Source organism: Rhinolophus hipposideros (assembly GCF_964194185.1).
Source record: "Rhinolophus hipposideros genome assembly, chromosome: X".
Classification (NCBI taxonomy): Eukaryota; Metazoa; Chordata; class Mammalia; order Chiroptera; family Rhinolophidae; genus Rhinolophus; species Rhinolophus hipposideros.
Window position 1 is genome coordinate 21412822 of NC_138046.1, and position 72089 is coordinate 21484910.

Sequence of the window (72089 nt, forward strand, 5' to 3'; positions counted from 1 at the left end):
AGGAATTAACATGTACAAATTGCCAGTAATAAATCTGTCATGGCAATGTAAAATACAGCACACGGAACATATTCAGCAATAGTGTAAGAACTATGTATGGTGTCAGATGGGCACTACACTCATCAGAGAGATCACATCATAAGTTATATAAATGTGTAATCATTATGTTGTACACCTGAAACTAATATGATATTGTATGTCAACTATCTTTTTTAAAAAATTATTTTAAAAACTATATCTTTAAAAAAATAGCAGCTACATTTTCACTTCTTTCGGTTTGATGTGTTTTTTGTTTTTCACGTGGTCTCTGTACTTCTAACCCTATTCCATGTGACGCAAAGGCCGCAAACATGTGAACTCTGGCCCCTCACCCTTAAAGAATGTTTACTAACATTGCAGAGTCTGGGGGATTTGGGGTCAAGAGGGTCCCTTTTTAGAGAAGATGGAAAAGTTGCTGAGTTTACAAATGGAAAATGCCATACACCTCAAATAGTAAAGGGATGGGGCTTCAAGGAGGCCACTTGGATGTGTTGATTTGTCTCCCTTGAAGTCTGAGGGAGACATGGGAAGAAGTCAGAATCACAAATATGAAATTTAAAATGGGTGTGACTGGAAAAGTTGCAGTAGTTCTCCTCGGTGTGGAAGCCATAAGTCAGGAAACTGCACGATCTCAAGGCCCAGAGAGGGTGTCTCCAAAATACCTATGAAAGCCCCCACTAAAGGAGTAAAAGATTTAAATAGCTGCTAAGCTCCATCCAGATAGGAGAGGCTTGCCCTAGGGAGACAAGTGGTTGCAAACCATGAGGGAGGCAGATGCTGGCTGAGTCCAAGTGGAAGGATCGTGCTGCACCTCGCTCCCCTTTCCTACTGCAGGCTTCAGCCGGGGCCATGCTTGATCTGTGCGAAAAGGGAGGCTTTGACACAGAAAGATCAGAGTTGTGATTATTACCTTGGACAGGATATAAAACGACATAACAATGCCCATGTGGAATATTAAGCTCACTGATGACATTCTGTTACCTACTAGAGATCCAAAAAGTCACCAGGCTGATCCTGGGATTGATGATGGGGAGCAGAGAAGAAAACACCCATGTGAAAGGACTTGGCTGGGGCATTGGTGGGGCTTAGGGAACAAACTTATTGGATTTGGCCCCTGCTTAAGCTACAAAACAGTTACACAGACATGGGATTGGCCAATCCTAAATTCAGGGTAGTGTTCACATGAGGGACTAAGGAGTCACTTTGTTTGAAGTGTTATTTCCTTAGCTGAGAGGTGAATATAGAGGCGATCCTTATATTGTTTCCTATGCATTCCACACATTTCTGTATTCTTAAATTACTTCATCAATAGAGAAAAAGAAAAAGAGGTAATGAGACAAGCAGAAATGCCCAGGAGGAAAAGAATGGTGTAGAGCATATCTTTCAAATATTGGTAGAAAAGAGCTTAGAGCATAGAATTCTACTTCCAGCCAAACATTCAAGTGTGAGGGTGAATTAAATGCATTTTTAAAATACAAGGTATCCAAATGTGGGTTTTCTGGAAGCCCACCCTGAGACAAACCTATGAGTACAAGCAGCTTACTTGAGAGGGAAGTGAGACTTAGAAGGAAGGCAGCCAATTAAGGGTGGTGGTGGTGGTAATCTAGTAAGTTACCACTGTGGGTAACAGGAGCTTGGGGAGGGGGATTATGGGAGACTGTGCAGATTGAATCTCAGATACAGCCCAAGTATGGGATGAGGAAGCTGGAGTATGTAGCCACCGAATACCCGACCATTATTGTAACGGGTTAGCTACTTCCAGGAGCAATAACAACTCTGGCACTTCCAGTGGCCCTCTGTCAAGTCCAGCGTGCTCCAAGGTAACAGCAACAACAAAAAAGACACTCAGGCAGAGAGTCCTGAGTAATTGTAGTAAGCAGGCTTGTGAGTGTAGAGGTGAGAGCTGGCTTTGAAGGGCAAGAATCAAAATACAAGAGTGTCAGAATCTTTTTGGCATTGTCTGTTCCTTAAATATGTCAACACTCTACCCAATGTTTGTGTAAATTTTTCAATGGACTGAAATTACATTTCCTCTCTAAACTTGAGCATGGATTAAATGTTTTACCCATTAGCATTTCAAGGTGAAAACTGGTTTCAGGGACCCCAGTCCCAGAGAACTGTGAGGTGTTTTCAGTTGTCTGAGGAACATTTGCATTGCAGACATTAAAATCTTCTCCCAGGGGAAAAGACAGGAGGAATTTTGTACTCTGTTTTATGTGCAGATATGCCACACTGGGTGATTGAGCACCATTCTCTCTCTCTGGGGTTTCATAACGATCTTGGGCTGCAGGTGTCAGTAGCTCTATTCTTGCCATTCAGTCTAGAGGGGCCTAATGTGGGTGAACTCCAGCATGTGAAATTCAAAGAACCTCCTCTCCTGGTCTTCCACAGCAGCTGCAACTTTATTTATATCCCCACTGATACCCTCAATATTTTAAGTAACGGATCGCCCATTAGGCTGCTCACACCTACGAGGTCTGACAATTAGGTTCTCAAAGTCATGCTAGAAAAAGTGCTCCATGCTTCTTCATTGCTGAATATCACTACGGTCACCTTCGAAGTCCTCCCCTTGGGAAGCTATGCACCGACGCCAGTGCCTAGTCCACCCTTCAAAGCACTTTTGGAACTCTTTCTGGAATGGCCATCAGAGCCGTCATCATGTTACCCTTGATGTCCTGAATGTCATCAAAATGTCTTCCTTTCAATATTTCCTTTATCTTCAGATTAAGAAAGAAGTCACTGGGGGCCAGATCAGGTGCATAGGGAGGGTGTTCCAATGCAGTTACATGTTTACTGGCTACAAACTCTCTTTGCTTTTGTTCATCGGTGGGCTCCTTTGGGGCCATTTTTGCACACACCTTTCTCATGCCAAGTATTTCAGTTAAGATTTTCCTAACTATTTCTCTATTGTTGTTTACTTGGTCTGCTACGCTTCTCACAGTCAGCTGATGATTTGGACGCACAATTTGATGAACTTTTTCAATGTTTTCATCAGTTCTGCTCATTACTGGCTCATCTGACCTCTCTTCATCAGTGATGTGTCTTCTCCCTTCAGAAAAACGTTCAATCCATTTGTACACTGCCATTTTCTTCATGGCATTATCCCCATAAATTTGAACTAACATGTCCCTAATTTCACTTCCCCTCTTCCAAGTTTAACAAGAAATTTAATGTTTGTTTATTGCTCTAATTCAAGCTCAAGCATTCTCGCGTGGGCACACAGAAACACGCAGCAACAATAATGAACGCCACTCAGCAGACACCGCCACACATCCACACGAACACAGCTGTGAGACCCTGATATATCAAGGCTATGAATCCTTACCGAGCTGTTGGTACTGTGCTGCCAATGTCAGCGCTCGGTGGCAAGTTTGTGAACTTAATTGTCGGACCTCGTATGCTCATCGACACTTACATCAAATACCCAACATAACATCCTTCTAATGTGTGCTACTCTCCCCAGGATTCTCAGAAACACTGTCCTGGGTGGTGACTTCATTTCAGCACCAACACAATCACTGGCGGCCACAGGTTTCCTTCTCAAGCTTCGGTGGGTGTCCAGCAATGACTCTTAGTCACAGTTCAGATGAGGCTTACAATGTCCAGCCCCACTTTTCCCCCATATCTCCAGTCCATCGATTGTCAATTATGGGCATAATGCCTCAGAGATATGACAAATACAGGCTGCAGTTTCTGAGCATCATATAAATGAGTGGGGACTCCTAGTGACTTGGAGGGCCCCAGCTGCTTGCCCTCTGGATAAACTTTTAAAGGGTTTGATTAGACCCAGTATAATCTCTGTTTACAAGCTACACAGGCTAAGGGAGCTTGGGAAGAGCACTACACTCAGAGAGAAAACCCAAGAAGGGAATTCAGACCATGCAGCCCAAGGTCAGTCAAAGGAAATCTGAGCAAGAAAAGTGTCTTTAGAATCTCACTGCCTATTCTTTAGGGATCCCCATCATTTCCCATCTGTGTCCTAGACCCAGATACGTTGTTCACTTTAAATTATGGAACCGTTTTATTTCTCTATTTCAGAAAACACTAGATCTATGAAATATTAATAATTGTTCTGCAAACAAATGACTCCCTTGACCAGTGTGTTTGGGAAAGTCTTTCTACGGCATTTTTATGTCCTTCAACGGGTGACATAAATGTCAATCAGCATTAAGACTCCAGGCAGCCTTCTTTTACTCCTGCACCTCTCCTCCTACTCTTCACCTTTCTCTTGCTCTTCCTCTCCTCCTATCACTCCTATTCATTCTTCTCTTCCTCACCGAGAAGGTATTCAGATACACAGGGAGCTAGTAGAAGAAAATAGCAGAAAAAGAACAGACCTGTCCCCTTTGCTTTCTCATCCTCCTTGGTCTTTGGATGTTGGCGATTGCATTCCGGGTGGCTGTAGGCACACAGCCACATCTGATGCTGGTGTCTGTGGCTGCTGCTGCGGCTTCCAAAGGGAGAGATGCACACCTTGGGCCATCCCCTTCCCCAAATCAGGCATCTTCTGTTTTTAATTAAATTCATGGGGGAAACATTGGTTCATAACATTATATACATTTCAGGTGTACAACTATATAATACATCTGTATGCTCTATCATGTGCTCACTACCCGATGCCTAGTGTTCTTCCATCACTGTATATTTGACCCCCTTTACCCTTTTTACCCTCTCCTACCCCCCGTCCCCTCTCATAACAACCATTCTGTTGTCTGTATCTATGAGTTTGTTTTTATTTTGTTCACTTTTGCTTTTTGTTTTATAGCCTACATATAAGTAAAATCATGATTCTTGTCCTTTTCCATCGGACTTCTTGTGCTTAGCAGAATACTCTCAAGATCCATCTGTGTGTCCTTCGACAGACGTTTGGATAAAGAAGATGTGGTACATATACACAGTGGAAGAGTACTCAGCCATAAAATGATGAAATGTTGTCAGGCCTCTTCTTGTCACCCAAGAGCCATCACCTCCATAGAGTCTCCTTCTGAGGCCCTCAGCTAGCACTCATTCGTACTACAAATAAGCCACGAGAAGCCAAGGGCACCAACTCAGAGCCTCTCTTAAATGCCAGGCTGTCATTCCTGGCCTCCTGTTGCCTCCTCTTGTTGTTGTGGGACACTGAGAGGATGTCTCCCTCAGAGACATCCAGGTAGAATGCGGGGCCAGGAGCCATTCTGCTCTGGGATTGCCAACCTGTCCTGAATCTCCGTTCATGTTTCCTACCTAAAATTCTTCCCTTCCTTTCCAAGTCTCTCAACACTTCACCTTTTCTCTCCAGTGTCACTGCACACAGTCATACAGGTATATGTACTTGGGAAGAAGCTCCTGGAAGAGCCTGGTGGTTGAGGTGGGATATGATGGGAGCCACGGAAACACCAGGTGTGAGTAGACTTGGCACATCTGGGCAGGTGAGCGGCTTGAGTGGAGGAGCGAGAAAACAGGGCAGGGATGTGGGTCAATTGGTAAAAAAACCTTGCAAATTATCTCCTAAGGGCTCTGTCAGGGGAAGGGGACAGAAATCCATTTGGGCGGAGTGGAGCAGGGAGAGAAGCAGCATCCACAGCACTAAGCTTTCCAGGAAGAAGGAAGCAAATTATCTATATGTTTAAAATATTTCAAATGGAAGTTGCAGGATGAATTAAGAATAAAAGTTGGGGGAATAGGCTAAAGAAAAAACATTGTACGTGGGATGGTAAATTCTCACAGGGGCACAGATGAACTTTCTGAAACTGCATTAGATATATACTAGTTGAACAAATAAGATAATGGATGGTACATGATGGAGTCAGGTTTCTCCCTGTTAGTGAGGGAAGTTTAATTAAAAAAGAAGGGACAGCAAGAATGTTTCATGGGGTCGTGGGCTAGAGTTGGAGACACCAATATAAAGTCACGTTTATCTTAGAGACACAGATGGGCAGATGTAGAAATTTCTAGATATGTGTGTATACATATTATATTACTTTCCCATTGCCACTGTAACAAATCACCACAAATTTAATGATGAAAAACAAAACAAAACAAAACAAAAAGTCTTCTGCATGTCAGAAGTCTAAATTCAAGATGTTACTAGGGCTGCATTCCTGCTAGAAGCTTCCAGTGAGAATCTGTTTCATTCCTTGCCTTTTTCAGCTCCCAGAGGCCACCTGCATTCCTTGGTTCACGACCCCTTCCTGGCATCACCCCAACTTCTTGCTTCCATAGTGATACCTCCCACTACTCACTCTGCCACCGTCGTTCCTTCCACGCCTGCCTCCTGGTCAGGCCTGGAGGCGGCCAGTTCGTGAATCGGGAGCAGGTCAGAGTCCGCTCCCCATGCCCCATGGACAACAATGCCCTCCAGCCACTCCAGGACTCACCACCTAGATGCCCAAGGCTTCCCCGCTCTCCCAGCTCACCTGAGGCAGTGTCCAGGGTGCAGGTGAACGGCCGCGCAGCAGAGCGAATCTCTGAGACCCACCCAGGCCAAGGCACGGGAGCTGGTTGCACAAGGGCCAAAGTTGCGCTCCTTGGTCTGGACTTGGTGCTCCTGGCCACAGGCTCATGGTGATACCATGCATCGTCCCAAAGGGTGCGAGCGCCTTTGCAGGTGGACATGGCTGGTTTTCAGACCAAGCCCTCTTGGCGCCATCATCAGGCTCCCAGAGGAGAAGGGTGAGGGTTTGGCTTCCAGGCGGCCACTGGTCCCTGGAGACCGTCAGGTGACTCCTAGGGCTTTTCCATGGGCGGGTGGCTTTGGCCTGAGATGCACCCCATGAAGCAGATCTTGCACCTGCTGGTGTTGGAGCAGTTCCTGACCATCCTGTCCCCAGAGACGCACAGTAAGGTGCAGAAGCTGCATCCGCAGAGCTGCATAGAGGCTGTGACTCTTAGAGTAAATGCAGAGACAGCTTGTGAGACTGAGACGATAGGTGAGTGAGAGAGAGAGGTGTCGTCTGTGGTGGGCTTGGTCCCAAAGACTGCGACATCACCGAGGCTTACTTCCCCATTCCGATTGTCTTGATTGCCCTGAGTAGACCGTACATGACCAAGCGATCCTTTTGTAGTTTAGTCTGGAACTCTCATCCTCCGGATCTCCCAAGGGCACAGAGTGAACAGTGAAGGGAGGCAGTGTCGCTGCTGCAATAGTTAGTGTCATCTCTGGGGTTAGATCAAAGGGGTTCAAGTCCTGGCTCTGCTGGCTGCCCACTAGCCATGTGACTTTTGACAAGTTACTATGCCTCTTTGGGCCTCGGTTTCCCAGTATATAAAAGGCTTCTGGGATGGTTTTGAGGATTAAAGCATTTTGATCACACTGCTGGTACTAGTTAGTGCTTAAAACGGTTTACTGGCTTGGTGTGCTGGCAGGTAATTGCAGTTCCAGCTACTCGGGAGGAGGGGTGAGCCTGGCCCCAGGGCTGAATTAACCACTAGACCTCAGCTCCAAAAGAGAACCCCAAGCTGTAAAGGATGCAGTTGAGGAACAGTTATCTGGGCAGGTGGGAGGGAAGAAGGACTCTGGAACGGCCTCACTGACACCAGCAGGATGGAGCATAGCTGCTGACAAGAAGGAATTTCTGAAGTCAAGGATCTTGAATATGGAGTGAAAGACCTGAGAAATGGTGGTTTGGGTTTTTCTGGAGGAAAAGGGCATCTCTTAGTAGAGTCCCGCATTTAAATTAAGTTTTTTATTTTGACATTGTTGTAGATCAGCACGCAGTGGAAAGAAATAGAGAGGTCTCCTTTACCCTTCACCTAGTTTCACCCGTGGTAACATCTTGCAAAGCTATCGTACAATCTACAACCAGGATGTTGACATTAATACAGCCCAGATACACAACAGTTGATCTCCACAGGATCCCTCCTGTTGCTCTGTTATAGACTCACCCACCGCCTGTCCTTTCCATCCACCCCTCTCCTACCCATGCCTACATCACTCACTCCTGGCAACCAACAATCTGTTGTCCCTTTCTATAATTTTGTCATTTCAAGAACGTTTTATAAATGGGAATGGCATCCTTCCCTCTGCCGTTGGTGCCATCGTCCTCTGAATTCTCTCTCACTCTCTGCTCCTCTCAACCTACCAGTACCTTTCCATTTAAAGTTAAGCCCTGCGAGGATCCTAGTAGACCTCAGGTTTCATTTGTTCCCTGGACCAAATTTGAATGAGGAGCCATTGGTGAAGAATTTCCTAAGGGAACTGTGGATCCTCACAAGTTTGCTGAGGAAATTGATATTGTTATTCAGACCTGTCAGCCTGGGATTTCTGATTTACATCAGCTAATTCCTATGCTCGTTGGTGAAGTCCAGGCTCACAATTACCTGTTGGAAACATCCCGAAAAGGATTTAGAAAAACAATCCTCTAATTTTAGGGAAGAAGGTAGAAGACTCGCTTTGAGTAAGTACAGTACATATCCCAAAGTCTGTTGATTGGAGCAAAATTCAGACTTGCAAAACAAAAGTCTGACGAATCTGTTCCTGACTATTGTAATCGACCTCAGGTCGTTTCTAAGGAAAATTCTGCTCTTCCTTCAGATGCTGATTACACCTGGGTGACCTTAACTCTGTGCGTTAATGGGCTGAACTGAGATCTTTTCCCTTTTTTTTATTAGCTAAAAGAACGGGAAACCATGTCCACCCTAGAGTTGGTTAATCTGGCCAATCAGCTTCCTCGTACTCTACATGAGCCACCTAGAAGTTAGATTGCTAAACTTTTAATTTTCAACCCTGGCGAATAAAGGCCCTATACGAAACCAAAAGACTCCAACCTTCCGCTTTTAATTGCAGAGCCAGGACATTGGGAAAGGGGATGTTGCAATTCAGCACTTCAGGGACTCTTAGCCTTCTAACCAGCCTGCCCAAGGTCCTCCTAACCCCCAATGATGGGGCGCTGAGGAACTACAGGGGCTTTCCCCAATCCTCCTTCTTAATCAGCTTGGAGAAACTTTTGTTCAAGTTGGTAATGAGTCCACCTCTGTCCTTATTGACACTGGTGGTACACTCTCAGTGCTCCACCCCACTGATATAAAACAGCCCCTGCCTCAGAGTAACATAATCCTTCAAATAGTAGTGATTTCAAATAAACCTCAATAGGTTTCTGTCTTGGAACGTATTCCCTTTTGCTTAGGCACTTTACGGACACATACCCCTTTGTCCTTAGTTCTTCTGACCCTATTCATTTATTGGAAGCCGAGACTTCCTAGAGAAGTATCATTCCAGAGTTTCTTTCACCCAACATGGGGAAATAATCCTAGAATTTGACAGCCGCTGTCAGAACAGCCAATCAGGTGAATTAAATAACTTTTCCACATCTTTCGTTCTTTTTCCCTTTTCTGACAGCACTGTCACTGAATCTGGGAGCACTGATCAATTGTCCCTCGTGGATCAACTGCCATCCTCTTTGTGGGCAAAACCTTCGGCTGATAATGGCAGAATCCACACTGTACCTCCTACTAAAATTCAAAATGGATCTTTGGGAATCTCTTCCCAGAATTAATCAATACCCCATAAGGTATAAAGCCCATAATTGAAGATCACATAAGTCAGGGCATTTTTACTCCTTGCACTCGTCCGTGTAACACTCCCATTTTACCTGTGAGAAAGCTAAAGGGACAGGGATGGACGTTTGCCCAAGACCTCGAAGCGACAAACAACATTATTATCCCTTGACACCCTGTTGTTCCTAACATTCCTACGCTGCTGGCATCTGTCCCAACTGGAACTAAATTCTTTACTGTAATTGTTTTACACAGTACATTCTTTACCATTCAAGTTGGTGAAGCTAGCCAATACCCTTTTGCCTTCACTTGGAAAGGTAAACAATTCACCTGGAGAATAATGCCTCAGGATTTTCCTGAAAGCCCTCCTTGATTCCAACAAATCTTGAAGGCTGATTTGCATGATATAACTTTCCTTAAAGGTTCTACTTTGTCACAATATGTGCATGATTTACTTCTTTGCTTTTCTTCCCAGGTCTCCTCACAAAAAGACAACATCCTCCTGTTAGAACCTGTGGCTTTGAAGGGACATAAGGTCTCTAAAGAAAAATTACAGGTTGTCCAAAATCCTTTGATACTTCAGACATCTGAAATATGGGAACAAGGACTACACATGGACCCTCATAGTGTTCATGGTGTCCTAAGGTTCCCAAGCCCAAAACTAAGTGTCAGTTGTGAGGCTTTCTTGGGCTAGTTGGCTATTAGTGAAATTGGATTCCAAATCTCTCTGTTATGGCAAAATATCTGTAAGTTTTACTAAAGAATGACAGTCCTAACCCAATTTTATGGAAGGAACAGAATGACATGGCCTTAAAGCCTTAAAGGAGAGTTTAATAAGCCCACCTGCTCTGTCATGCCAACTCTTGGGGTCATAGTTTTCCCTGTGACATCAATTCTCTGATCCAACTTAGAAGAGTTACTGATTTTCAGTTTTTTAATCCTTTATCTTGTTATGAGGATGAGACTAATAACTTCCAAGCTCCCTACTTGCTGGATAGGAAGTCTGGTTTTATTTTTATGTACGATAATGTTCTGCTTTATAGTAAACATACGCTGAAAATTGTAGGAATTAAGTGTCATGACATTAGAAAATGTCTCATTCCGCACATTGTTCGTGGCAAGATGCTAATGTTTGTTGAGTTTAAATGATATTTGGGTGTTCATGCTACTATTTCAATTTCTCTGTATATCTAAATTTCTACATATCATTTTGAATTTAAAAATTGAAAGCAAAATAGAAATCTAATCCGGTAAAGGAACATAAAAAGTTACTATTTTCTCTAAGGGAAATTGTCAGCCTGTGCAGTTTGACATCTGTATCTGACAAGGTGAAAGAAGCCAGAGCCATACAACATGGGGTTTCTAATCATGCCAGCAATAGTCTGGGTCCCCAAGTTATTACAACCTAATGGTTTGTAAGAACAGGAAGTGGATTTAACATGAGGTGAAATTACAGCTTAATTTAAAGTACTCTGGGCTGTGTAGGGGACATCAAGTTTTGCACTTGTGTTTCTTGGACCACATCTACTAATGATTCCGGGCATCTAGCAGAAGCCAATGAAAATCTCTGGAGTAAGGTGCTTGTTTTAGGTCTCAAATTATTCTTATAAATATATGTTAAACAAAATGGACAGCAGGAGTGAAAGAATAAATAGGCACAGAAAGAAACAAGACTGTGAATGCCAAGCAGCAGAAACAGAGTCCCTTTGCCCAGTTTGAGAGGCACCTGACAGTAGGTTTGTTTTAGTCCATTCAGACTGCTCTAACAGAATATCGTACATTGGGTGGCTTATAAACAACAGAAATTTATTGTTCATAGTTCTGGAGGCTGAGAAGTCCAAGACGAAGGTGCCAGCAGATTTGGTGTCTGGTGAATGGCCGCTTTGTGGTTCATACACAGAGGTCTTCTTGCATGGCAGAGAGGAGAACTCTGGTCTTTTCTGCTCCTTATAAAATCACGACAGTAATCTCCCTTATCTACAGGGGATATGGTCCAAGACCCCCAATAGATGCCTGAAACCACAGATAGTATCAAACCCTAATGAACTTCTTCAAAACTGCTGGAAATGTGGCAGCGGTTTCTTTATCACCAGGCGCAGTTTCTCCAGTAATTTTAATATTTCTCAATTTAAACCTATTCCGTAATCTGTGTAACGATTACTTACTTGCACTAAATGGATTGGTGTCCCTGGTTTCAGGGGATTACTTGCTGAAGTCTTTGTTTAGGGTTACTGAGTTCTGGGGCAACGCATTGCCATCCATCACAACACATTTTCTGTTCACATCTTCCACCAACAAATTTAATGCCTTTTCCATCTAAACCAAGCAATTATACACTTGTGGCCATAACTTTGGCAGTTTGAGATGTGACAGCGAAACTAGTATGAATTTCTCTTTCCTTCTTCACAATTTCACAGACAGAAGATTCATTCTTAGTAACAGATCTTAGCAACCTCAGCATATCATTTTTTCTTCCTTATTAAGGGGATAATTTTCACCTTATCACTTAAAGAAGCAACTAATGACTTCTCTTGGCATATCTGAATGACCACCACCATAACGCTTGCACTTTAGGGCCATTATTAAGAAAAATTAGGATCACTTGAGCAGAAGCACTGTGATGCTGTGGGAGTCAATGTGATACCCCGGTCCACCCTTAACTGACTTATGGGCAGGGAGAGTCTACAGTGTGGAGACACTGGACGAAGGGATGAGTCACATTCTGGGTGAGGTGGAGCGGGATGGTGCAAGATTTCATCACATTACTCAAATGGCACGCAATTGAAAACTTATTAATTGTTTATTTTTGAAATTTTACATTTAATGTTTTCAGACCTTCATTGAATGAGGGTAACTGAAAATCCTGAGAATGAAAGTGCCGATATGGGGGGGACTGCATTATCATCTCATTTAATCCTCCTAAACCCCTCAGGTTAGAGATGCTATTGGTACCCGTACTTTAATAAGGGGGGACCTGAAGATCCCAGTTTAAGGGATTTGCCCAAGGTCATACAGAACTGAGACTGGAAATGAGAAGACCTCTCTCTTGAGCCTGCATTCCTAACTACTTCTGCATATAATGTATTTTTACTAATTTGCACAAATGACAGTCCTAACCCTGACAATACACATCAGGGTTGGGATTCATCAGCTCATTTAGTTATTTTGATGGTAAGTGAAGATGCCACATTATCTTGGTGTATCAGGATGTTCTATCCCCCAGACCACCCGAGTTCCTGCAGGAGCAGCAATTGATCTGGAAGGCAAGGTAAGGAGGGAGAGAAGTTCCCTCTCTCCTCTTTCCACTGTCTCTCTGAGCCCGAGGGCCTGATTGCTTAGGTGAGGAGAGGTGTCGTGATGACTCACAATGACCTTTAGAACCTTGTAACCTCACCTGTTTACAAGAGCCAAGCCCTGGTTACAATCACCTGGTTACCTCATAATCCGAGCTGCATAAGGTGAGTGAGAGGTGCTGGAAGAGAGAGCAGGTATGACCTACGTTTGGGTACCTTCTGCTCTCTGTGCCACTCAGCTATGTTGGCCTCAGAGCGTTTCATTGGCTTGAGCAAAATCTCTCCACTTGAAACTTCTCCTGTGGGAGGAGTTACCAAGATGTCCTAACACTGTTCATTGTGTTTCAGCAGCTCCACCTGGCAGTGGTCAGCGATTCTGACTTCAAGATCCGATCACTCAACGGGAGGTGCAAGGGCACTCAGTCTCAGGTAGGATTTTCTACTCTTTCTGGATCTCTGGATGCAGCCTTGGCCATGAATCTTAAATCATTGCCTTTTTAAAATGTCACTTCACAGAAATGGGGCATTTAGTTGTGGAAGATATGGCCGTGAGTAGTCACACTTCCCATGCCATATTATCATGCAGGTCTCTGAAATGGAACTAAATAGTTAACATTTAAATGTGACCCATGTGGGTATTGCCAGAGATAAGACATGGAGTTTTACAGGATGGGAGAGGACTGATGGTGAAGACAGGGCTTCGTGTCTTGTACAGTGCTGCTCTCTGAGGAGCTCAAATGACTATTAGAGGCACATGTGATTGCTCCCACACTGGCTGATCCACTCAGCCTCATGCAACAACTCAGGAAAATGAGGCCCAGATGCCTGTAAGAGGGACCCAAGCCACACCTTATCTTTTCTTGAGTGGCAGGGATGGCTCAGTCAACTAGGTTTCCTCCCATCCCACATAGAAGCATGTAAGCACCAAAACAGAAGGCCGTCCATCGTTTCCTTGCCTTCCACAAGGATCAGGAGGAGGCATCCTGAAGGGTGGGAGGCTGGGGCTCTGAACCCAGACAAAAGGGTTCCCATCCTGGTTCTGTCACATACTAGGTATGTGACCTTGGGCCAGTGCATACCTTTCCTGTGCCTGCCTCAGTTCCCCGCCCTGGGTGAATGGGCATGACAGTGGCACCCACCAAAGCTGTTAGAGGTTATATGAGCTACTCTAGTAAAGCCCTTGGACAGGTGCTTGGCAGGAACACACCCCAAGCAGAGGTCTGGTGTTGCTGGTGCTGTGATTCTCATTACCGCATTGCTGGTCAAACGGGGAGGCCCCAGGGAACCTGAGACACTGGAGGATGGGTGCCATCACCTCCTCTTTCCCTCCTGAGTGAGAGGCTCTTAAAGACACAGACAGGGTAGAGCACCTTCCCTGGCTAAATCTGCTCTCTTGCCTTGAACTCCAGTTCCAGATTGGCTCACTGTTTGGTTTTGGGTTTGGGTGCCTATCTCCTGAGCTCCAGTGTCCTTCCCTTGGAGGAAGCAGGCTGAGCTAATGAGTGAGGGGCAACCTGCCTTGGCATTTGCTTGTCCGTGTGTCTCAAATCTATGCTTCTGAGAACTCTGGATTGATTTAAAGAATTTTGTACAATCGTCTTTTTTACACCCATTTTTGATCGTTTTTACATCCATGTCATAGAAAATACACATCTGAATTACATTTATAAAGATCTACTGATAATCCCTCTCATATCCCTTTGTCATAGTCCACCATCTTACAGCCCTACACCAGAAGAAATACCATTAACCGTTTGCTGTAAATTTTTCAGATCTTATTCTTTGCAGGTACTTTGATCCATTTAGCTGACTCTGTGAAGAAAGATAAATGGGAGGATGAGCTACCTATTTCTAAAGGTTCCTTCTTATAAGAGCATTTCTTGGAGATCCTATGTAGGAAGGACCCCTTCATCCTTTTCACTAGCTGCATTTTATTTCATATTATTGATATACTATTAATATAATTTATTTACATGAGGAAATTGACGAATTTTCTATGCCTTCTTTAAGTGAATATGTCTTTAGAATAATCGAGTCAATCAGGAGATATGTTTCCAAAATTAATAGTGGATACAAGTTAAACCCACAAAAGAAGATATTATATACTCCTCTAGGAATAAAATATGAAATAACAGAAATAGTATAGCCACTTCACTCTGGCCACTAAACACAGGTGAATATCATTTTTAAAATGGGGGGAAATATGCATGAAACTTTTTTTTATGTATTTCCTGTTTTGCCATAAAAATACCATCTCATGCTAGATAAGAAAACTATTGTACCCCTCTCAGTTCTTCCCACAATTAATCTATGTAGCAGTGCAAGCACAGTCACGAACCTCAAGAGTTTTTTGCCATGAATAAACTGATTATTCAGTAAACAGAATAGAAAATGTGGGAGGACCCATGATAGTGAGCTTTCCCTACAATATATGAAAATCTATGCTATAGATTTAGCAATTAAAACAGGACTTGAAAAACCATCAATGGAAAAGTACAGATTCTAGGCACAGACCCATGTACATGACAAAATGAAAGTAATGATAAGGTTGGCATGTAAAGTCAGAAGATCTCCCAAAGCAATCTCTTAGGACTACTGCTGGAAACAAGTGTGTTTGGGGGGGTGGCTGAAGAGGAGCAGGAGGAAGAGGTCTCTGGGTTTGCTGGATTAACTGGGTTTCATCATGTTTTTCAGGCTTTCTAGGTCGTACTCCTTTCCTGAATCCGTCTGTGGTGTCGACCAGTGATGGACGTAGGCCAATCTGAAGTCACTCCCAGCAAGCTCTCACCCATCCTCAGGTGGAGGGGAGACAAACACATAAAACCCAACGTGACCTCCAGAAACGTGCTGAGCTATTTACTGAGTAGGCAACTGGGGATGCAGAGATGTGACGTGGATCTGTCAAAGTGGGTGTGGAAGCTGGCACAGGACACGGTGGAGTGGAGGTGGCCTTTGCCCAAAAATCACGTCTCTTACCTGCTTATGCCTGCAAGTAATTTTGGAAAATACAAAAAAAAATATTTATAATAACCAACTTTTGCCTTGTTTTGGCTATTAAAATAAACCTTCATTTCACTCTTTTTTGGTTGATGTGTTTTTATACCAATACTGATTTCTTGAGTTATGCTGGAGGGGAATCTATTCAGTCTCACATTCTATGCAGGAGCTGGCACACACTGGGAGATGGGGAGATCACATTGCATGTCAGAGATTTCCCACCTTCAATATTAAAAAAAAAAAGATAAAAACAAAGGAGTAGTGATGTAATAATAGATCACTCTCGGATCCAAGACTCCTCTCTGTAGACAGAGAAATGCAAATGAAAACCACAATGAGATATCACCTCACCCCAGTCAGAATGGCTATCATCAACAAGACAAATAGTAATAAGTGTTGGAGAGGCTGTGGAGAAAAAGGAAACCTCATACACTGTTGGTGGGAATGCAGACTGGTGCAGCCGCTATGGAAGGCAGTGTGGAGGTTCCTCAAGAAATTACGAATAGAATTACCATATGACCCAGCAGTACCTCTCCTGGGTATCTACTCAAAAGATCTGAAAACATTGATCCGTAAAGAAATATGTGCTCTGATGTTCACTGCAGCTTTATTTACAGTGGCCAAGACATTGAAAAAAGCAAAGTGTCCTTCGATAGATGAATGGATAAAGAAGTTGTGGTATATATACACCATGGAATACTATTCGGTGGAAAGAAAAGATGATATAGGAACATTTGTGACAACATGGATATAATGTTAAGCGAAATAAGTCCGACAGAAAAAGTTGAGAACCATATGATTTCACTCATATGTGGTATATAAAACTGAAACCAATAAAGGAACAAGACAAACAAGGAAACAAACAAAAACTCATAGACACAGACAATAGCTCAATGGCTACCAGAGGGTTAGGGGGGAGGGTGTGGTAGAAGAGGGTAAAAGGGATCAAAGATACGGTGATGGAAGGAGAATTGACTCTGGATGGTGAACACACAACGTGATATACAGATGATGTATTACAGAATTGTACATTTGAAACCCATGTAACGTTACTAACAATTTTCACCCCAGTAAACATTATTTTTTTTTAAAAAGTACACCTTTGTGCCTCTTTGGTTCTACTTAATATATTAAATCAGAGCATGAGACACTATAATATGGGAATGTCATATCTTCAAGGTCTTCAAAAGGTAATTGTTCTTTTCTTGGTCCCCAAAGGAGGGGAACCCCCAGGTCCCTTTTTTTGTGCCATGTGAAGTAAAGCTGCTCAGGCCACAGATGTTGGAAGAGAACTCATTTGACTGAAGTGAAGCTAGCCTGTAAGTCACCAAGTCTAGTGCGAGGGCTTCCAGGAAACAAAGCTCCCGAAAAGGAGTGCTGGAAAAGTCAGATACTCATTCAGAGAAATTGGAAATGGGAATTAAGTGGGCAAATGGGTGTTCAGAAGTGAGAGCTAAGCTGCAGGGAGGACAGGGAGAGCTAAGAGATAGGAGCAGTGGGGGGTAAGGACAAGCTGAAATGACCAGTAAGATTCCATTCAAATAAAGAGGAAAAATTCAAACCGTCACACATTCTAAGCACAACTCTTCTCCTGTAAAGTGCGGTGCAAAAGTAAACTCCACGCAGCCTTTCTCTTACCCTCTCTCTGCTCTCCCCTCCACTGTCTGTGTGTCCTCCCAACATGTTAATCATTTCTACAACACCTTTCCTGTTTACTCCCCCACCTACAGCTCAGGGGCTGCCATTGTCTCTCCTCAGCCCAGTCAGTCTCTCCCAGCTCTCTATTATGCAGACAATCTAACCCCTCCATGTCCTTTGCACCCTCTTCCTTTGTTTCTGTCCCTTTCACTGCACATGCTCTGATTTGGCATTGTCAGGATATGGCCACAGTCCCTCCTCAGAGGGTCAGGTGTGGCTGTGGGATGGAGCAGAGGGCGTCTGAGCACCCCTGAGCTAAGACTGCTGACCCACCACTCGTGAGCACACAGACACTGTGAGGTGGAGAATCATGAAGAGTTGAGGTGAAGACCAGCGAGCAGGATGAGAAGGAGACAAACCAGGGAGCAGGGACCCATAATGGCCAACCTCCTACAATCCTCTGGCGTCCAAGAGAAGACATGAAACTTAGGAGGTAGAGTTCTACAAACCCACATGGATAATTCTCACAGTCATCCTATTGAGTGACCAAACCAGCAGCACAGAGGAACGTAGCAATGGTGACCAACACGTGCCCGGCAGTCTTGGATGTACACATACATAGTAAAGGTGTCCAAACCAGAGTGGCAGGAGGTCCAGCTGGAACTCTACCTTGTCTCATACTTGGTGGACTCCCCCGAACAATTGGTACAGAGGATTCCACAGCTCACTAGGGTTGCCCACTGTGGGGACAGCCCCCAAAGCAGTTTCCAGGCTCTCAGCCTCACATAGAAAGGTGCTGGCTCAGGTAGTAAATGGCCATCAACTGTGATTGGATGGCCATCAGCTGTGGCTAGTTGGCCGTCAGCTGTAACCAGTGAGCCATTGGCCACTAATATAACTGCCGTGGCTATGCTAGCAGGACAATGGGGGCTAGTAAGAGAGGATTGCAGAGAGGCGGATGCTGCCGGTGAGAATGTAGTGATATGACTCCCCTACCTATGGCTCCGTGGGTGTTCCTTTTTGGCCTCACCATGTCCTGTGTTCTTATGTGGGGGGCGGGAGCAGAGACCCTGCCTGACGCCCCACATAACACCTACCCTCCCTGGAGGACTGATCATGAAGGTAATCACACACAGATTGTGTGAAGTCTGACCATTCACCCTTGGTAGGTTGTGAACTACCAGGGGAGAGTCTGGGTATGTCGAATACCAGAGGGAAGTGAAACAAAGGAACATAAGAGCTACACTGCCATTCCCCCGACTTTCTCTCCATGAACTAACTCCTGTAGCGTCTACAGCAATGGTTCTCAAACTGTAGTCTGTACAGCCCTCTCCTGGAGAGCTTGTGAAAAATGTGCCCCAGGTGATCCTCATGTGGAGACTCTGCTTCCTGCGATGGGAAACACTGTTCTAGGTTTTGATGGATGACGGATGTATTTCCTCTACTGTCGCAAGTCACGAAGACCTCTTCAAGGATCTAATGAGGATATTAATGAAGGATCGAGTTTGAATGTGGCTCTTATACCATAAAAACCACTGAGGTCCGTGGAACCCAGAAGACCGCAGATTCCACTGATCCAAATGTGCGGGGGGAAGTTAGACCTTATTCACACTACCGACACTCCTATCGATTTTTTGTAAAATATTCTGGGTCAGAGACTGCTGAGCAGGCCCATTAGCAAAAGGGGTTTTAATCCGTTTGATCTGAACATGGTTGTAGCCATGTATTACCAGACAAACATTTGCTCCTCTTACTCTTCGTCATCTATTTTCACCCCGTAGTCAATGTTTCTAAACAACCCCAACCCTGGAGGGCTCCTGAGTGCTCAAAACAGAAATCAGGGAAAGGAAAGAAGACCATTGCCTTACCATGGTCCAGAAAGGGCTGGCTTTCCCGAGCAGCAACGTAGCTCAGCTCCTGGGGCTCTGCCTCTGGGATCCATGCATCTGCCACTGGGGCCTCAGGGACAGGTCCCATTGCTTGGAATGGGGGTAACTCCAGGTGGATGTCTGGTGCTATGTCTGCCATTCCCACGGCTGCCAGGTCTTCCAAGAGCATTTCCTGCCTATCGATCTGGGGGAAACACCGCAACGCATCACTCCAAAGCCTAGACCAGCAGTGCCCAGTAGCAATATAATGTAAGCCGCCCAAATCATTGAAAATTATCCACGGCCCATATGGAAAATGAAAGAAGCAGGTAAAGTCAAGCTTCCCATGCATTTTTTATGCAATATATATAAAATATCATAATTTAAGAATGTAATCAGTATAAACAATTATTTTTAAATTTTATTAATAAGAGATTTCACCTTCTTTAGTTTTCGTCCTAAGTCTTCTGAATGCGGTGTGCATTATATACTTACAGCGTGTCCCAATTTGCACTAGTTTTAGGCTCAAGAGCCACACCTGGCTGGTGGCTACTGTACTGGCAATGCAGGATCAGACCACATGAAGACAAATTCTTATGTGGTAAGCCAAACAAGAGCCAGAGAAGGAAGGGAAACCATAAGCCCATTCCATCCTGGGGGCAGGAGACTTTGGAAGAGTCCAGTTCAGGTAGGCTACCTGCAGCGCCTCGTCAACACACCAGGCTCGTGCCCTTACTGCCCAACTAGAAGCACTTCCTCTCTTCTCCAAAGATGCTGCCCTGTGCTGAGCTATGGCTCTCCGCAAACAGGCTTCACTCAGTGTTTCTAAGCAGAGGGCAGGGCCACCGCCTCCAGGAGGTGTTTTGGATACGATGGCAGGTGGTCCCTATCAGAATTTTGAGGGCAGGGAAGGGTGCATAATGCACACTGCAGATGTGTTCCAGGTCCCCACCAACTTTGGAGTGCTCCCTCAAATATTCATGTAGGAAATACAGAACCCAGTGGTCACATAAACACAAAATAATATTGCATATTTTAGCACTTGAATTTTCTAGGAAAGCACGACTTTGGAAATCATAGAAAGACTACACTACTAATTTTTCAGATTTACCAAGTTTTGTATCTTCGGAAAAGATCACATGACCAGCAACAACATCGTTCAAAGTGTTTGAACTGTTTCAGTCTGAATTTCTACCTGTTGCCCTCACAGTGAGTCTAAGCAAAGAGCTAAGTACCTGACAACTTCATGAGGTCTTCTGGAGTACGCAAGCCCCGTCATGGACACGCTGAAATGCTTATTAGTTCATAATAAACTTTATTGATTTTCCTTTATATTCGTTCTAGATCCTACTTGATTCAGAGTGGCCAACTTTTTTGTGTAGAGCCAGAAAATAAATGTTTTATGCTTTGGATGCCACATTTGGCCTGCCACTTATTCTCCTTCTTCCTTTTCTTTTTTCCATAGAGATTATGTTATTATATGAATTTCACTTAAGTCTATTTATGGGGACACTACAAAATATTGGTTATAGGAGGGCTTTGGGAAAGATGAGGTTGAAACCACTGTCCCATATGTTGACCCCCATCAGAAGAGAAACACGAAATAACTGTGGAAAAATCATGGGACTGAAGAATGACACAGAGACAAATATCTCACTGTCTGTGAGGGAGTTTGTAGCCAGTAAACAAATCACTGTATTGGAACACGCTCCCTACTCACCTGATCTGGCCCCCAATGTCTTCTTGCTTTACTGGAAGATAAAGAAAATGTTTAAAGGAAGACATTTTGCTGACATTCAGGACAGCAAGTGTAATAGGACACCAGCTCTGATGGCCATTCCAGGAAAAGAGTTCCAAAATTGCTTTGAAGGGTGGACTAGGTGCTAGCATTGGTGCATAGCTTCCCAAGGGGAGTACTTTGAAGGTGACCGTAGTAATATTCAGCAATGACGTATGTAGCACTTTTTCTAGGATGAGTTCGCGAACTTAATTGCCAGACCTCGTACACTTCCAATTCTGCCACCAGGTTTAAAAAGTTCACAAAATCGTCAAGTCCATCCATAGACCTTCTAGAAATGTGCTGTCAAATATGGTAGCCACTAGAGCCATGTGGACATTCAAGTCGAAACTGATGAAAATAAAAAATTCAGTTCCTAGCCACATTGCAAGTGCTCAACAGCCACAAGTACATAGAGCAGAGTTGTATTGCAGAGCTGTGCTCTAGAATTCCAGCGAGCACGGCTAAGAACACCTGCCATTAAGGAAAACCCACCACAGATATGCTGGCCTGTATCCCCACTTCCAGTCTAATAACAATTTTCATGTGTTTCTGAATATAGGTAGGCCACAGAAGAAATAGGGGAGCCATACTTACAATCCTGGTCAGTAACCATGAAAGTCAATCTAGGATTTCTTTCTTTATTTTTTGGTTTAGCAGACTTCACTTTTTTTTTTAATTAAATATATTGGGGTGACAATTAGACTTCACTTTTTTTATTTATTTTTATTTTTTTTATTATTTTTTTTACAGTTTTATTTTATTTTTACATCCCTCACACCGTGAACCCCCCTACCCCCATCCACCACCACCCCGACCTCACACCGAGCCACCACATTACTCACATAAAATTATAGTTGGCATTCATTAATGTCCAGTCTCTGGTGTACAATGCCATGACCAGGCATCCACAGCATCCCTGAGGTGGTCTCCCATAGACTTCACTTTTTAATCCCCCAAAAGGAGTTCAGGTTGATAACTACTGTATTTCCCCGAAAACAAGACCTAGCCAGACAATCATCTCTAATGCGTCTTTTGGAGGAAACATTAATATAAGACTCGGTCTTATTTTACTATGATATAAGACCGGGGCTGTTTAAAAAAGAATTTATTTTTTTTAATTTTTTAATTATTTTCATATGTACAACACACTGTAATAGTTAGACATTTATCATTTATACCCCTCACAAAGTGATAACTCCCCTCCCCCAGTCTACTACCACTCTGTCATTATATACAGTTGTTATATTTCCACTGTCTCTATTCTTTATGCTGTACTCCACTTCTTTTGAATATATATATACACATACATATATATATATATATATATATATATATATATATATATATACATATGTATATATATATAATTGTAATTGACATTCATTATTGTTCAACTTCAGCTTCAGGTGTACAGTGCAGTGATCAGGCATCTTCAGCATTCCTGAAGTGGTCTCCCTAATAAGAAAAGTGCCCATCAGATACCTTACAAAATCTTTACAATATTATTGATTATATTCCCCAAATTGACTTTCGTATCCCAGTGGCAATCTTGTGGTATCAATTGTGCTTTCTAGTCCACTCACCTTCTCCCTTATCCCCACTGCCCCTCAATTTTTCCTCTGTGTCTCTGAGACTGTTTCTGATTAGTTTGTTCATTTATTCTGTTCTTCAGATTCCACATATAAGTAAGATCATATGGTATTTGTGTTTCTCTGTCTGATTTATTTCACTTAGCTTAATTTTCTCTAGGTCCATCCATACAGTTACAAATGGTAAGATTTCGTTCTTCTTTATAGCTGTGTAATACTCCATTGTATAAATGTACCACAGTTTCTTAATCCAGTCATCTACCGATGGGCATTTCCGTTGTTTCCTTGTCTTGGCTATTGTGAATAGTGCTGCAATAAACATACGGGTGCACAGATGTTTTTGAATTAGCATCTTGGAATTCTCTGTATAGATACCCAAGAGTGGAATTGTTGGGTCATAAGGTAGTTCCATTTTCAATTTTTTGAGATACCTCCATACTATTTTCCATAGTGGCTGCACCAATCTGCAATCCCACCAACAGTGCATGAGGGTTCCCTTTTCTCCACATCCTCGCCGGCACTTGATGTTTGTTGATTTATTGATGATAGCCATCCTGACCGGAGTGAGGTGGTATCTCATTTTGGTTTTTATCTACGATTCTCTAATGATTAGTGAGGTTGAGCATTTTTTTGTATGTCTGTTTGCCATCTGCATGTCCTCTTTAGGAAAATGTCTCTTCATGTCCTCTGCCCATTTTTTAATAGGGTTGTTTGTTTTTCTAGTGTTGAGTTGAATGAATGTTTTATAAATTTTGGATATTAACCCCTTATCAGATATCTCATTGACAAGTATCTTCTCCCATTCAGTACGCTTCCTTTCTGTTTTATTGATGGTTTCCTTTGCTGTGAAAAATCTTTTTAGTTTGATGTAATCCCACATGTTTATTTTTTTATGTTTTTAATTTTTGTGTGTTTTAAATTTTTTATTTTTCAATTACAGTTGACATTCAATACTACATTAGTTTCAGATGTACAGGATAGTGATTTACAGATTTATATAACTGAGGAAGTGATGCCCCCAATAAGTCTTACACCAACCTGAGACCATACACAGTTATTACAATGTTATTCACTAAATTTCCTAAGCTGCCCTTTATACACCTGTGACTATTTTGTAACTGCTAATTTGTACTTCTTGATCCCTTCACCTATTTCACCCAACCCCAAAACCCCCCTCTCATCTAGCAACCATCAATTTGTTATCTATAGGGTCTCTTTCTGTTTTGTTTGCTCATTTGTTTTGTATTTTAGATTCCACATATGAGTGAAATCATGTGGTTTTGCTTTCACTTCTGACTTATTTCACTTAGCATAATACCATCTACGTCCATCCTTGTTTTCACAAATGGTGAGGTTTCATTTTTTATGGCTGAGTAATATTCCATTTTGCATATGTACCCATTCTTTTTTATCCATTTGTTTTTTATATATATATAATTATTTTCAGGTGCACAAGACAAAGTAATACTTAGACGTTTATCATTTACATCCCTCACACTGTGTGAAACCCCCTCCCCCCATCCACTATCCCTCTGACATCACACAGAGCCATTACATTTCCACTGTCTATTCCTAATGCTGTACTCCGCTTCTTGTAAGTATATACATATATACATATATACATATATACATATATACATACATAGATACATATATATATATATATATATATATATATATATATATAAAATTATAGTAGACATTCATTACTGTTCAGCTTCAGGTATACAGTGCAGTGATCAGGCACCTACATCTTTCCTGAGGTGGTCTCCCAAATGGGACACGTGTCCATCGGATACCCTACAAAGTCTTTGCAACATTATTGATTACGTTCCCCAAATTAATTTTCAAAACCCCATGGCCATCTTGTGGTGAATGACTGTTTTCTAATCCCCTCACCTTCCCCCTTATCCCCACATCCCCGCCTATCTAGCAACCTTCCGTTTTTCCTCGTTTCCAAAACTGTTTCTGATTAGTTCATTCACTTATTCTTTTCTTTAGATTCCGCACATAACTGAGATCATATGGTACTTGTCTTTCTCTGTCTGACTTATTTCACTTAACATAATGTTCTCTAGGTCCATCCATGTTGTTGCAAATCGTAAGATTTCTTTCTTCTTTATAGCTGCGTAATACTCCATTGTATAAATGTACCACAGCTTCTTAATCCAGTCATCTACCGATGGGCACTTCGGTTGTTTCCATGTCTTGGCTATTGTGTACAGTGCTGCAATAAACATAGGAGTGCATAAAGATTTTTGAATTGGAGTTTTGGGTTTCTCCGGAGAGATACCTCGGAGTGGAATTACTGGATCATAAGGTAGTTCCATTTTCAGATTTTTGAGATACCTCCATAATGTTTTCCATAGTGACTGCGCCAATCTGCAATCCCACCAACAGTGCACAAGCGTTCCCTTTTCTCCACATCCGCACCAACACTTGTTGTTTCTTGATTTATTGATGATAGCCATTTTGACTGGAGTGAGGTGGTATCTCATTGTGGTTTTTATTTGCATTTCTCAGATGGTTAGTGAGGTTGAGAATTTCTTCATATGTCTGTTTGCCATCTGTATGTCCTTTTTAGAAAAATGTCTCTTCAAGTCTTCTGCCCATTTTTTAATTGGGTTGTTTGCTTTTTGGAGTTGAGTTGAGTGAGTTTTTGATAGATTTGTGATATTAACCCCTTATCAGATATATCATTGGCAAATATCTTTTCCCATTCAGAAGGATCCCTTTTTGTTTTATTGATGGTTTCCTTTGCTGTGAAAAAGCTTTTTAGTTTGATGTTATCCCACATGTTTATTTTTTCTCTTACTACCCTCAAGCGAGGGGATATATCAGTAAAAATCCTACTCTGGGTAATGTCTGTAAAGTTTCTTCCTATATTTTCTTCTAGGTATTTTATGGTTTCAGATCTTACATTTAAGTCTTTCAGCCATTTTAAATTTATTTTTGTACATGGTGTACGGAGGTGGCCCAACTTCATTTTTTTGCATGTGTCTGTCCAGGTTTCTTAGCACCATTTATTGAATAGACTGTCTTTACCCCATCGTACATTCTTGCTTCCATTGTCGTAGATTAAATTGCCATATAGGCATGGATTTATTTCTGGACTTTCTATTCTGTTCCATTGATCTATGTGTCTGTTTTTATGCCAGTACCATGCTGTTTTGATTACTGTAGCCTTGTAGTATAATTTGAAGTCAGGTATTGTTACACTTCCCACTTTGTTCTTATTTCTCAAGATTGCTGATGCTACCCGGGGTCTTTTATGGTCCCATATAAATGTTAGGATTATATGTTTTATTTCTGTGAAAAACGTCGTTGGTAGTTTGATAGGAATTGCATTGAATATGTATATTGCCTTAGGCAGTATGGACATTTTAACTATATTAATTCTTCCTATCCGTGAGCATGATATGTGTTTCCATCTATTTATATCTTCTTTCATTTCCTTCTTCAGTGTCTTATAATTTTCTGAGTACAGATCTTTTACTTCTTTGGTTAAATTTATTCCCAGGTATTTTATAGTCTTTGGAGCAATTGTAAATGGGATTGCTTTTTAAATTTCTTCTTCTGGTGTTTTATTATTGGTACATACAAATACAAGTGATTTCTGAATATTAATTTTATATCCTGCTACTTTACTAAATTCATCTGTCAGCTCTAATAGTTTCTTGGTGGAGTCTTTAGGGTTCTCTCTATATAGTATTACATCATCTGCATATAATGACAATTTTACTTCCTCCTTACCAATTTGGATGCCTTTTATTTCTTTTTCTTGTCTCATTGCTGTGGCTAGAACTTCCAGCACTATGTTGAATAGAAGTGGAGATAGTGGGCAAACTTGCCTTGTTCCTGATTTTAGGGAGAATGGTTTTAGCTTTTCTCCATTGAGTATGATGTTAGCTGTGGGTTTGTCATATATGGCCTTTATTATGTTAAGATATGATCCCTCTATTCCCACTTTCTTAAGGGTTTTTATCATAAATGGCTGCTGCATTTTATCAAATGCTTTTTCTGCATCTATTGATATGATCATGTGATTTTTATTTTTCATTTTGTTAATGTGGTGTATCACATTAATTGATTTGCGGATGTTGAACCACCCTTGCATACCAGGGATGAATCCCACTTGATCATGGTGTATGATCTTTTTAATGTATTGCTGAATTCTGTTCACTAATATTTTGTTGAGGATTTTTGCATCTATGTTCATTAGTGATATCGGCCTGTTGTTTTCTATTTTTGTGGTGTCTTTGTCTGATTTTCGGATCAGGGTGACAGTGGCTTCGTAAAAAGTGTTTGGTGAAATAAGTAGAAAGAGAAAGACAAGTACCATATGATCTCTCTTATATGCGGAATCTAAAGAAAAGAATATGTGTATGAACTAATCACAAACAGTTTTGGGGACACAAAAAACCGAGAGTTGTTAGATGGGCGGGGGGGAGGGGTTTCGGGATGGGGGGAAGGATGAAGGGATTGGGGGGCGGCTGGTGACCACAGGATGGCCTCAGGGTTTTTTGAAAATTACTTTGGGGAACTTATTCAATAGTGTTTGGGGATTTTGTTGGGTGTCCGATGGACATGTGTCCTGTTTGGGAGACCACCTCAGGGATGTTGTGGATGCCTGGTCATGGCATTGTACACCAGAGGCTGGACATTAATGAATGCCAACTGTAATTTTATGTGTATAATGTGATGGCTTGGTGTGAGGTCGGGGTGGTGGTGGATGGGGGGAGAGGGTTTCACGGTGTGAGGGATGTAAAAATAAAATAAAATAAAATAAAACTATAAAAAAAAAGTGTTTGGGAGTCTTTCCTCCTTCTGGATTTTTTGGAAGAGCTTGAGGAGAACAGGTGATAATTGTTTTATGAACGTTTTGTAAAATTCACCTGTAAAGCCATCTGGTCCAGGGTTTTTGTTTGTTGGGAGATTGTTGATTACTAATTCAATTTCCCTGGTGGTAATCAGTCTATTCAGGTTTTCTGTTTCTTCTTGAGTTAGCCATGGAAGGTTGTACGCCTCTAGAAAATTGTCCATTTCTTCCAGATTGTCAAATTTGTTGGTATATAGTTGCTCATAGTGATTTCTTAAGATTTTTTGTATTTCTGTGGTGTCTGTTGTCACTTCTCTTTCATTTCTGATTTTATTAATTTGGGTCCTCTCTTTTTTATTTTATTTTTTGATGAGTTTGACTAAAGGTTTGTCGATTTTTTTTATCTTCTCTAAAAACCAACTCTTGGATTCATTGATCTTTTGTATTGTTTTTCTGGTTTCTATTTCATTTATTTCCACACTGATCTTTATTATCTCCTTCCTTGTACTCCCTTTGGGCTTATTTTGCTGTTCTTTTTCTAGATCCCTTAAGTGTGAAGATAAACTGTCGATTAGTGACTTTTCTTGTTTCTTTTAGGTAGGCCACCAATACTATGAATTCCCATCTTTGGACTGCTTTCGCTGCATCCCATAGATTTTGGGTTGTTGTGTTTTCATTTTCATATGTCTCGAGGTATCTTTCGATTTCTTCCTTGATCTCATGGTTGACCCATTCATTATTTAGTAACATGTTGTTCAGCCTCCATGGATTTGTATGTCTTCCAGTTTTTTTTCCTGTAGTTGATTTCTATTTCATAGCACTGTTGTCAGAGAAGACGACTGGTATGATTTCAATTTTCTTAAATTTATCAAGACTTCTTTGAGGCCTAACATGTGGTCTATTTCGGAAAATGTTCTGTGTGTGCTTGAGAAGAACGTGTATTCTGCAGCTTTGGGGTGCAATGCTCTGAAAATATCAATTAAATCCAAGGAGTCCAATGTGTCATTTTAGGCCATTGTTTCCATATTAATTTTCTGTCTGGAAAAACCTGTCCCTTGTTGTCAGAAGTGTGTTAAAGTCTCCTACTATGATAGTGTTATTGTTGATATCTTTTTTTATGTCAGGTCAATATGTGTTTTACATATTTAGGTGCTCCTGTGTTGGGTGCATATATGTTTACTAGGGTTATGTCCACTTGTCGGATCGATCCCTTTATTATTATATAGTGCACGTCTTTGTCTTTTAATGTATTCTTCATTTTAAAGTCTATTTAGTCAGATATAAGTATTGCAACTCCAGCTTTTTTCTCATTTCCATTTGCAGGAAATATCTTACTCCAACCCTTCACTTTCAGCCTTTGTGTGTCTTTTGATCTGAGGTGAGTCTCTGGTATACAGCATATACAAGGGTCTTGCATTCTTATTCACTCAGCCACCCTATGTATGTCTTTTGATTGAAGCAGTTAGTCTATTTACATTTAAAGTGATTATTGATAGGTACATAGTTATTGCCATTTTGTTATTTGTATTTCCGGTCTTCATTAGTTAGATTGGTTTAATCTTTCTTCTCTTTACAGAAGCCCTTTTAACATTTCCTGCATTGCTGGCTTGGTGGTAATGAATTCCTCTAGCTTATTTTTTCTGGGAAACTTTATTTATCCTTCAATTTTTAAATCATAGCCTTGCTGGATAAAGCAATCTAGGTTGTGCCTTTGTTTTCCATCACTTTCAATACATCCTGCCCCTCCTTTCTGGCCTGTGAAGTTTCTGTAGAAAAGCAATTTGATAGTCTTATAAGAGTTCCATCGTATGTAACCCGCTGTCTTTCTCTTGCTGCTTTTAGCATTCTCTCTTTGTCTTTAACCTTTGCCGTTTTAACTGCAATGTGTCTTGGTGTGGGCCTGTTTGGGTTCATCTTGGTTGGAACTCTGCACTTCCTGGGCTTGTATGTTGGTTTCCTTCACCAGGTTAGGGAAGTTTTTGGTCATTGTTATTTCAAATATGCTCTCGATCCCTTGCTCTCTCTCTTCACCTTCTGGTATTCCTATGATGCGCATGTTGTTGTGCTTGATGTTACCCCACAGGTCTCTTAATACATTTTCATTGTTTTTTATTCCTTTTTCTTTTTGTTGTTCCGCTTCGGTGATCTCTGCTAACTTGACTTCTAAATCGCTGATTCGATCCTCTGCCTCATTTAACCTGCTGGTGATTCCTTCAAGTGTGTTCTTTATTTCAGTTAATGTATTCTTTAGTTCTCACTAGTTGTGCTTTATGATTTCTACATCCTTCTTTATGTCATCACTAAGCTCCTTAAACATTCTTATCATCAGGGTTCTGAACTCAGTCTCTGATAAGTTGGTTACCTCTATTTCATTTGGTTCCAGTTGTGGAGGTTTCTTCGGTTCTTTTATTTGGGACATGTTTCTTTGTCTCCCCATTCTGGCTGACTCTCTGTGTTTGCTTCGATGTATTAGGTAGATCTCCTAGGGTTCTCAGTCTTTGATGGGTGGCCTTATGTAGTATGTGTTCTTTATATTTAACTTGCACCACTTCCCTATTCTCCTGTGAGTGTGCTCCAAAGGTGACCCCTGTGTATATTGTCCTGTTAAAGTTGATCTTTAATTGCTTTTGTCTTGTGAGTAGGTGGAATTGACTCCTAGGCTGACTAGTTGTGAGACTTGGCTCTGCCCACAGTGGATACTCTGCTGCATGAGGATGAACGCTCAAATGAGGCTTGGCCCCTATGGGCTCTTGTGCCTGTAGAGAATTCCCTCTGGGTGTGTCACTTGTAGGTCAAACCCGATAATGCTCTGGTGTGGTCTGGAGTGGGACTCTGGATGTGTTGAATCTTGTGTTTCTTGGGATGGACCCTTCAAACAATCCTCGTACAAGTCTCTTAGTTGTTCGTGTGATGACCAGAAAGTCCTTTGATGGGTTATAGATGCTGAATTTGTGGTAATTTCCAGACGAGAATTCAAGAAGACCACCTCGCTGCCACCATTCCTATGATCCCATCTAGCTTTGAGGAACCTTTTGTCACCTGCAATCTCAGGCATCATAGGGAGAGCCACACCTTACAAAGGCAGTAACCCATCAATCCCTCATTCTCCACTCGGGTATGTGTAGTTCAGCCAACACCACCAGGTCGCTCGTTCTGCAGTGGCATTCCAAGTGGCTTTCTCACAAGAAAAACACACTGCACAGAGCAGGCCATCAGTAACTTGGTCTGCACTGATAATGAAGGACAGTTATCACAATCAGCATGCTACGTGCCAGGTGATATTCCAAGCCTCCTACATGTATTAGTTCATTTAGCCCTCACCCAAAGTTAGTAGGTGGGTACTAGCATTTTGCACTGAATACAGATGAGGGGACTGAGGCCTGAGGCTTAGAAGGACTGAATAACATGTCCCAGGGGCCAGAGGGAAATGGTGATCAGGTTAGAATCCATAGACTCCTGCAATGCTCATGTTGAAAAAAACTTAAATGTTCTTAGTGCAATCTCTGAGGTAAGAGAGGCAGAAACATACATGTCTCCACAGGTGTGAAAACCTGCTCTTGTGCTAGGGGTCCACTCTCTCTGCATTTATTCACACTCTCACAAACGCGACTTCTTTTCCTGATGGCATCAAGGAAAAAAAATTTCATGACTGTCTTCCTAGCCGGTCATCGAAAAACAATTGTTCCCATCCTATCCCGGGTCTGGTGTCTTAAGTGACACCCAGGCTTCTCTCTAAACATCCCATTAATAAAACTGCCTGTGGCGGATCCAGTTGCATGGAAAGGGAACAGCAGTGTGCCTGGCACAGAGGCAGCGCTCCAGAAAGGCCATTGCTCTGCTGGCAGGGACTCATAACGGTCGCTAGGTGGCATCCAGGAACCAAGCCGTTTTTGGCAGGAGACCCACTCACCTTTCAGGTGCCCCAGCCTCACAGCTGGGCTGCCCTCTCCTGACTGACCCAAGCCTGGCCCTATGTCTCCCAGGAAATTGACGCTCTGGGTTACCCTCCATCTCCTCTTCTGGATGAAAACTTCACTTCCCCTCATGGGAGATGGCTTCTCCGCAAACCACCTGAATGAACCCGTGCTCACAGGGCCCGTGGATAAAGAGACGCGTGAAAAGCGGAACGGGGTGCCATGAAAAGAGGGCACTAGGGGAAAGGTTGGGAGACAAGTACCCCAACGTCTCAATGCCGATTTTAAATTGGATGCCATTGGCGAGGGCGCGGTTCAAGCGCGCTGTCCGGTGTAGGTGTCCCGGTTCTCAAAGGGCTCTGCCAGACTCAGAGGACCCTTCCCGGGAGGCCTGGCTGGGTCGCAGGGAGCCGCGGGAGACCGGGTCGGACAGGGGCCGGCCGCTGGTCGTTCCTACCCGCTCCCGCGCCCAGTGCAAGGACAGGGGCGCGCTGCCTCTCCCTCCTACTAGCGCTGGAACCGCGCAAGTCAGGGCTGGAGCCGACCGGTTGAGGTGGCATCTGGGTGCAAAGGACGGGGTCGGTCCTTCCATTCCCACAGCCCGCGGATGGCAGGGGGCCGGAGTCCCTCCGCTCCATCCATTCCCGCAGCCCACCGAGGGCCGCTTGCCCGGTAGCCGACACTCCTCCCCTTCTGCACCCTTGGAGGGACGGGGACCCGGTGCCCACCACTCCCTTTCTCGCGCGGCTGGGGGACCGGGGTCCGGATCCGCTCCCTCCTCCCCTGCCCGTCTACAGGTCCGTGCTGAAGACAGCCCGTCGGAGCCCAAGAATCCAAGCGAACCCTTCTCCCAGTGCCCACCGTGCCCGCGCCATCAGACGCCCGGGACTCACTGCCTGAGCGCCGCACGCTAGACGAGCTCTCCCGCTGGGTCTTGCTGCTGACTGTCGAGAAGATCCAGACCGCCTCGGTTTCACCCTGACCTCGGGCCACTAAGCCAGAACCTGTTTTTTCTTCCCTGTGGCGCCAGGGAGGGGCGCTCTGGGTCCTGCCTTTGGTGCAACCTCAGCCAGAAGCCACGAGGTGCAGGTGGGGGTGGGAGCTCTTGTGAATGTACTGTGACCCGGGTCAAGATTCTGTGCCCTTTGTGGGGGGAGAATTTCACCGGAGAGCTTGTTAAACACACAGGTTTGCGCCACACCCTGAAACGCTGAGGCGCTGACACTCACATGGGCTCCTATAAGGGCATTTTCATAAGTGTGCCTGGGTATTTGATGGCCCACTGTTGTTCTGAAATTCGCATTTGACCCTTTTGGAGACCTCAAACTTGCTGGAAGGAATGGAACGATAGAATGTTAAAATTAGTTAAATGTCTCAAAAATGTAAACAGTTACCCTATGACCCAGCAATTTCTCTCCCTAGTATACATCAAACACAGTTCAAAACATATGCCCACACAAGCAACTGTGCACAGATGTTCATGGGCCTTTATTCATAATTCCCAAATAGAGGAAACAGACACATGTCCATCTACCGATTATTAGATTTTAAAAGTGGTATATCCTTGCGATGGGGGAGGGTCCAGCCATATAAAAGAATGAAGCAGTGATGCCTTCCACAACATGGATGAGTCTTGAAAACATTGTGCTATGCGAGGAAAAACCAGTCAGAAAGTACTACACATTTTAGGGTCCATGCACAGGAAAGTACAAAACAGGCAAATTCCTAGAGCCAGAACTGAGATTAGTGGTTGCCAGGGCTGGTGGTGTTGCCGATAATGGTGATGATTGCTGATGGGTATCTTTCTTCTTTTGGGGGTGAGGAAAAGGGTCTGGAGTATGTAGTGATGTTGGCTGCAGGGTTCCAGGTATATATTACAAATCGCAAAGTTTCACATTGTAAAGGGTGATATCTGCTATATTAATTTCTTATCTAAATGAATAAATAAAGTCCTTTGGATCTTAATTGGTCTTTTTTCAAAAAGTATCTTGGCTATTTTGACATATCCTAGTTTACCTGGAAAGTTCAACTTTCTTCCTGATCATCTGAGATTCTCTCATAGTTGCTTTATACTCTGCTAAGAAGATTTGCCTGGCCTATTAGTAGAAAGTCAGCAGCTCCAGGAGCCCACAGTTCCCTGTGTGGTCCCATCATTGTTCCATGTATTCATTCATTGCAGACACCTGAGCTGGCTGTGAGCCAGGGTCCTTATGCTGGTCCTGGTGAGAGTCAGAGATACAATGAAACTGATGGTTGCCAGAGAGGCAGGAGTTTGGGGAGCTGGGTGAAAAAGGTGAAGGGATTAAGAAATACAAATTGGTAGTTTCAAAATAACCATGAGGATGTAAAGTACAGTGTAGGGAATATAGTGAATAATGTTGCAAAAACTATATATAGTGCCTAGTGGGTACTAGACTAATTGTGGGGGGGTTGTAGGTGGGAGGGATCACTGCATAAATTATATAAATGTCTAATCACTATGCTGTATACCTGAAGCTAATATAAAGTAATACTGAATGTTAACTGTAACCAAAAAAATAAATAGTTTTTAAAAATCAAAGCAGGCAGCCTCTGAAGGAGACAGGTTTCCCAAAAGGACCAGACCAGGCATGTACAACTGCCAAAAGGCATGGGGCATAAGGATCCCCAGCAAGAGTCCTTTCCGGGGATGTGGGACAGGGGATACCGTGTAGGATACTAATAGGAATGTGGACTCCGTGGGTAAGAACTTCTTTTCCAAGTTGAAGAATAAGCCATTTGTGACCACAATCCTGTCTCTTAGACACTCATCTCCCTGACATAAGCTCTGAGTTTTGCCAAGAAGCCTCCAAAGGAGGCATCCCTGGAGCTAATGTGCCCCTGCCTAGGATCTGTTCTATGTCTGCTAAGTGGCCCAGTAGCCTTGAACTCAAGCCTTGGGACACCAGAGCATCAGGAAGGGAGGCCGCATCATGATGGATTTCCTAGGACCGAACAGGGAGAGCCTAGTGACTTCCCCTACCCACCCCACACACACACTCACAGTGTCCTAGGGTACTGTGCCTGTTCTAAGTTTTTGACTCCTGGCAATTTCTAGGCACTTGTTCTTCTGAATTCTTATACTTTTTATTCTTCATTCGTATCTTTAGGTTCTTCCCCAAAGACAATAGTGTGATTAATCTGTCATTTGTTTCAAGTATCTTATTTCTTTATTTGGCTTATTACGAGATATTACCCTGTATACCATTGGCTTGTGAAATTCCCACAGTGAATTTGTGCTAAATAAATAGCTGAGATTCTAGAAGAGTTTTTAGTTTTGTTGAAACGTCACTACTCAAACTGAGGCTCTTGAATAGTCCTCACAAACTCTCAGTATTTACAGTCTAAATGTCCACTTACTATTGTTGGTTCTTCACACATTCTCAATGATGACCCCCCACACACAGGCCCCTCAGCTGCTGGGCTGCTGACTGTTTGCCAAGAACAACAGGTATAGAATGATGACATCCTGGCACAACTAATTTCATACTTATAGCAAAGCAACGTGTTTTTTTTTTGTTGTTGTCATACACAAGTGGATTAAAACTACTTGTTGTGCGGGGCGACCTGCAGGGTCTTTGGTCCCGCTCCCCACATAAGAACGCAGGACATGGTGAGGCCAAAAAGGAACACTCACGGAGCCATAGGTAGGGGAGTCATACCACTAGGGTCTCGCTGGCAGCTGGGTTGGAGACACAGGAAGCAGGAGCCACATGATCCACAATCTGCCATCCATTTCTCTCTGCCCACCAACCTCACTTGCTAGTTGCAATCCGCCTCTATGCAATTTGCAATCCACACTCTGCCACTTGCTAGCTCAGCCACCATCTTTTTGCTAGCCCCCATTTGCTGCTAGCGTAGCCACAGCAGTTATATTAGTGGCCAACGGCTCACTGGTTATAGCTGACAGCCAACTAGCCACAGCTGATGGCCATCCAATGACAGTTGATGGCCATTTACTACCTGAGTCGGCACCTTTCTATGTGAGGCCGAGAGCCTGGCAACTGCACTCCTGGCTCTGTCCCCACACTACTTAAGTCATAAAGAAGTGAATTTGAAATCATATTAAACATATATACACAAGAATATGGACGAGTTTTGACAAAAAGTCTCAACAGTAGGTAAACATTGATAATTTGGAGACACTGAACAGATACTCAAGTTCTTAGAAAGATAACTTATCCAGAGGACTATGCTAAGTATTACAGAAGATATAAGATGAAACAAGGTCCCTGCCCTCCAGGGAATCATAATATAGTAGAAAGAGTACAGGATATGAGAACAGGAGACCTAAGTTCTTGTTGAACAGAAAGTCATGTCCTACATCTCATATACATTCTTTATATGTCAAAGAGAAATATAAATGGATCCTATATCACGAGGTTAAAAACCTACCTAACAAGACTAAAACAATGATAGTTGAGGACCAGTGAACCAGAAAACGGATTTTCAAAATATAAGTGACTGTGGTTCCTGATCTAGTGAGGGGCCTGATGAGTAGTAAACTGCCTCTTTTTCAAGCTGTGGACAAGCCTAGTGACGACTTTCAGGGCGGCGGCCCTTACTGGGTGAAGTTTCCTGTAGAAACGGCCGCCGCCAGAAAGCCACACAGGAACAATATGGAGGAGCAACACTTTGCTCAAGTCGGGATACGAGATCAAAGCTACATCTCTCCCAGGCAACAAATGGCTTACAGGGATCCTCTAGGCCTCCAGCGGGTGCGGAGACTTGGTGGCATTAGCTCCCTTTTGTATCTGGGGCGAACCGGAGCAAAAGGTGAGTTCCTCCGGGCTGGAAACGACCTGCGGGACGTTCCTGGCTGACTAGGCTGAGACTGCACAGGTGGAGGAAGGGAGATAGACGGCTGGGCGTAGCTGTCTGTCAGCCACCGGAAATGCATCTCCGTTTTCCGGTTGGGGCCAGGTTCACAGACCACGACCACAAAATGGAGGGTCTGGGTGTGGTCTCCGGTAGATAGAGGGATCAGGTGGGGGATTGCTCTTGCAACGCTCCTACGCTCCCGAGTCTTGCCACTTCATTCGCCAGGAGTCGCGCGGTACCAACCGACTCCGCCTCCCAGAGTGACGCAGGCATCAAGCGCTTCCTCCTCGGAGCAGTGGGGAGGCGTGGCGACTTTGTAATCGAACAAGGAAGAGGGAAGTGGCGTCCACCGGAGGCCAGAGCTGCGTGGAGGTAATCTAGAAGCCTGATTTTCTTTTGGGATTTGGTCAGTGCAGTCGGAGAGATACCCGCCTCACGTGCCAGTTGCACCCTTTGGGAGCGGCTGCGTGGTGGTGACGGTGTGTGTGGGGGGAGATGCAGCCTTTCCCAGTTCGTGGTGGCATCATTGCCAGGCGGTGGCCGGAGTGAGAGCGGGCGGGACCTATTTTCAGCAAGGCCGGTATTCAGGCTCCTACTTACACATCTAACGTCCGTAAGCAATCTCTTTCTATCTTATGTGCAAGTATCACTCAGGGATGCTGTTAAAGCACACTGGGAGGCTGCCGACATGCATAGGGCTTATGGCCGCCCTTGTGGTCGATCCAGAAGGTGTAGCAATTAGTGTTGGGGGATGGGGCAGTAATGTCTATCACTGCACCCAGCGAAACTTTTCCCGTTTCTGCTAGCTTATGATCATATCACTGGAGAAAGGGTCATTTCAACCTCAAAAACATTAAACTTCTAACAAAAATATGTATGGGAGGTGTCCCTGCACCTCCTGAGCCTGGATAGGCAGCAAAGAACCAATCTTTCTTTGACTACCAATGGCATACTCGAAAGAATTTTGTTGCTCTTTCTGCTGGATCACCTCAGGGAAAATCAGACTCGCAAAGCTGTCCTCAGCCTTGCTTAAAGATCTATATGACCCTGAGGAAATGTAAAGTCAGGAAAAGGGGTACCTTTACTGGACCCTTCCTGCCTCAAGAACTTTTAACCATCACCATTTCTCTTTCCTTTTTTACATTCTGTCATTTGAGTATCTTATAAACAAATGTAAGTTTTTCTAGTACAGTGAGAAAGAAATTTAATACACAGGTACAGATTTGCACAGTGCCCTTTATAAGTATATGTTGACATCTGGTTGTTTAGGCGAAGGACATTTGCTGAGAGGAATAAGGTTACTTTTTCCCTGATTACTTTACTTTTCTGACCTTCCTGTCTCAGTTCTCCTTCCAGTGTTAATGCAATGGAAAGGACACTATCAAATATCCGTGAAGTAAAGGTTTCAATCTTCATAAGAGAATGAAGGGACGTAGAAGTTGTTTACCCCTGACTGAAGACAAAAGACTGGGATGATGGGTTAAAATTTAGAGTAGCTCAAATATGCCCTGTATGTGAAGATGGGACAGGAAGCAGATTAAGTATTAAGTATACACAGATTAAGTATTGGGTAGTCTCAAAGCTCCTTTTAGCAAATGGGTGCCTTTTTTTTCACCCACCAACCTTTTTTCAACCTTTTAACAAAAAGTTGTCAATTGACATCTGTATTCTCTGAGCTGTGCTTTGTTTCAGAGTAACAGAAAAGGAGAGAAACATACCTTCTGAAGTAATCTGTCATCATGAGTGTCCTAATACATAGCAGTTGATTTTAAGAAGGAAGAAGGACAGGAACTTTTTTGTTCATTCTTCTCTGATAATTAGTAAGTAGTAAATATGTGTCATGTGGCTTTCATTTGATGTGTGCTTTTTTTCTCCCCTCCCTCAGTGCCGTCGGGGAGAAGATCTACTCATTGGTTTTGTACCAAATTTGACAGCCTCAGTTGGCAAAGGTGGTACCAGGAAGATGTCACACATAGGAGAAAAACTGTTCCTAGAGCAAATTATGATGAGACATATGAAGGCGAATGCATGCTTGTACCCACACATGGAGGCTTTGTGGAAGACTAAGGAGTCTGTGAAAGAGAGCACCCGTCAGAGTAAGAAATCCAACCCACAGATGGACAGTCTTGGTCCTGAGAGCGCTCGCCAGCACTTTCGGAGCTTCTGTTATCGTGAAGCACCTGGACCGCTCGAAGCTGTCAGCCATCTTCAGGAATTATGCCATCAGTGGCTAAGGCCAGAGATCCACTCAAAAGAACAGATCTTGGAACTGCTGGTGCTAGAGCAGTTCCTGGCCATTCTACCCAGGGATACCCAGAACTGGGTGCAGAGGCATCATCCACAGAGCATTAAAGAGGCTGTGGCCCTGGTGAAAAGCTTTCAGAGAGAACCTTGTGGGGTAAGTAATGAGGTGAGAAGAAATAGTCTTTCCATGTACAGTGAAATACAGGATAAATGTGGCTATGTCCGGGTGGGGAGCTTAATTGAGCAATGAGATAGATTAAGTAACTTCCGTTGTTCATTTAGGACAGATAGGTGGGATCTGAAATCACAGACAATGCATCAGTAGTCTACAGGTTTTGGATCTCCTGGCAGTGTTTCCTGGCCTTAGGAAAAAAATTTGTTTTGCTCTCTTTAGGGCCAGTGCAAATTGAGAGTGGTGGGCCTAGTCTGCCATGACCAAGGAGATATGACTTGATTTCTTAGAAAGAGAGAAATAAAAGGCAAGAATGAGTTGGGAAAGGGGAGAAAAAAATCTGAAAAACAAACCAAAAAGGGCAGCACTTAGAGATCAAAGGAGCAAGATAGCAAACAGAAATAGAAAAAAAAAATAGAAATGATACAGAACAAGAAAGGCCGACAGAGAAGTGGAGAGAATCAAGATGCTGAGGGGTAATGCCCTCTGTAAGGGGAACACACATCTCTGGGCCAGGAAAAGAACCTCCATTGCCCTCCCTTCATGGTCTGTTCTTTTTTTTGCTGGTGAGTGGGGAACCAAAGTATGTCCTTGGGAGATGCCAGCATACTTCCTTTCCTCAGGAGCCCACCTTGAAGACTACAGGGCAGAACATATTTTTATTGTCTTACTACAACTGAATCATGTGGACGGAGTTAGAACCCAGTTTTTCCCAATTTTTCCTTCATTCCATTTCCTTTCTCCATGAAATTCTTCCCTAGTCATGGAAGAATGGAAAAGCTGACTGACAAGAAAAACTTTTTATTCATTGCCTTATTTTTCAGAGAAAACTAGAAGATAGAAATCCACTCAGGCAAGGATCTAAGTCAAGGAAGTAAGCCAGTGAAGGCAGTGTGAGAAACAGGCAGCCTGCTTGCACTCTGTTAATGACCCGAGTTTCGACTATATGCAGAGTGGTGGAGGCTGCCTGCAGTCACAGCTTTCTTCATTTTATCCCAATTTTTCCAGATCACGTATGTAGTTCTTTGTGAGAAAATGGTGGCACAATATATTTTCAGTGTTTTATTACTTCCTTTAATGTCATACACTCCCCAAATCTGGGCTCTACTCTTGTTTGTCCCTCTACTACCACCCCAAAACTCAAATTAAATTCTGTGCTAATAAGGATGGGGATTATTTCTAGGTCACAGTCCATGACGTGGGAAAGGAGGCAGTGTTCTTGGGAGGAACAGCAGTGGCCCCAGGCTTTAAGTGGAAGCCAGCAGAGCCCCAACCAATGGGTGTGTTCCAGAAAGAATGTTGGAATACACACCAGGCACTGCAAGAACAGCTTGGCTGGAATATTCACAAAGATACCCAACCTGTACATGAAAGAGGTGAGGAGCTTCATAATAATTCTCTTCTGGGAGCTGTCATAGTAATTGGTTCGGCTAGAATGTCATGGCAATTACCCAGGTGCTCCACCATACTAGCAGTTATGATGTCTGTCGGGTGGCAGTACAATAGGTCAGTGGTGGGTGAACATGAGGGTCAGTCTGATGTGCAGAAATATCCAGACCACCGAATCCTATTACTCACATTGTGGACCTTGCTCCTGAGAAATTTGAGAGAAGAAGATGGAACAGGGACAGATGGGGTCATCTTGCCTGTATCAGAAATGGGCTGTCAGTAGCAAAATGGGAAGAGAATTGTATACCAGGAAAAAAATAATAAAAGACAAAATGTCCCACATTTCCTACTGTACACAGGAGGACTTGAGTCTTTCATTTTCAAACACCTGTAATTCTTGCCCAGCACAGTGATCTACTTATTTTATGAGAAAAAAAAATAGTGGATTTCCTTCTCTTAATTTCTCCCATGAAATCTGGGGAAACAGTCAACTGGGGAACTGGTTCTATATAGTGGTGGCTATTTGATTCTTAATTACTATAACAAAGCCACTTTGGGCAACACACATGCATACACACACACACACACACGAAGGTAAACCATCTTTATTGAAAGAATACAGATATTCTATATTTTCGAAATCAGCTCAGGATATTCATAAACAAAAAAAAATTTCTGGCTCTTTTCCACCCACAGCTGTGCCTGCTCAACAGATTGTAGCCTTTTCTGAGCAGAAAAGCACCCAAAACTGGAAGATGGCATCTGAGCTCATCTTACCCAAGTCCCAGGTAAGCTGTACTTTTCAGCTTTTTCAGGCAGCCTGAATATAACCTTGTCTGTGCTTTTCTCTGCTGCCCAAGACCCACAGTGCCTGGCAGGTATTCTGAGCCATGTTAGCTCCAGATGTCCTCTATACAACTAGGCTTGGCACAGTGGGAATTGGGCACCTCCTAAGCTTGTCAACTAATGTCTTTGCCTCCTCCTTTTTCTGCCATCTCACTTTTCCACCTAAATCTACGCTTAACTTCAGTGACTGGCCTGCCATGTAATTCAGAAATGAATGATAGGACAGCCTCTGTAGTGGCAAGTACTGAACTAAAACCTATTCTCTTTAGAGTTTGTTGACATTTGAAGATGTGGCCGTGTCTTTTTCTGAGGAGGAATGGAAATTAATGAACACTTCTCAGAAGATCCTCTACAATGATGTAATGCAGGACAACTATGAGACTGTCATCTCTCTAGGTAAAGACTCGTCCTTTCCTTTGTGTAGAAGTTGAATAAACTGTCCTCAGTTAATGGGAAATGCACTCCTGTGAGAGTTCCAGTATTCCATTAGCTGATTGGTTCTCAACTTGATGATGTGGGGGAAAAAGAAAGACATATCCAGATCACCTAGAGAACTTTTTACAAGTACACATTCCACTTATTTATTCTAAATATAATTTTTGATCTATTGTATCATACTTACACCCCACCCTGCAGACCTCCTCCTCCCATATCTTGTCTATCTCAGTAAAGGGCGTCACCATTTACCCCGTTGCTCAGGCCAAAACCTCTCAGTTATCCTTTATTCTAGTCTTTCTGTTATACCCCACAACTGATCTATTAGCAAGTCTTCAAAATAGATCCTGAATACAATCATGTCTCCACCTCTTCCAATCTTATCATCCTAGTCTAAGCCACCACTATATCTAACCAAGTCTACTTCAACAGCACTGGATTCCCATTCCCCATTTGTTTAGATTGATACTCCTTAGGTTTAGTTCTTAGCTTCCTCATTACATATTCACCCATAACCACAATAGAGTATACAGAAGATACTGAATCTAAGATTCTGCCCATGTAAACATTTGGAGTACGTGAAAATACAAGAGTCCTTCACTCTTCCTGAAAATAGTGTAGAATTAAGATGGCAGTCCGTGACCTCAAGGTTTTATTCTTAGAACATTGTTACATTCTAAACAAATTGATCTATTAGAAAAGGGGAAGAACCATATATCCGGGTCCCCAAGAGTTGAAAGACAGTCTTGGACAGTCTCCTACAGGTAAGGGGAGACTCATGGGTAGAGAAGAAATGTTCCTTGATAGGAGGCTTTACAGGGCCTTAACATTTTTTTCCTTTTTTTTTTTTTACTTAAAATGGGTTAATTTTATTATATGTAAACTATATTTCTCAAAGAGATTTTTTTAAAGTAGCTATGCTTAGCCAAGATGATATGGGAGGTCCTGAATCAACAGGTATGGTCACAAGCTTATTGCCAAGAGGCTGAGGCAATGCAAGGAAAGGCATTAACATTTTTAAGATTCTGCTCCTCTATTATTTTTTAATTTATTGGGGTGACAGTTGTTAGTAAAGTTACATAGATTTCAGGTGTACAATTCTGTATTACATCATCTACAAATCCCATTGTGTGTTCACCACCCAGAGTCAGTTCTCCTTCCATCACCATATATTTGATCCCCCTTACCCTCATCTCCTTCCCCCCACCCCCCTTACCCTCTGGTAACCACTAAACTATTGTCTGTGTCTATGAGTTTTTGTTTCTCATTTGTTTGTCTTGTTCTTTTGTTGTTTTGGGTTTATATACCACATATCAGTGAAATCATAGGGTTCTCTGCTTTTTCTGTCTGACTTATTTTGCTTAGCATTATACTCTCAAGATCCATCCATGTTGTCACAAATGTTCCTGTATCATCTTTTATTACCGCCAAATAGTATTCCATTGTGTATATATACCACAACTTCTTTATCCATTCATCTATCAAAGGACATTTTGGTTGTTTCCGTGTCTTGGCCACCGTAAACAAAGCTACAATGAACATTGGAGCACACGTGTCTTTATGTATAAATGTTTTCAGATTTCTTTGGTAGATAACCAAGAGAGGGACTGCTGGGTCATATGGTAATTCTATTCATAATTTTTTGAGGAACCTCCACACTGCCTTCCATAGCGGCTGCACCAGTCTGCATTCCCACCAACAGTGTATGAGGGTTCCTTTTTCTCCACAGCCTCTCCAATACTTGTTACTATTTGTCTTGTTGATGATAGCCATTCTGACTTGGGTGAGGTGATATCTCATTGTGGTTTTTATTTGCATTTCTCTGATGATTAGTGATGTTGAGCATTTTTTCATATGTGTATTTGCTATTTATATTTATATGTCCTCTTTGGAGAAATGTCTCTTCAGGTCCTCTGCCCATTTTTCAATTGGGTTGTTTGTTATTTTGTTGAGTTTCATGAGTTCCTTGTATATTTTGGATATTAGCCACTTATCAGAAGCACTGTTTGCAAAAACCTTCTCCCATTCAGTTGGTTGCCTCTTTATTTTGTCGATGTGCAGAAACTTTTAAGTTTCATATAGTTCTTTCTTTTGCTGTGCAGAAGCTTTTAAGTTTCATATAGTCGCATTTGTTTATATTAGCTTTTACTTCCATTGCCTTTGGAGTCAAATTCATAAAATGCTCTTTGAACCCAAGGTCCATAAGTTTAGTACCTATGTTTCCTTCTATGCAGTTTATTGTGTCAGGTCTTATGCTTAAGTCTTTGATACATTTTGAATTAATTTTGGTACATGGTGACAGATAGCAGTCCAGTTTCATTTTTTGCACGTGGCTATCCAATTCTCCCAGCACCATTTATTGAAGAGGCTGTCTTTCCTCCACTGTATGTTTTTAGCTTCTTTGTCAAAAAATTATCTGTCCATATTTATGTGATTTTATTTCTGGGTTGTCAATTCTATTCCATCAGTATATGTGTCTGTTTTTCTGCCAGTACCACGCTGTTTTGATTATTGTAGCCCTATAGTACAAGCTAAAGTCAGGGAGTGTGATACCTCCAGTATAGTTCTTTTTTCTTAAGATTGCTTTGGCTATTTGGGGTCTTTGGTGGTTCCAAACAAATCTGATGATTTTTTTGTTCTATTTCTTTAAAAAATGCCATTGGGATTTTGAATGGGATTGCATTAAATCTGTATATTGCTTTGGGTAATATGGCCATTTTAACTATGTTGATTCTTCCAATCCTTGAGCATGGAATGTCTTTCCATTTTTTTGTGTCTTCTTCAATTTCTTTCAAAAATGTCTTATAGTTTTCAGCATATAGGTCCTTGTAGCCAGCAACTTTACCGTATTCGTTGATTGTTTCTAATAGCTTTTTGGTGGAATCTTTAGGGTTTTCTATATATAGCATCATGTCATCTGCAAAGAGTGATAATTTAACTTCTTCATTCCCAATTTGTATGCCTTTTATTTGTTTCTCTTTCCTGATTGCTCTGGCAAGGACTTCCAACACTATGTTGAAAAGCAGAGGAGATGGGGGACAGCCCTGTCGTGTTCCTGAATGTAGAGCAAAGGGCTTCAGTTTTTCACCATTAATTATGAGACTAGCTGAGGGCTTGTCATATATGGCCTTTATTATGTTAAGGTATTTTCCTTCTATACCTATTTTACTAAGTGTTTTACTCATAAATGGATGTTGTATCTTGTCAAATGCTTTTTCTGCATCAATTGATATAGTCATATGATTTTTGTCCTCTATTTTGTTTATGTGATGTATCACATTGAAGGATTTGCAGATGTTGAACCATCCTTGTGCCCCGAGGATGAACCCCACTTGGTTGTGATGAATAATATTTTTAATGTATTGCTGCATTCGATTTGCTAAAATTTTGTTTAGGATTTTTGCATCTGTATTCATCAGAGATATTGGTCTGTAGTTTTCTTTTTTTGTGTTGTCCTTACCAGGTTTTGGTATCAGGGTAATGTTGGCCTCATAAAATGAATTAGGAAGTACTGTCTCTTCAATTTTTTGAAATGTCAAAAATGTCCATTTCATGTAATGTGTGATTTAAGGCAGCTATTTCGTTATTTATTTTCTGTTTGGATGATCTATCCATAGGTGTCAGTGATGTATTTAAGTCCCCTAGAATAATTGTGTTTTGGTCAATTTCTCCCTATAGTTCTGTTAGTAGTTGCTTGGTATATTTTGGTGCTCCCTGATTGGGGGCATAAATATTGATGACTGTTACGTCTTCTTGTTGTATAGTCCCCTTTACCATTATGAAATGGCCATCTTTGTCTCTTGGTACCTTTTCACCCTGAAGTCTGTTTCATCTGATATCATTATGGCTACACCTGATTTTCTCTGGGTACCATTTGCTTGGAGTGTCAATTTCCACCCTTTCACTTTGAGTCTATGCTTGTCCTTGTAGATGAAATGTGTCTCTTGGAGACAGCATATGGTTGGGTTTAGTTTTTTGATGCAGTCTGCTACTCTGCCTTTTTATTGGTGAATTCAGTCCATTTACATTTAGGGTGATTATTGATATGTGAGGATTTCCTGTCATTCTATCTTTAGTTTTCTGGTAACGCTGTGTCTCCATTATTTCTTTGCCTTTGTGTTGTTGTCTATTATTTCTATTTTGTGGTATTTTTGATGTTTCCCTCTGTTTCTTCTTTTATTACAGTATGTATTTCAGTTCTGGATTTTTTTTGAGTGGTTACCCTAAGTTTATGTAAAAGAAAGTTTGGTATTTAGAGTATTCCGTTTTCTTCAGCACGCTTACTTTCTCCATTCCCATATTATGGTTCAGGCCTTTACTCTCCCCCTTTTTATGTTTTGGTTGCCACAAATTGTCCCTGTTGATGGTGGTGGAATAGCTTTCTTTAGTATTTATTGTAGTACAGGTCGTGTATTAGAAAATTCCCTCAGCTTCTGTATGTCTGGAGAGGTCTTTATTCCTCCTTCACATCTAAAGGATATCTTTGCTGGATATATTATTTTTGGTTCATAATTTCTCTCTTTCAGTAGTTTGAATATTTGGTTCCACACCCTCCTGGCTTGTAGAGTTTCTGCTGAAAAATCTGATGATAATCTAATGGGCTTTCCTCTGTAGGTTACCGTCTTCTTTTCCCTGGTTGCCTTGAGGATTCTTTCTTTGTCGTTGATTTTAGACAGCTTCAATACAATGTGCCTTGGAGAAGGCCTGTTGGGATTGAGGTAATTAGGTGTTCTATTTGCTTCTTGGATTCAAGGATCCAGTTCTGTCCACAAGTTTGGGAAGTTCTCATCAACAATTTGTTTGAATATATTCTCTGTTCCCTTCTCTCTTTCTTCTCCTTCTGTTATGCCCATTATTCTTATATTGCTCTTTCTGATGGAGTCAGAAGTTCTTGTAGAGTTCTTTCATTTCTTTTAAGTCTCAAGTCTCTTTCTTTTTCCATCCGTGTAATTTCCAGGTTTCTATCTTCAATGTAACTCATACTTTCCTCCATGTGGTCAACTCTACTACCTAAACTGGTTATTTCATCCTTAATTTCTTCTATTGAGTTCTTAATCTCCAGAAAATCTATTTTTTTTGTAATTTAAATCTCTTAAGTATAATGTTCATGTTGTTCTTTGATTGTGTTTCTGAGTTCATTAAACTGCCTTTCTGTGTTTTCTTGCATCTCGTTGAGTTTTTTCAGAACTACAACCTTGACTTCTCTGTCACTTAAGTCACGTATTTCCATATCTTTAAGTTCTTTTTCTGGAGACTTTTCACTTTCTTTCTGAGCTGTTTGTTGCCTTGGTTATTCGTGGCAATTACTCATTTATTATTTCTCTTCCTAGACATCTACAGGAGTGGTTTTGCAACAGGATGATAGGAAGAGGTCTTTCTTTTGTTTTCCAGTACTTGTTGGTAGAATGTTTTATTTTCTCTCCGACTGCAGCCTTTTTTTCTCTCTCACATGGTAGTGCTATGTTTTCTCTGCACTATTCCAGCTTCTCACACAATGGGGGGATTCCCTGGGAGATGAGCTTCTCCTCTGTTAATAGTTCATCTGGTCACAGGGCGCAGTGTCCATGTGAGGATGCGGAGAGCTTTTGAAGTTCCAAAGCTCTTCCTGCACCAGATTCAGACCCATATGTGTCAGCAGTTCTGTTTACTCCTTCAGGGATCTGCCCAGATAGGTGGGGCCAGGGGTGGGGTGAGTTGTGAGTGGTGGCCTGGAGTAATGGCGGTGACAACCATCATAGCCGGTTCTGCTTCCACAGCTACCTTCCCTTTGCGGGAACTAGTTGGGCTGCCAATCTGTGTCTGTGGTCCACAGTTCTCAGAACAGCAAATATTCTGTTCTTTTGATCTGACACTGCTACTGTTCTGCTTGTAGCACTGGGCACCTGGGGGCTGGGCGAGCTCTGGGAGGGTAAAGAGGGGGCTGCTAGTCTCAGTGCCTAAAGCTTCCTTTCTCTGCTCGGCAGTGAGGGTTTAGATCAGCGTTTTCAGCCTTCTTCCCTCAGTCTTTTCTCCGAGGTATCGGCCATGAGCGTTGGGTTCAGCCGTGTTATATTCTGCCCCCTCAGCCCTGTGGGCCATAAGCGGAGCCCTACTAGTCCGAGTTCTTCCCTCTCCCGCTCCGGGATGCAGCGAGCTTGGAGCACTGAGCTAGGTCAGCGTCATCCGCCCGCTGGCTCTGTCTCCGCACTTCTCTCTTCCCTCCTCCACCGCTCGCGCGATTCACCCACCTGGAGGTGAATTCAGTAGTGGGCCTCTTCGTCTTGCCTGTGTGCTGTGCAGGGAGACCTTTGTGGAGTTATTGTTGTCCAATTAGTTGTAAATTCCAGGGAAGCTTTACAGAGGCTCACCTCACGCCACCATTTTGATGACGTCCTCTGTTGCTGTATTTTTAATTGAACTTTTTATTGAGGTAATTGTGGATTCACTTGCAGCTTTGAAATGTAGTACAAAGAGAACCCATACACACTACCTAGTTTCCCTCCATAACTTTTTGCAAAAATATATGATACAATAACCAGAATATTGATGTTGATATAATCCACTGACCTTACTCATATTTCCTGTTTTAGTTGTATTTGTTTATGTGTATGTGTGTGTATTTAGTTCTGTAAAGGTTTGTCAGATTTGTAGGTTTGTGTATTCATTACCATAGTCAAGGTATTAGACAGTTACATTACCACAAGGATTCCTTCTGTTGCCCTTTTATAACTATAGACATTTCCCTCCCACACCCCATCCAATCACCAACCCATGCTAACCATTAACCTGGTCTACATGGCTGAAATTTTGCCATTTCAATAATGTTATATGAATAGAATATAAATTATAAAATCTTTTGAGATGAACTTTTCTCATTCAGAATTATTCCCAGGAAATTAATCTAAGTTGTTGCATGTATCAATAGTTTACTCCTTTTACTGCTACATAGTATTGCATAGTATTGATGTACCACAGTTTGTTTAACCACTTACCCATTGAAAGATATCTTTACTGTCTTCAGTTTTTGACTTTTGTGAATAAAGCTGCCATGAACATTCATGTACAGGATTTTCTGTAGAGATAAGTTTTCATTTCTCTGGGATAAATGCTTTAAGAGTGCAATTGCTAGTTCATATGGTAATTGCATGTTTAATTTTATAAGAACCTGCTAAACTGTTTTCCATAGTGGATGTACCATTTTCCATTTCCACCAGCAATGGATGAGTGATCCGGTTTCCCCACATCCTTGCCAGTGTTTAGTATTGTATTATTTTTTTTTGCCATTCTGATAGATATGTCCTTGTGATTTGCATTTCCCTTATAGCTAATGATGTTTTATAGCATTTTCATGTGCTTATTTGCCATCTGTATATTCTCTTCAGTGAGATGTCTTTTGCCATATTTTAATTGAACTGTTTTTTAACTGTTGAGTGTTGAGAGTTCTTTATATGTTCTAGATTCTAGTGCATTTTCAGATAATGTGGTTTGCAAATAGTTTCTCCAGGTCTGTATATTGTCTTTTATGCTCTTCCCATGAGCTTCCACAGAGTAAATTTTTTAAATTTTGATAAGACCAATTTTTCTTTGTTTTCTTTTATAGATTGTATTTTTTTGGTGTAAAGCTTAGAACTCTGATGAGCCCTAGATTTGTAAAGTTTTCTCCTATGTTTTCTTTTTGTAAAAGTTTTATAGTTTTTAAGTGTATGATCCATTTTGAGTTATTATATAAAGTGTGATGTCAGGTTGAGGTTTATTTTTTTGCTTATGGAGGTCTAATTGCTTTGGCCTCATTTGTTGAAAAGGCTATCCTTCCTCCATTGAATTGCTTTTGCATTTTTGTCAAAGATCAATTGTGCATATTTGTGTATATCTGCCCTGTTCCTTTGAGCTATGTGTCTATCCCTCTGTTAATATTGCACTGTATTGATTATTGTAGCTATGTAATATAGTAAGCTTTAATATTTATGAGGTAGAGTGATTCTTCCCACTTTATTCTTTTTTGTCAGGATAAAATTTTATTTTAGCTATTCTAGAGCTTGTGCCTTTCCATGTAAATTTTAGAGTAAGCTTATCTATGATTACAAGAAACTTTGTTGAGATTTTGCTAGAAATTACTTTAAACCTATGTATTAGTTTGAAGAGGATTTGTCTTTGCTATGTTGATTTTTCCAATCAGTGAACATAGTATGTCTCTATTTTAAGGTCTTCTTCGATGTCTTTCATCAAGTTTTTATGATCTTCAGTATATAGATCTTCTACATATTCTGTTATTATAAATAGTATTATTTTCAATTTTGGTTTCTACATGTTCATCATTCTTACATAGTAATGCCATTGATTTTGTGTTTTGATATTGTATCCTGTGAACCTAGTGAACTCATTTATTCTAGGAGTTATTTTTTGTAGATTCCTTGAGATTTTTATATATAGACAATTACATAATCTGCAATGCCTTTTATTTCTTTTTCTTAGGTTATTGTAACAGCTCCAACTTCCAGTACCATGTTGAATATGAGTGATGAGTGTATACATCCTTGCCTTGTTTCCAATTTTCATGACAACATTAAATCTTTCACCATTACCTATGATATTAGTAGGGTTTTTGTTTATAGTCTTTAGCATGTCTATGTAATTCCTAATTTTCTTAGTGTGTTTATCATAAATGGATGTGGGATTTGTCAAACATTTTTCTATGTCACTTAATAGGAGTGTGATCTTTCAGAGCTTTTTGATAAGGTGGGTTATGAATTGATCAATTTCAAATGTTGAACCAGCTTTGCATGACTGTAGTACATCTTACTTGATCATGGTATATAATTCTTACATATTGTTATATTCAGTTTTCCACTGTTTTGTTGAGAATTTTTTCATTTAAGTTCAGGGGAGATATTAGTCTGTAGTTTTATTTTTTAATGTATGGTCTTTGTATGATTTTGCTGTCAGGGTAATACTGACCTTATAATATAAGTTGGGTAGTATGTCCTCTTTTTTGGAAGAGATTGTACAAAATTGGTGTTAATTCTTTAAGTATTTGGTAGAATCTTCCAGTAACATCATATGGACCTGGAGATTTCTTTTTTTTTGGAAGCTTTTTGATTATGAATTCAATTTCTGTAATAGTAATAGTGCTATTCAAATTATCTATCTTATGTTGGTTGAATTCTGACAGTTTATAGTTTTGAGGAATTGGTCCATTTTTCCTAATTTTTAAAATCCATGAACGTAAAGTTGTTTACAGTACTTCCTTATTATCTTTTTAATTACTGCACAATGTATAGTGATATACCCAATTTCCTTCCTGATATTGGTGATTTGTGTCTTCTTTCTTTTATTTTTGTCAGTCGTGATAGAGGTTTATCAATTTTATCTTTTTTTTTTTGAAGAACAAGCTTTCGTTTGGTTGTGATTTCTGTTCCGATATTTATTATTTGCTTTCTTCAACTTGCTTTGGGTTTATTTTGCTTTTTTTTCTGGTTTCTTGACGTAGAAACTTAGATTATTGATTTGAGACCTTTCCCCTTTTCTGTTGTAAGCTTTTATGGCTATACATCGTCTTCTGAGCACTTCTTTATCTTCATTCCACCTATTTTTATATAGTGTAATTTCATTTTCATTCAACTATGTATTTTTTAAATTTCCTTTGAAACTTTTTCTTTGAACCATAGGTTATTTAGGAGTACATTGTTTAATTTCATGTATTTTTAGATTTTCCTGTCACCTCTCTGTTTTTTTAAATTCTAGTCTGATTCCATTTTTGTTAGATTGCCTTTTCTCAAGTTGTGATTTTTTTGGGTTCTTGGTCTGATGGGTGATTTTGTATTGTATCCTGATCATTTTGTTTATTATGTTAGGATAGTCTGGGTCCTATTTAAATATTTTAATTAATTTAATGGACAATCACCCTACTTTAGTTTTAGCACAAAGGTTCTTTCCTACTTTTGTGGGATATGCTTCCAGTGACAGTTTAATTTTCAGAGCCTTTATGGTGTTTCTCTGGTTTATGTGGTACTGCTAAGGCTCCCGTGTGTTCCTGCTTGTGCTCCCTGATGAGGGTAAGGAAGGCATTTATTTACAGGCCAGCATGTCTCTCAGTGGGAATGGGGAGTGTCAGACCCACAGAGATAAAGAGGCTTCCTAGGCCGAGCCACTTGTGCCTAGGTACCTCTTTCTACTTCTGCCTGCCCACTTTGGTGTCTCCTACCATGTTTCCCCAAAAATAAGACCTGGGTGGACAATCAGCTCTAATGTGTCTTTTGGAGCAAAAATTAATATAAGACCCGGTCTTATTTTACTATAATATAAGACCTGGTCTAATATAATGTAATAATATAATATGATGTGATAATTAATATGATATAGTATGATATAATACCGGGTATTATCAGTATTATAATATAATACTGAATGTCCGGCGAGGTCTTATGTTTGGGGAAACGGTAATGGGTTCCGATGTTGTCAGAAGTTTTCTCATTCAGACAGGGGAGGGAATAAGCCTATCTAGGCAGCCTTCTGTTGCTAGGTTGAGAGTTAGGAAACACTAGATCTGGGTTGCCTTCTTCTGTTGGGTGTGGGATGTAAGACAACTTATACTTCTAGTCCTGGGGTCCCAAACCATTTTGCCTTGTTTCTTACTACTTTTTAGAATTTTCTGTTGGTTATGTCTTATATTCTTTAATGGATTTGTTATTGGGCCTAACAGGGAAGATCAGGGGAAAATGGGCCTATGCAATTTTGTGTAGGTTGGACCAGGAAAAACTTGTTCCTCTATTTTTTTTTAAGCAGTCATTGTTTTTTCACTCCATTCCTAGTTTTCTTGTTCTGGGACATAGATGGCTAATTTGTGTGTTTATTCCAACAGGGTTAAAGCTCAAAAATGACACTGGAGATGACCAATCTATGTCTACTTCTACATTAGAATTACAAGCATCAGGATGCAAAGTATTGAGAAAGGCCAGAATGAAAGTTGCCCAGAAAACAACTGTCAAAGAAAATCATGGTGGCACACACAAGGTACAGAAACGGCCTCGAGCTTTTACAGGGAAGAAAAGAAAGAAACTTTCAACTTGTAAACAAGAGCTTCCAAAACGTATGGATCTTCACAGGAAAGGCCATGCGGGAGAGAAACCTTTTAAATGTCAGGAATGTGAAAAAGGCTTCAGAGTTAGCTCTGATCTTATTAAACACCAGAGAATTCACACTGAAGAGAAACCCTATAAATGTCACCAATGTGATAAGAGGTTTAGATGGAGTTCCGATCTTAACAAGCACTTAATGGCACACCAAGGAATAAAACCATATAGATGCTCTTGGTGCGGGAAAAGCTTTAGTCATAACACAAATCTACACACACATCTAAGAATTCACACAGGAGAGAAGCCCTTTAAATGTCATGAATGTGGGAAAAGATTCATTCAGAACTCACACCTTATCAAACACCAGAGAACCCACACAGGTGAGCAGCCTTATTCCTGTAGCATATGCAGAAGAAACTTCAGCAGGCGGTCAAGCCTTCTTAGACACCAGAAGCTCCACAGGAGAAGGGAATCGTGTCCAGTGTCTCCAGTCTGAAGAAAGTCACCATATGGAGCTTGGCCCTAAGAGGTGATGCAAGAGTACAAAATTTTGAGGTGCCTGATGATAGGAGTCTGTCATCAACAGAAAGTTTGGGAGGGGTACATGTCATGCTTTACATAAGGGAATGTAAGCTGTCTCTCTTATTCAGCATTGTTTCTTCAGTGCCTAGCACAATACTGTTGAGTACTTTATAAATAAAGAGTGAAAATATAGCTATCATATATCTATAGTTATCTATGTATCTGTCCGGTTACTCAGCTTCCCCATCCTCAGTGATCTGAATTCTTCAGGTATCAGATGCTCAGCAAATATATGATGGCCACTAGTTTTGCTGTCCTTCTTTCTCAGGAGAGATGGAAAACAAGAGTATTCAGGTTCTCTATGGCTATTATTCTGTCCGCATGAACAAGCGAGTCCAGGGCTCAGAGAACTTTATTCTGGAACAGGAAGACAGGATTCACTGTTTGCCCTGGGAGAAGTGCCCCCCATTCTAGTTGCCTCTCTCCTGAGCACCCACTACTGCAGTGTTTCCTATCAAGGAATTCCAAGCCACAAGGGAAGCCTGAATGCCAACACAGGCATTTACTTGGTATCTCTCCTCCAGCTGGTCTTCTCAACACCGCGGTATATAGAATGAAATGGTGAAGGAGGCAGTCTGGGCCCTCATTCAGATTACCTGTCTTTTTGTGGGAAGAACAGGGCAGTGGTGAATGGCTTTTTTTTTTTGACTTTGACTTTTAATTATGTAGACTGGAGGCTTCCAAATTGGTGCCACACTGCTCTAAGGCCTAAAGGGAGGCCCATTATTATGGCTGCTCAGCACAAGCCCACACACCTGGATGCTCTACAGGAAGGTCTGGAGATTTTGCAAAATAGTTTACTGTGAATGCCAAGAAGAGCCCTGTGACCTTGTAGCCACAGTGCACGTTGGATACCAGGAGGGAACGTCCAGAGTGTCAAGAATAGAGTAAGGCCTGTGGCTTAGAATGAAGGCCCCAATGAGCTAGGTCAGACAGAAAATTTTTGATGGTTGTTCCTTTTCCTTCCCCATTAGCCTCAGTGATTATCTCCTGAGAAACAATGTGATGTCAAGGGAAGGGCATGGAACTTAGAAAACATGGATTTGTATCTGTCAGATCTTAGATTGTTGGCCAAGGCTGGTAGAGGGTGCAACAAGCTTGTCAATCCAAATCCCTATTCTCTGCAGCTTGTGTTTTTGAGCAATCTGTGAATCAAGTCATCCTCCTACGCAACTAAAGAAAAAAAGATGTTGGCCAAGGCTTCTGTATATTAATTCATAAAATTTACACCTTTTTATGAAAATGGCATGTTGTTGCTTACTATGTTTGAACACAAAATATTGTTATTAGATCACTCAGTGGTGGTCAATGTTCACTTTTTTTGAACTAGGTATCTTCAGATATTTTTTTCCATCAAGAGCCCTCTTAGCTTCTTTCCAGATTTGTAAAGTGGAGATAATTCTTTTCTTCCAGCGCTGCTGTGAGGATTAAATGAGAGACATGAGCATGCCTAACATTGACGGGCTGCAGGAAATGTTCCATAAACATTTGGAACATTCTTCCTTCATCTTTCAACTAGTTATTTAAAAAAGAAAATCAACTTGTCTACTTGTCCAGATTTTAAGCATCCCTAGTTAATAAGGTTTCCATAATTTCCAACTGGTTGTTAAGCCTTCTAATGATGGTCAGAATGGTAGCCTTCTGGTATGACATTCTTCTCTAGAGATGCTTCTCTCTAGTCAGTGTTAAACAATTAAGTTAATATCCCCATTCAACTAGATACACTGCTAATGAGTAACAGAACCAAAATATACTAGATGCTTGAAAATGGGGAGGTGATGGCTAGGGTTGGAATTTTTGTGGATAGTATTTACACATCAGGTGCATCCTCAAACTAATGAAAGAGGGAAAAGGTGACTGTAGAATAGGCACTAAAAAGAATAAAAGCTAAGCACAGAAGAGGAAGTGGCCTGGGAGGAAAGGATTCCTTTATATTCCTAAAGGCTTGGAGACTGACTGCCCCACTATTCTTTCCAGAACTATCTGAGATTGTGCCCTTGGAACTAAGGGGAAATTCAACTTTTTGACAGAGGGCACACCCTCTGTGTGAATCCATGTTTGGTACCACCCTGGATAGCTGCTATCATTACCACCATTCAAAGGACATTTATTCGTGTAGCATTTAGAAGAGATTGACTCAAAAATTGAAGGAAGTACTGCATCAATAGAGCAAGTAGTTACTGCCCATTCATGAGATTCAGCAAAATTCCTGACAACGGGTCAGCCAAGCAGCACACCATTTTCACAAAGCTGCCAATCCCTGTTACAACAGCTGTTAGCTTGAAAGCTCATCTATCTTTCAGGTTCTCATCTAGCATTCCCAGGAGAGGTCAAAAACAGAGAACATGAGAACATCTCCTATTTTAGAGATCAGTTATTTAAGGTAAGTGGCAGGAAGGTCTTTAGATATGAATGGGCAGAAACAAAGAGCATTGATGATTCCTGGTTCCAACTTCCAACTCCACTGCCCTTTGAATACAAGGGCTCCAGAAAGAAAGGACATTCTTGTCCATTGTGGAACAGGATTTAGAAGTTGGGCGTTCCCAGCTGTCTCATCAGTACCTATTCTTACCTTTCATCCCTCTGACATGGCCTCCTAGGGTCCCATTCCCCATGCATCCTGACCACTTGTATCAGCCTTCATCATCTCAAAAAAACAGACATGGGCACTAAGGAAAGAAATGACAGAATGGAATAAAAGGGAAAGATCACTCTGCTTTTTACTTGCCCACCACCTCCACAACATATGGCTAAGAAATGTGACCTCCACTGCCTTTCTGAAGATACAACAGGAAGATAGCATATGAGAACTTGGGGACTGGAGAAGCAGGCTGATTATTCAAGGGACATAATGAAGAGGCAGAATGCTCCAACTTCAGATCTCACAGGAGGAGACAGACGCAGACCTGAGCCAGGTGTGAGGGATGTGGGTTCACATCTTAGTCTCTGTACTCCTGTCCTCAGGAAGTGAAGGACATCAGGGAGAAGATGGGTTTGGCAAAAAAGAGGATGAGAAAGGAGCTGGGAGTGCAGAGGACAGCAGTCCTTTCCCACTCAGGTCTGCATTTATACGGCCGAAGGTCGGAAGCCATGAGCTTAGGGAGCAGAAGGCTGCTGCGTTCATGGCTGAGGCACAAGAGCATGTCAGTGGGCCCCAGCCAGTTTGTATAGGACTCAGGTCTTTATCTTTTCCCTCCAAGCAAACAAGTACATGTTTTCTTCTCAAGAGCCTGTTCAGGTCCCCTTTTGTCTTTCCTCCACCCCCAAGCAGCCTCTTCCTCCTTCACCTTCCTTTCCCTGCCACAGGCCAAGTCTGCTCCCGCCACTTTGCCAATCCTATTCAATAGAGCAGGAGAGGTACACAGGGATATGACCTAGTGAGGGTTAATGTGTTTTACTGCTCCCAGAGGAATGGACACAAAAACAGAATGGCTAGGTGTGGGGGGAGCTGTTTCTCATTTAAAGGACGGCACTCCCTACAACATTGTGTCCCTGGCTCAACAGCTGTTCACAGTTGCTGCTAAGCTCTTCCATTTTCATTCTTGTCTTTGCCTTCCTCTTCTCCCTCTGTGCTGCCTGTTCCTTACTGCCATTTGTAGATTCAGGCAAGGGACACAGCTATGGAAGAAGGGACAGGGAGTCAGGGAAACTCTCCTGAGGATCAGCAATCATGAACATACGAGGGAAGAGGGCAGGAGCCAAGGTTGAGAGGAGCACTGGTGAGCACCATGTTACCCTCAGATTTTCTGGACAACTCAGGGAAAGAGAGGGACCAGGAGAGCAGGCCAGTGTCAGGAAGCAATTCTGCTCGGGCTGGGACTTAGGAATGAAGTAGAAAGGAAGAGCTAGGAAATGCCAAGAAAGATTTTCCCTGCCCTTCTCAGGCTCTGGTTTGTCTCAGTGAGACTTAGAGTAGCTAGAAGGAACTGACTCCAAAGCAAGGACTACCGACACCTCAGAGAACTCCAGTTTGATAAGGTCTCATGCCTGAGGGCATTATCTCTTCAGATAGTACCCATGTATTTGCCCATCCCCAGACTTCCCTTAGGGAGGGCCTCAGCTTCCCTGAAGGGAGTTATTCTGCTTTTTCTTCCCCTTGTGCCCCTTTCTACTGTGGCAGGGGTGTAAGGACTTCATTTTCGTAGAGGCTTTATGATGTAGGCATGATCAGTCATTAACTTCATTTCCAGCCCCTCTCTCCAGATGATGAGGGGCTCCAAGCTTCTAACCATGGCTTGGTCTTTCTGGTGACAAGCCCCCATCCAGAAGCTACTCAGAAGCACACCAAGAATTACCTCAACAGAACAAAAGACACTCCTATCACCCAGGAAATTCCAAGGGATTTAGGAACTCTGCCTGTGTCAGGAACAAAGGTCAAAAACCAGATATTACAACAAAAGATGCTCCTAGTGTTCTTATCACTTAGAACATTACAAAGGTTTCAGGAGCTCTGCGCCAAGAACTGTAGGCAGAGACCAATATATGTTTTTTTCTATTATTTTACATTCACTTTCTGCTTTATATATTTGAAAGTAATGACAAGACAATCAATAAAATTCAAATGATCCACGGTGGGGGGATGAGGAGGAGGAGTCAGGGGCAGAAGCAATAACAGTTTCTGTTATTTCTGCTGCTGAAGACAGTTATGGAGGCAGTTGCTTTCCTATGACATGGTTACCCCAGGTTCAATACCTACCATAAGCCTCTTTTATGGCTAAGTTTTTGTGTAAAAGATTTTGACCCTCTCCAGAGAATCCATTTTTTAAATCTCTCCCTCCCTCCCTCGGTCCTTTTCGCCACCCTCCCTCCCTTCTTCCCTGTCATTTTTCCCATCATTATTGAGATAGTGCACATATAAGATTGTGTATATTTAACATGTGTAATGCAACTATTTGACACACATATATATTGCAAAATAATTATCACCGTGCTATTAGCTAAGACCTCCATCACCTCACATAATTACCTTTTTTCTTTGTGGTGAAAACATTTAAGATTTACTCTCTTAGTAACCTTCAAGTATATAATGCAACATTTTTAACCTAATAGTCACAATTCTATGTATTAGATCCTCAGAACTCATTATCTTATATCTAGAAGTTTGTACCCATTGAAGAACATTTGCCATTTCCTGAAACCCCAGCTACAGGAAAACACCATTATAATAGATGCTTCTACGAGGGTGGCTTTTTAAGATTCCAAATATATGCGAGATCATAAAGTATACTGTCTTACTTCGCTAACTATAAGCTCAGTCCCTCCTGAAGATGTTAATGAGCTCACAATTAGTTAAGAAGGGACTCATGCAGTCTGTGTGTTGCTCGTGAAACATCTGCAATACGCAGAATTCCTTGACCAGTAGACATTGTTTCTGGTCACCGTCTTAAAGCTGATCTGTCCCATTTCTGACTCTTCTTCAATGGCTAAGGTGGGTGCAAGTTATCAAAGTCTGCAATGTCAGGAGTAATCTCCGTGGCTTTGAATGCATAGTAGGGGTTGCCCAGCTGGTAAGTCCAGGGGTGGGGGCAGGAACATGCCCATTTGCCCCACCCCCGAACCTTGCCTGCCTGCAGGACGGAGCCTATGCTGGTGACTTAGGCTCCAAAGGAAAACAGCACTGTAGTAAGCTCAGTGGTCTTCAGTGGGATCTCAGGAGGGCTTTCCTCAAACTGAAGGTCTGTGTAGCCATGGTCTGTGCTGAGGAGCCTTGAGCATTTCACTTTAACTACCTGGGATTCCAGTAGCCAAGTTGGTTCCAGATGGCATGCTAACAGGCTGTCCCAGCTGCAGTCCGATGGCAGGCGAGACCTTTCACCCAGAGCTCCCTCATGGCCCGCAGCTGAACAGCCCCAGCTCTCCTGGAAAGCCTCACCTAACTGCCCCCAAGGACGTCCCCATCCCCCAACCCACCCAACCAGCGTCGCAATGGAAAACCTTACACATGTAGTTGGTTATTTCAACTAGTCTTCTATGAGTGCTTATGCCGGGCACTGCTTGCACAGCATATATTATCTTCCTAACACCTCTGCAGTTCCCCTGCAAGGAAGGTGTGAGAATCCCCATATTGCAGTCAGAAACCTCACTTTAGAAAAGTTGAGTTCTTTGTCCAAGCCAGAGTTGAAACCTAGTTCAATCAAGCTCCTGAGCCCTTTTCCTATTCAACGTGAGACCATAGTTTCTCCCTAGGAGTGAATAACATTATTTTATTAGGCATGAACCACGGATGTCACTTTTTCTGCTGACCTATGAAGCTCAAAATGGGCCACGCTGACCACTCTTACAGGTCAGGTACACATTTCGGATACCTGGATGGGCAAAAATCCCTGTGTGTGACTGGCCAGCAATCAAGGTTTCCATGAGTTCTAGTGGGTTGAACTTATCTGCTCTTCAGTTGTCACATGTATTTTACATTTCACAGAAGACTTGATCTTTTCCGATTTTTTTTCCTAGCTTCAATACTGAGTTCACTGGAATATGTTAATACAACAATACCCAAGGCTATTATACTTCCCGAAAATGGATGAACACCGATGAGTATTTATAGCACAACAGCACATATGTGAAATTGCCAGGTTGCACCAGAAAGATATTAACTGGATTCTCACCAGGACCAGCATAAGGACCCTGGCTCACAGCCAGCTCAGGTGTCTGCAATGAATGAATACATGGAACAATGATGGGACCACACAGGGAACTGTGGGCTCCTGGAGCTGCTGACTTTCTACTAATAGGCCAGGCAAATCTTCTTAGCAGAGTATAAAGCACCTATGAGAGAATCTCAGATGATCAGGAAGAAAGTGGAACTTTCCAGGTAAACTAGGATATGTCGAAAGAGCCAAGACACTTTCTGAAACAGGACCAATTAAGATCCAACGGACTTTATTTATTCATTTAGAGAGGAAATTAATATAGCAGATATCACCCTTTACAATGTGAAACTTTGTGATTTTCAATATATCCCTGCAGCCAACATCACTACATACTCCAGACCCTTTTCCTCACCCCCAAAAGAAGAAAGATACCCATCAGCAATCATCACCATTATCTGCAACACCACCAGCCCTGGCAACCACTAATCTCAGTTCTGGCTCTAGGAATTTGCCTGTTTTGTACTTTCCTGTGCATGGACCCTAAAATGTGTAGTACTTTCTGACTGGTTTTTCCTCGCAGAGCACAATGTTTTCAAGACTCATCCATGTTGTGGAAGGCATCACTGCTTCATTCTTTTATATGGCTGGACCCTCCCCCATCGCAAGGATATACCACTTTTAAAATCTAATAATCGGTAGATGGACATGTGTCTGTTTCCTCTATTTGGGAATTATGAATAAAGGCTCCATGAACATCTGTGCACAGTTGCTTGTGTGGGCATATGTTTTGACCTGTGTTTGATGTATACTAGGGAGAGAAATTGCTGGGTCATAGGGTAACTGTTTACATTTTTGAGACATTTAACTAATTTTAACATTCTATCGTTCCATTCCTTCCAGCAAGTTTGAGGTCTCCAAAAGTGTCAAATGCGAATTTCAGAACAACAGTGGGCCATCAAATACCCAGGCACACTTATGAAAATGCCCTTATAGGAGCCCATGTGAGTGTCAGCGCCTCAGCGTTTCAGGGTGTGGCGCAAACCTGTGTGTTTAACAAGCTCTCCGGTGAAATTCTCCCCCCACAAAGGGCACAGAATCTTGACCCGGGTCACAGTACATTCACAAGAGCTCCCACCCCCACCTGCACCTCGTGGCTTCTGGCTGAGGTTGCACCAAAGGCAGGACCCAGAGCGCCCCTCCCTGGCGCCACAGGGAAGAAAAAACAGGTTCTGGCTTAGTGGCCCGAGGTCAGGGTGAAACCGAGGCGGTCTGGATCTTCTCGACAGTCAGCAGCAAGACCCAGCGGGAGAGCTCGTCTAGCGTGCGGCGCTCAGGCAGTGAGTCCCGGGCGTCTGATGGCGCGGGCACGGTGGGCACTGGGAGAAGGGTTCGCTTGGATTCTTGGGCTCCGACGGGCTGTCTTCAGCACGGACCTGTAGAGGGGCAGGGGAGGAGGGAGCGGATCCGGACCCCGGTCCCCCAGCCGCGCGAGAAAGGGAGTGGTGGGCACCGGGTCCCCGTCCCTCCAAGGGTGCAGAAGGGGAGGAGTGTCGGCTACCGGGCAAGCGGCCCTCGGTGGGCTGCGGGAATGGATGGAGCGGAGGGACTCCGGCCCCCTGCCGTCCGCGGGCTGTGGGAATGGAAGGACCGACCCCGTCCTTTGCACCCAGATGCCACCTCAACCGGTCGGCTCCAGCCCTGACTTGCGCGGTTCCAGCGCTAGTAGGAGGGAGAGGCAGCGCGCCCCTGTCCTTGCACTGGGCGCGGGAGCGGGTAGGAACGACCAGCGGCCGGCCCCTGTCCGACCCGGTCTCCCGCGGCTCCCTGCGACCCAGCCAGGCCTCCCGGGAAGGGTCCTCTGAGTCTGGCAGAGCCCTTTGAGAACCGGGACACCTACACCCGACAGCGCGCTTGAACCGCGCCCTCGCCAATGGCATCCAATTTAAAATCGGCATTGAGACGTTGGGGTACTTGTCTCCCAACCTTTCCCCTAGTGCCCTCTTTTCATGGCACCCCGTTCCGCTTTTCACGCGTCTCTTTATCCACGGGCCCTGTGAGCACGGGTTCATTCAGGTGGTTTGCGGAGAAGCCATCTCCCATGAGGGGAAGTGAAGTTTTCATCCAGAAGAGGAGATGGAGGGTAACCCAGAGCGTCAATTTCCTGGGAGACATAGGGCCAGGCTTGGGTCAGTCAGGAGAGGGCAGCCCAGCTGTGAGGCTGGGGCACCTGAAAGGTGAGTGGGTCTCCTGCCAAAAACGGCTTGGTTCCTGGATGCCACCTAGCGACCGTTATGAGTCCCTGCCAGCAGAGCAATGGCCTTTCTGGAGCGCTGCCTCTGTGCCAGGCACACTGCTGTTCCCTTTCCATGCAACTGGATCCGCCACAGGCAGTTTTATTAATGGGATGTTTAGAGAGAAGCCTGGGTGTCACTTAAGACACCAGACCCGGGATAGGATGGGAACAATTGTTTTTCGATGACCGGCTAGGAAGACAGTCATGAAATTTTTTTTCCTTGATGCCATCAGGAAAAGAAGTCGCGTTTGTGAGAGTGTGAATAAATGCAGAGAGAGTGGACCCCTAGCACAAGAGCAGGTTTTCACACCTGTGGAGACATGTATGTTTCTGCCTCTCTTACCTCAGAGATTGCACTAAGAACATTTAAGTTTTTTTCAACATGAGCATTGCAGGAGTCTATGGATTCTAACCTGATCACCATTTCCCTCTGGCCCCTGGGACATGTTATTCAGTCCTTCTAAGCCTCAGGCCTCAGTCCCCTCATCTGTATTCAGTGCAAAATGCTAGTACCCACCTACTAACTTTGGGTGAGGGCTAAATGAACTAATACATGTAGGAGGCTTGGAATATCACCTGGCACGTAGCATGCTGATTGTGATAACTGTCCTTCATTATCAGTGCAGACCAAGTTACTGATGGCCTGCTCTGTGCAGTGTGTTTTTCTTGTGAGAAAGCCACTTGGAATGCCACTGCAGAACGAGCGACCTGGTGGTGTTGGCTGAACTACACATACCCGAGTGGAGAATGAGGGATTGATGGGTTACTGCCTTTGTAAGGTGTGGCTCTCCCTATGATGCCTGAGATTGCAGGTGACAAAAGGTTCCTCAAAGCTAGATGGGATCATAGGAATGGTGGCAGCGAGGTGGTCTTCTTGAATTCTCGTCTGGAAATTACCACAAATTCAGCATCTATAACCCATCAAAGGACTTTCTGGTCATCACACGAACAACTAAGAGACTTGTACGAGGATTGTTTGAAGGGTCCATCCCAAGAAACACAAGATTCAACACATCCAGAGTCCCACTCCAGACCACACCAGAGCATTATCGGGTTTGACCTACAAGTGACACACCCAGAGGGAATTCTCTACAGGCACAAGAGCCCATAGGGGCCAAGCCTCATTTGAGCGTTCATCCTCATGCAGCAGAGTATCCACTGTGGGCAGAGCCAAGTCTCACAACTAGTCAGCCTAGGAGTCAATTCCACCTACTCACAAGACAAAAGCAATTAAAGATCAACTTTAACAGGACAATATACACAGGGGTCACCTTTGGAGCACACTCACAGGAGAATAGGGAAGTGGTGCAAGTTAAATATAAAGAACACATACTACATAAGGCCACCCATCAAAGACTGAGAACCCTAGGAGATCTACCTAATACATCGAAGCAAACACAGAGAGTCAGCCAGAATGGGGAGACAAAGAAACATGTCCCAAATAAAAGAACCGAAGAAACCTCCACAACTGGAACCAAATGAAATAGAGGTAACCAACTTATCAGAGACTGAGTTCAGAACCCTGATGATAAGAATGTTTAAGGAGCTTAGTGATGACATAAAGAAGGATGTAGAAATCATAAAGCACAACTAGTGAGAACTAAAGAATACATTAACTGAAATAAAGAACACACTTGAAGGAATCACCAGCAGGTTAAATGAGGCAGAGGATCGAATCAGCGATTTAGAAGTCAAGTTAGCAGAGATCACCGAAGCGGAACAACAAAAAGAAAAAGGAATAAAAAACAATGAAAATGTATTAAGAGACCTGTGGGGTAACATCAAGCACAACAACATGCGCATCATAGGAATACCAGAAGGTGAAGAGAGAGAGCAAGGGATCGAGAGCATATTTGAAATAACAATGACCAAAAACTTCCCTAACCTGGTGAAGGAAACCAACATACAAGCCCAGGAAGTGCAGAGAGTTCCAACCAAGATGAACCCAAACAGGCCCACACCAAGACACATTGCAGTTAAAACGGCAAAGGTTAAAGACAAAGAGAGAATGCTAAAAGCAGCAAGAGAAAGACAGCGGGTTACATACGATGGAACTCTTATAAGACTATCAAATTGCTTTTCTACAGAAACTTCACAGGCCAGAAAGGAGGGGCAGGATGTATTGAAAGTGATGGAAAACAAAGGCACAACCTAGATTGCTTTATCCAGCAAGGCTATGATTTAAAAATTGAAGGATAAATAAAGTTTCCCAGAAAAAATAAGCTAGAGGAATTCATTACCACCAAGCCAGCAATGCAGGAAATGTTAAAAGGGCTTCTGTAAAGAGAAGAAAGATTAAACCAATCTAACTAATGAAGACCGGAAATACAAATAACAAAATGGCAATAACTATGTACCTATCAATAATCACTTTAAATGTAAATAGACTAACTGCTTCAATCAAAAGACATACATAGGGTGGCTGAGTGAATAAGAATGCAAGACCCTTGTATATGCTGTATACCAGAGACTCACCTCAGATCAAAAGACACACAAAGGCTGAAAGTGAAGGGTTGGAGTAAGATATTTCCTGCAAATGGAAATGAGAAAAAAGCTGGAGTTGCAATACTTATATCTGACTAAATAGACTTTAAAATGAAGAATACATTAAAAGACAAAGACGTGCACTATATAATAATAAAGGGATCGATCCGACAAGTGGACATAACCCTAGTAAACATATATGCACCCAACACAGGAGCACCTAAATATGTAAAACACATATTGACCTGACATAAAAAAAGATATCAACAATAACACTATCATAGTAGGAGACTTTAACACACTTCTGACAACAAGGGACAGGTTTTTCCAGACAGAAAATTAATATGGAAACAATGGCCTAAAATGACACATTGGACTCCTTGGATTTAATTGATATTTTCAGAGCATTGCACCCCAAAGCTGCAGAATACACGTTCTTCTCAAGCACACACAGAACATTTTCCGAAATAGACCACATGTTAGGCCTCAAAGAAGTCTTGATAAATTTAAGAAAATTGAAATCATACCAGTCGTCTTCTCTGACAACAGTGCTATGAAATAGAAATCAACTACAGGAAAAAAAACTGGAAGACATACAAATCCATGGAGGCTGAACAACATGTTACTAAATAATGAATGGGTCAACCATGAGATCAAGGAAGAAATCGAAAGATACCTCGAGACATATGAAAATGAAAACACAACAACCCAAAATCTATGGGATGCAGCGAAAGCAGTCCAAAGATGGGAATTCATAGTATTGGTGGCCTACCTAAAAGAAACAAGAAAAGTCACTAATCGACAGTTTATCTTCACACTTAAGGGATCTAGAAAAAGAACAGCAAAATAAGCCCAAAGGGAGTACAAGGAAGGAGATAATAAAGATCAGTGTGGAAATAAATGAAATAGAAACCAGAAAAACAATACAAAAGATCAATGAATCCAAGAGTTGGTTTTTAGAGAAGATAAAAAAAATCGACAAACCTTTAGTCAAACTCATCAAAAAATAAAATAAAAAAGAGAGGACCCAAATTAATAAAATCAGAAATGAAAGAGAAGTGACAACAGACACCACAGAAATACAAAAAATCTTAAGAAATCACTATGAGCAACTATATACCAACAAATTTGACAATCTGGAAGAAATGGACAATTTTCTAGAGGCGTACAACCTTCCATGGCTAACTCAAGAAGAAACAGAAAACCTGAATAGACTGATTACCACCAGGGAAATTGAATTAGTAATCAACAATCTCCCAACAAACAAAAACCCTGGACCAGATGGCTTTACAGGTGAATTTTACAAAACGTTCATAAAACAATTATCACCTGTTCTCCTCAAGCTCTTCCAAAAAATCCAGAAGGAGGAAAGACTCCCAAACACTTTTTTTTTATAGTTTTATTTTATTTTATTTTATTTTTACATCCCTCACACCGTGAAACCCTCTCCCCCCATCCACCACCACCCCGACCTCACACCAAGCCATCACATTATACACATAAAATTACAGTTGGCATTCATTAATGTCCAGCCTCTGGTGTACAATGCCATGACCAGGCATCCACAACATCCCTGAGGTGGTCTCCCAAACAGGACACATGTCCATCGGACACCCAACAAAATCCCCAAACACTATTGAATAAGTTCCCCAAAGTAATTTTCAAAAAACCCTGAGGCCATCCTGTGGTCACCAGCCGCCCCCCAATCCCTTCATCCTTCCCCCCATCCCGAAACCCCTCCCCCCCGCCCATCTAACAACTCTCGGTTTTTTGTGTCCCCAAAACTGTTTGTGATTAGTTCATACACATATTCTTTTCTTTAGATTCCGCATATAAGAGAGATCATATGGTACTTGTCTTTCTCTTTCTACTTATTTCACCAAACACTTTTTACGAAGCCACTGTCACCCTGATCCGAAAATCAGACAAAGACACCACAAAAATAGAAAACAACAGGCCGATATCACTAATGAACATAGATGCAAAAATCCTCAACAAAATATTAGTGAACAGAATTCAGCAATACATTAAAAAGATCATACACCATGATCAAGTGGGATTCATCCCTGGTATGCAAGGGTGGTTCAACATCCGCAAATCAATTAATGTGATACACCACATTAACAAAATGAAAAATAAAAATCACATGATCATATCAATAGATGCAGAAAAAGCATTTGATAAAATGCAGCAGCCATTTATGATAAAAACCCTTAAGAAAGTGGGAATAGAGGGATCATATCTTAACATAATAAAGGCCATATATGACAAACCCACAGCTAACATCATACTCAATGGAGAAAAGCTAAAACCATTCCCCCTAAAATCAGGAACAAGGCAAGTTTGCCCACTATCTCCACTTCTATTCAACATAGTGCTGGAAGTTCTAGCCACAGCAATGAGACAAGAAAAAGAAATAAAAGGCATCCAAATTGGTAAGGAGGAAGTAAAATTGTCATTATATGCAGATGATGTAATACTATATAGAGAGAACCCTAAAGACTCCACCAAGAAACTATTAGAGCTGACAGATGAATTTAGTAAAGTAGCAGGATATAAAATTAATATTCAGAAATCACTTGTATTTGTATGTACCAATAATAAAACACCAGAAGAAGAAATTTAAAAAGCAATCCCATTTACAATTGCTCCAAAGACTATAAAATACCTGGGAATAAATTTAACCAAAGAAGTAAAAGATCTGTACTCAGAAAATTATAAGACACTGAAGAAGGAAATGAAAGAAGATATAAATAGATGGAAACACATATCATGCTCACGGATAGGAAGAATTAATATAGTTAAAATGTCCATACTGCCTAAGGCAATATACATATTCAATGCAATTCCTATCAAACTACCAACGACGTTTTTCACAGAAATAAAACATATAATCCTAACATTTATATGGGACCATAAAAGACCCCGGGTAGCATCAGCAATCTTGAGAAATAAGAACAAAGTGGGAAGTGTAACAATACCTGACTTCAAATTATACTACAAGGCTACAGTAATCAAAACAGCATGGTACTGGCATAAAAACAGACACATAGATCAATGGAACAGAATAGAAAGTCCAGAAATAAATCCATGCCTATATGGCAATTTAATCTACGACAATGGAAGCAAGAATGTACGATGGGGTAAAGACAGTCTATTCAATAAATGGTGCTAAGAAACCTGGACAGACACATGCAAAAAAATGAAGTTGGGCCACCTCCGTACACCATGTACAAAAATAAATTTAAAATGGCTGAAAGACTTAAATGTAAGATCTGAAACCATAAAATACCTAGAAGAAAATATAGGAAGAAACTTTACAGACATTACCCAGAGTAGGATTTTTACTGATATATCCCCTCGCTTGAGGGTAGTAAGAGAAAAAATAAACATGTGGGATAACATCAAACTAAAAAGCTTTTTCACAGCAAAGGAAACCATCAATAAAACAAAAAGGGATCCTTCTGAATGGGAAAAGATATTTGCCAATGATATATCTGATAAGGGGTTAATATCACAAATCTATCAAAAACTCACTCAACTCAACTCCAAAAAGCAAACAACCCAATTAAAAAATGGGCAGAAGACTTGAAGAGACATTTTTCTAAAAAGGACATACAGATGGCAAACAGACATATGAAGAAATTCTCAACCTCACTAACCATCTGAGAAATGCAAATAAAAACCACAATGAGATACCACCTCACTCCAGTCAAAATGGCTATCATCAATAAATCAAGAAACAACAAGTGTTGGTGCGGATGTGGAGAAAAGGGAACGCTTGTGCACTGTTGGTGGGATTGCAGATTGGCGCAGTCACTATGGAAAACATTATGGAGGTATCTCAAAAATCTGAAAATGGAACTACCTTATGATCCAGTAATTCCACTCCGAGGTATCTCTCCGGAGAAACCCAAAACTCCAATTCAAAAATCTTTATGCACTCCTATGTTTATTGCAGCACTGTACACAATAGCCAAGACATGGAAACAACCGAAGTGCCCATCGGTAGATGACTGGATTAAGAAGCTGTGGTACATTTATACAATGGAGTATTACGCAGCTATAAAGAAGAAAGAAATCTTACGATTTGCAACAACATGGATGGACCTAGAGAACATTATGTTAAGTGAAATAAGTCAGACAGAGAAAGACAAGTACCATATGATCTCAGTTATGTGCGGAATCTAAAGAAAAGAATAAGTGAATGAACTAATCAGAAACAGTTTTGGAAACAACGAGGAAAAACGGAAGGTTGCTAGATAGGCGGGGATGTGGGGATAAGGGGGAAGGTGAGGGGATTAGAAAACAGTCATTCACCACAAGATGGCCATGGGGTTTTGAAAATTAATTTGGGGAACGTAATCAATAATGTTGTAAAGACTTTGTAGGGTATCCGATGGACACGTGTCCCATTTGGGAGACCACCTCAGGAAAGATGTAGGTGCCTGATCACTGCACTGTATACCTGAAGCTGAACAGTAATGAATGTCTACTATAATTTTATATATATATATATATATGTATGTATGTATATATGTATATATGTATATATGTATATACTTACAAGAAGCGGAGTACAGCATTAGGAATAGACAGTGGAAATGTAATGGCTCTGTGTGATGTCAGAGGGATAGTGGATGGGGGGAGGGGGTTTCACACAGTGTGAGGGATATAAATGATAAACGTCTAAGTATTACTTTGTCTTGTGCACCTGAAAATAATTATATATATATAAAAAACAAATGGATAAAAAAGAATGGGTACATATGCAAAATGGAATATTACTCAGCCATAAAAAATGAAACCTCACCATTTGTGACAACAAGGATGGACGTAGATGGTATTATGCTAAGTGAAATAAGTCAGAAGTGAAAGCAAAACCACATGATTTCACTCATATGTGGAATCTAAAATACAAAACAAATGAGCAAACAAAACAGAAAGAGACCCTATAGATAACAAATTGATGGTTGCTAGATGAGAGGGGGGTTTTGGGGTTGGGTGAAATAGGTGAAGGGATCAAGAAGTACAAATTAGCAGTTACAAAATAGTCACAGGTGTATAAAGGGCAGCTTAGGAAATTTAGTGAATAACATTGTAATAACTGTGTATGGTCTCAGGTTGGTGTAAGACTTATTGGGGGCATCACTTCCTCAGTTATATAAATCTGTAAATCACTATCCTGTACATCTGAAACTAATGTAGTATTGAATGTCAACTGTAATTGAAAAATAAAAAATTTAAAACACACAAAAATTAAAAACATAAAAAAATAAACATGTGGGATTACATCAAACTAAAAAGATTTTTCACAGCAAAGGAAACCATCAATAAAACAGAAAGGAAGCGTACTGAATGGGAGAAGATACTTGTCAATGAGATATCTGATAAGGGGTTAATATCCAAAATTTATAAAACATTCATTCAACTCAACACTAGAAAAACAAACAACCCTATTAAAAAATGGGCAGAGGACATGAAGAGACATTTTCCTAAAGAGGACATGCAGATGGCAAACAGACATACAAAAAAATGCTCAACCTCACTAATCATTAGAGAATCGTAGATAAAAACCAAAATGAGATACCACCTCACTCCGGTCAGGATGGCTATCATCAATAAATCAACAAACATCAAGTGCTGGCGAGGATGTGGAGAAAAGGGAACCCTCATGCACTGTTGGTGGGATTGCAGATTGGTGCAGCCACTATGGAAAATAGTATGGAGGTATCTCAAAAAATTGAAAATGGAACTACCTTATGACCCAACAATTCCACTCTTGGGTATCTATACAGAGAATTCCAAGATGCTAATTCAAAAACATCTGTGCACCCGTATGTTTATTGCAGCACTATTCACAATAGCCAAGACAAGGAAACAACGGAAATGCCCATCGGTAGATGACTGGATTAAGAAACTGTGGTACATTTATACAATGGAGTATTACACAGCTATAAAGAAGAACGAAATCTTACCATTTGTAACTGTATGGATGGACCTAGAGAAAATTAAGCTAAGTGAAATAAATCAGACAGAGAAACACAAATACCATATGATCTTACTTATATGTGGAATCTGAAGAACAGAATAAATGAACAAACTAATCAGAAACAGTCTCAGAGACACAGAGGAAAAATTGAGGGGCAGTGGGGATAAGGGAGAAGGTGAGTGGACTAGAAAGCACAATTGATACCACAAGATTGCCACTGGGATACGAAAGTCAATTTGGGGAATATAATCAATAATATTGTAAAGATTTTGTAAGGTATCTGATGGGCACTTTTCTTATTAGGGAGACCACTTCAGGGATGCTGAAGATGCCTGATCACTGCACTGTACACCTGAAGCTGAAGTTGAACAATAATGAATGTCAATTACAATTATATATATATACATATGTATATATATATATATATATATATATGTATGTGTATATATATATTCAAAAGAAGTGGAGTACAGCATAAAGAATAGAGACAGTGGAAATATAACAACTGTATATAACGACAGAGTAGTAGTAGACTGGGGGAGGGGAGTTATCACTTTGTGAGGGGTATAAATGATAAATGTCTAACTATTACAGTGTGTTGTACATATGAAAATAATTAAAAAATTAAAAAAAATAAATTCTTTTTTAAACAGCCCCGGTCTTATATCATAGTAAAATAAGACCGAGTCTTATATTAATGTTTCCTCCAAAAGACGCATTAGAGATGATTGTCTGGCTAGGTCTTGTTTTCGGGGAAATACAGTAGTTATCAACCTGAACTCCTTTTGGGGGATTAAAAAGTGAAGTCTATGGGAGACCACCTCAGGGATGCTGTGGATGCCTGGTCATGGCATTGTACACCAGAGACTGGACATTAATGAATGCCAACTATAATTTTATGTGAGTAATGTGATGGCTCGGTGTGAGGTCGGGGTGGTGGTGGATGGGGGTAGGGGGGTTCACGGTGTGAGGGATGTAAAAATAAAATAAAACTGTAAAAAAAATAATAAAAAAAATAAAAATAAATAAAAAAAAGTGAAGTCTAATTGTCACCCCAATATATTTAATTTAAAAAAAAGTGAAGTCTGCTAAACCAAAAAATAAAGAAAGAAATCCTAGATTGACTTTCATGGTTACTGACCAGGATTGTAAGTATGGCTCCCCTATTTCTTCTGTGGCCTACCTATATTCAGAAACACATGAAAATTGTTATTAGACTGGAAGTGGGGATACAGGCCAGCATATCTGTGGTGGGTTTTCCTTAATGGCAGGTGTTCTTAGCCGTGCTCGCTGGAATTCTAGAGCACAGCTCTGCAATACAACTCTGCTCTATGTACTTGTGGCTGTTGAGCACTTGCAATGTGGCTAGGAACTGAATTTTTTATTTTCATCAGTTTCGACTTGAATGTCCACATGGCTCTAGTGGCTACCATATTTGACAGCACATTTCTAGAAGGTCTATGGATGGACTTGACGATTTTGTGAACTTTTTAAACCTGGTGGCAGAATTGGAAGTGTACGAGGTTTGGCAATTAAGTTCGCGAACTCATCCTAGAAAAAGTGCTACATACGTCATTGCTGAATATTACTACGGTCACCTTCAAAGTACTCCCCTTGGGAAGCTATGCACCAATGCTAGCACCTAGTCCACCCTTCAAAGCAATTTTGGAACTCTTTTCCTGGAATGGCCATCAGAGCTGGTGTCCTATTACACTTGCTGTCCTGAATGTCAGCAAAATGTCTTCCTTTAAACATTTTCTT

At 41.8% G+C, this 72089-nt stretch overlaps 1 protein-coding gene across 3 annotated transcripts; it reads left to right on the forward strand.

Moving 5' to 3' along the window:
• Nucleotides 1-36350: 36350 nt before the first annotated feature.
• ZNF75D (zinc finger protein 75D) lies at nucleotides 36351-60321 on the forward strand. Of its 3 annotated transcripts, XM_081041665.1 has the most exons (7): nucleotides 36532-36622; nucleotides 38136-38648; nucleotides 39850-40042; nucleotides 40752-40843; nucleotides 41171-41297; nucleotides 52174-52325; nucleotides 59420-60321. In XM_081041665.1, exons 2-7 carry the CDS (start codon nucleotides 38214-38216, stop codon nucleotides 59429-59431), a joined length of 1011 nt encoding a protein of 336 aa, XP_080897791.1. In that variant the 5' UTR covers nucleotides 36532-36622; nucleotides 38136-38213; the 3' UTR covers nucleotides 59432-60321. The 3 variants fall into 3 exon arrangements, with proteins under 3 accessions (XP_080897790.1, XP_080897791.1, XP_080897789.1); XM_081041664.1 differs by lacking the exon at nucleotides 59420-60321 and having other exon boundaries at nucleotides 36351-36622; nucleotides 52174-54494; XM_081041663.1 differs by lacking the exon at nucleotides 59420-60321 and having other exon boundaries at nucleotides 38136-38660; nucleotides 52174-54488.
• Nucleotides 60322-72089: the final 11768 nt, after the last annotated feature.

Coding starts and splice junctions, on each gene's coding strand:
- ZNF75D (XM_081041663.1), top strand. CDS start 38,214: ATGTCACACATAGGAGAAAAACTGTTCCTAGAGCAAATTATGATGAGA. Junction 40,043..40,751: donor CCAACCTGTACATGAAAGAG/GTGAGGAGCTTC, acceptor TTCCACCCACAG/CTGTGCCTGCTCAACAGATT. Junction 40,844..41,170: donor TCATCTTACCCAAGTCCCAG/GTAAGCTGTACT, acceptor TATTCTCTTTAG/AGTTTGTTGACATTTGAAGA.